This window comes from Odocoileus virginianus, chromosome 34 (assembly GCF_023699985.2).
Source record: "Odocoileus virginianus isolate 20LAN1187 ecotype Illinois chromosome 34, Ovbor_1.2, whole genome shotgun sequence".
Classification (NCBI taxonomy): domain Eukaryota; kingdom Metazoa; phylum Chordata; class Mammalia; order Artiodactyla; family Cervidae; genus Odocoileus; species Odocoileus virginianus.
The window spans coordinates 1,054,481-1,125,945 of NC_069707.1; the positions used below are offsets into that span (position 1 = coordinate 1,054,481).

The 71,465-nt window shown below is 50.9% G+C and overlaps 1 long non-coding RNA gene across 2 annotated transcripts; it reads left to right on the forward strand.

Moving 5' to 3' along the window:
• Positions 1-985: 985 nt before the first annotated feature.
• On the forward strand, positions 986-7,595 carry LOC110137797 (uncharacterized). Of its 2 annotated transcripts, none has more exons than XR_011485590.1 (4): positions 986-1,284; positions 4,206-4,311; positions 4,645-4,735; positions 5,118-7,595. It is a non-coding gene; the product is annotated as an uncharacterized lncRNA (long non-coding RNA). The 2 variants fall into 2 exon arrangements; XR_011485591.1 differs by having other exon boundaries at positions 4,206-4,301.
• The last annotated feature ends 63,870 nt before the right edge of the window (positions 7,596-71,465 follow it).

A 71,465-nucleotide genomic window follows, 5' to 3' on the forward strand; every position in this document is an offset into this window, starting at 1 on the left:
CAGAAAGAAAATAACCTTTCAACAGATGGTGCTGAAACATTTGGATATCTTATACAAAAACTAATTTCCATCCATATCTCATACTGTGTTTAAAAAAACTCAATATAGAGCACAGACTTAATGTAAAATATAAAGAATACAAAGTCTAGTAAAAATCACTGAAGGAAATCTTTGTGACTTTGGGTTGGGCAAAGAGATTTAAAATTGGACAGCAGAAGCATGACGATAGAAGAAGAGAAAGCTAAGCCGAGCACCATCAAAATGAAGAGCAAATGCTTGTAAAAAGGCCCCACCACTGAGAGGGTGAAAACACGAACCGCGGACTGGGAGGAAACACCCACGGGGAGGAAGTCACATCTCTGAGAAGAGGCTCGCGCTTCCAGTGTCTGAGGACTCCCCAGACCCAGTAATGAGACAACAAACCACCCATTAAACAACGGGCAAGAGGCTGGAGCAGACCTGTCGCCAGCGGAGATACTTGGATGGAAAGTACGCGAATGAGGGAAGCCCAATGTCACTAGCCATTGTTGTTGCTTTTGCTCACTGGCCAAGTCATGTCTGACGCTTTGCGACCCCATGGACTGCAGCACGCCAGGCCTCCCTGTCCCTCACCATCTCCTGGAGCTTGCCCAAACTCACGTCCATTGAGTCGGTGATGCCATCCAACCATCTCATCCTCTGTCGCCCTCTCCTCCTGCTGCCTGCAGTCTTTCCCAGATCGGGGTCTTTTCTAATTCGTCGGCTATTAGGCATTAAGGAAGCGTAAACCCCAGCCCCAGGGAGGGCTGCCCCGTCCCGTCAGCAGACACAAAGCCGCCTGATCAGGACTGACCATCCGCAGGGCCACCGGGCAGAGGTGAAGCCTGAGAAGGGGGCGTTTCCTGGTAAATCCCAACACACCTGGCCCCAGGCATCTCCAGAAAGCCTCAGCCTTGTGAGGAGAGGGACCTCCTGTCTCTGTGCCCCTGCTTCCCAGGGAAAGACTTCTTTTTAAGGGAAAAGCATCCATTCTTCATTTTCAAAATAGCTTCTCGGCTACATGCCCCAAAGCATCACATAGAAACAACTGTGAGTGAGGAAGCTGCCTACACTGAGGAAATTAAAAGCTTTGAAACAGTTGGCATCTCGGAGCTCCCGAGAACGGCAGCCGCTCCAGTGACGGTCACAGGGGACACTGTGGTCTTTGCATCAGCAGCTCACGCTGCCGAGGACAGCGACTGTGGGCCACAGCTCAACAGAGAGACAGAGACCTCGTGTGCTCACCACTTCTCCCAGAGGTTGCAGGTAAGTTATTTCAAACCTCCTTTCTTAAGCTGTCTTGCTCTCAAAGAACCCCTGGAATCTACTTCAAGTGAAATTTATGGAGGATCTGCAGCAAGCCAGGCCTGGGACTGGGACTTCGGCATGTTAATTAGCCATTATAAAAAGCCAGAATTTCGTAATTGAGGAATCTGAGGGTCAGAGAGCTACAGCCATCTATCTGAGATTCCAGAGAGCACCCAAGACAGAGCCAGCACTTTCTGCCGCCCATCAGGACTCTCTCCATGCGCCTGGGTTGCTATATTTAGACTGGGTGGAAAGAAGTCTGGGGAATGCATTAGCCCATTTGGAGGTGAACTCCATGCGTTCTCCTCTGTCTCCAGACCGAGGTGGATGGGAGGAGACAGCAGGCTGCAGGGCAGGGAGGCACCAGAAGACCCTTGGCCTCAGCTTAACCCCTTCCCGCTCTTGCCTTTTTCACCCCGTCCCTTTCTGGAGAGCTGGTTTTCCTCCCCATAAAACTGGAATTTGTCACCATGCATGCATTGAAATATTTAAGATTATCTCCTGAACTAAAACCGACTTCCCACGTGTGCACTTAATGGGCACGCCCACGTGTCCTCTTCAGAGTTCTCTGCGGCCAGAGTTCACGCCCTGTTGCGCATGGTCAGGAGTCGATTTTCCAGTAAATGCCTCAGATCTTTTTCCCACCATGAGCTGTAGTCTAAATTTGTGTCTCCTCATCCTAATTTTATTTCCCCTGGGCAAGGAATTTTCACTAACAATTGAGCTCTTCAAAGAAATTTGTTTATGGACACATTGTTTTCAAATGTTGTGTATTACTCTTTCTGATAATAGTAACTTGAAATGTTTCATTAAAAGTATTTCAAAAGTTTCATGAACTCAGTAGAACAGGGAAAAGGCAGAGCTTTGAAAGATTAAAAAAATCAATTTGATTAAGAGAAATGAAGTTGACACAGGAGACAACTTGGGCGAACCTTGAGAATGCTATAAGTGAGAGAAGTCAAATATGGAAGTTCATAAATTATAAAACTGCATTTATATCTAATGCCCAGAGTAGACTAATCTACAGAGACATAAAGTTGGCTAGAAGCTGCCTAGAGCTGGGGAGGGATGTGGAGGGAACAGAGAGTGACTGTGGGTGGCTGTCAGCCTCTCTTAGACTAAAAATGGCTATGATTGCACATAACTGAGGACAGACCCAACCCCTGATTTGAATAGCGTGTACTTTGTACTTCAGTGTTAGTACTACGAGAACATTCAGCTACAGAAAAGGTCAGTCCCTGTAACTTCAGGAGCTCTGGATCGACTGGAATTTCACGAATGGAATCTAATAAGTGAGCTCTGCCTGAAAACACAGCCTTCTAGGTGGCACCTGTCAGGGTGGACTCAGGGGAGGAGACACAAGAGGCGCAGGTTCCATCCCTTGGTCAGGAGGGCATGGCAACTCTCTCCAGTATTCTTACCTGGAAAATTCCACAGAGAGAGGAGCCTGGTGGGCTACAGTCCCCGGGGTCGCAGAGCCAGACATGACGGAGCACACGGCACACGTAAACACGTCTATCAATACATTTGCATGAAGATTTAAGCTTTATATGTATGAGTTCATTTTATGATTTTTCCCCTATTTCTATCACATCTTCAAAACATATGAATTCTAGTTCTTAAATGTACTGTGTGGCCTTAAGCAAATTATGTTACCTTTCAAAGCTTTGGGACGTTTAACCCACCGCCATCACACACGTGTGTCCATGTACACGCACGCAGTACCAGTGCACGTATCTTTCTGGGAAAGACTTTCCAGAAAGATGGAAAAGACAGAAGGACTCTTTTTACATACCCCACTGAAGTGAACGCACAAGGCCAGACACACGTGTGTGCCATGAGGCACATGCATGGTGACTGTATGTTGCATGCGTGCACACATGCCGCGAGAAGAGTCGGTACGAGGAAGCGGTGAATCTGCACGCCGTGGCTTAAGAACTGTCAGGCCTTAGTGCTTCCCCAGGGCTGCTCAGGGTGCCCAGACCCCACACTAATTCTCCTCCGTAGAGTCAGGATCTTGCAAAAGCCAGAACACTAGTGGAAGAAAGAGAAATAAGGTGAAAGCCAATTCGTGGCACAACAACCACCCAAATTAATGTTTTTGTGAGAATTAAGGGTCGATTATCAACTCCACATCAGTCCACAGGCTTGTTGAATAAGCAAACCTGGTTTATTAGATTTCCTGCAATAAGGAGAAATATCACGTGGCCAAGTCCTAGCTCCCTGTATTGGAAGTGGGAGTAGAAGGCAAGTGTGAGTGAGGTGAACGCCTGCTTAGCGGTGAGGTCACTTAGGGTGGTGACACTGGGAAGCAGGTTTGAAGTTAGTCTTCACACCTCCTGCTTCACAGATGAAATTTTTACTTAGGTTAGCAATATACTGTCCTCACTGACTTTTGTTCGGATTATCAGACTGTTTCTCTTGATAAAATGGTTTTCAGAAATGCCTTGAGACAATCTTTAAATTTGCATTGAAAATGTCGCTTCATGATTGAGCACAGTTACCTGGGAAACCAACCAGTTTGTTACAAGACTTTGACACCAAGAGTCTGGATGTGTCCAAAGGAAGTGAGAAAACAACTGAGAGCTGTTTTGATCACTTGAACCAGTTAAATCCTGAGAATATTAAGCTGAGGAATTGGAGTCACAGCAAGGCTAAGTGGGGCTGGAAGAGTCACGGGCGGGAAGGGGTATTGCAGGCATGGTATCGAGAAGCTCGTGTCTATTAAGCTTGCACACGCAAAACGCTATGCAAGCAGTCAGACGACTGGGGAATAAAAGCATGCAGATGTGAAGCATGGCAATCTCTATCTAGTCGTCTAAAAAATATTTAGTGGCTCTTGGTTGAAACAACTCACTTTTTTCAATTCTGTTCTTCAGCTGAAGATCTTGGGGTGAGCATCCTCCCCTCAGATGTGTTGTGGTACATCGCTGACAGCCTTTGCTGCGAAGTGTCCTGGTGGGACTGTGGTCCAGGTGACCCAGGGTGAGGTGTCCTGGTGGGACTGTGGTCCAGGTGACCCAGGGTGAGGTGTCCTGGTGGGACTGTGGTCCAGGTGACCCAGGGTGAGACGTCCTGGTGGGACTGTGGTCCAGGTGACCCAGGGTGAGACGTCCTGGTGGGACTGTGGTCCAGGTGACCCAGGGTGAGACGTCCTGGTGGGACTGTGGTCCAGGTGACCCAGGGTGAGACCTCACAGCTTTGCCCGGGGGACACCTAAGTCCAGAGCCTCTGTGTTGGAGCTTCATCGTCATCATAAGTGACCTACAAGGGCTCTCCCAACCTGAGTTCAAGGCCTGGTCTTCTCTTCACTCTCAGAAAAGACAGGTCTCCAGGTTCCGGGTCCAGTAGGAGCATCTTTGGAGCATGTGGAGAAAAGGCAGCTTCTACCCACAGGCTACGTGACCGAGTATGTTGCATGAAGTCACTGACTTTATCTGCCTGCAGTAAGGCAAAGCTGGAAACTGGGCGGAAAAAATCTGACGTTAGTGAGACATACACCCGTGTCATGCAGTGAAGGTTCATGACTGCTAGAGGGTGTGGATCGTGGTCACAAGCGTGAACTGTCTTCACGGAGGGAACCTGGGAGCACCAGGCCTCCTGGGTGGTGTGAGCTCTGAGCCTCCTTGGGGGACCTCTGTGCAAGGAGGACGGTAAGGTGTTTGCATGAGTGGCAGGTTCACTCCAGGCTCTGTGACAATCCAGGCAACGGTGGGGACATCTGCATGTTTTCTTCACTGAGAACGGACATACGTGCATTTATTCGTGTATTTTCTTGCTCTGCTGTCCAGGTCAAGATCTCTGACGTGTAAAAGTCCCAGTTGGTTCTGAGAAAGGCCAAGCAATGACCCGGGCGCAGTCAAAACTCATCACACAGGGTCATTACATGGGATCCAGGAAGGAGACCTTGAGGCCCAGCTCCTGTGTGGTCTTCAGTTTTACTGGTGATAAACTCTCGACCAACAGAGATGTTTCAGCCTTGCGTTCAGCAAATATCCCAGTCTTATGACTGAGTCCAGTGGCCAATCTGTCTTTGCTATAAAAGGCTATTTCATCGTGGAAAGAAAAAAAAAATGAGGTGCCAAGGTTTTATTTGAGGAACTCTGGCACCACCAAGTGGCTAACCCAGTGACCCCTCAAATTGTCCTGCAAATTCTCAGCAGACTCTTCCCCAAATCTCCTTTAATCTGGATCCAAATTTGTGAGATGTGTTGCCATGTGGGATACAGTCAGATCCATCTGTCATGGTCTGCATTCTGTCTTGAGATCCTTTTACATCCTGGTTGGTTGTTTTTTCTGTGTTGCATGCAGTACATTTTATTTTGGCTTTTCTATGCCTTTTGACATTTCTCTGGAATCTGACAAATGCAGCTAGAATTCCGTCTGGTGCCATACAGAATTCCATCGCTCTGATGGTTGACTGTGGTCTGTTTGTACCAAACCCCTTCCCAAACCCCGAGAAGCCACCACTCTCCCTTCCAACCCTGTATTTTCACCTTTTCCGGGATGTCATGTAGATGGAAAATCACAGCACAGAGCTCTGGGGCTTTGGTGTCTTCGCCTCCGGGATGGAGGTGGGGTGCATCCGTGACCTTCGGGAGTCACGAGCGCGGCCCCCACTGCTGAGTCGCGTCCACGGTGAGAACAGACCACGGAGCTTTCATCCGCTCTCCTTCAAAGGGCAGCTCGGCTGTCTCCAGTCTGAGGTGTTATGAAGTTGATATGAACTTTCGCAAACAGATTTTTGTGGAAACATGAATTTTACATTCACTTGGGTACAGTTCGAGAGATGGATTTCTGCCGCTCAAGGTAAATGCGCGTTTCTCACCTGAGCAAGCAGCCAACTGTCCCCCAAAGTGGCTCTCTGTCCTTGCAGGGCTGCCCGCTGGGAAGGAGCATTCTCGGGGCTCCACACCCGTGTGGTGCTGCCACGTTAAGGAAGTGACTTTAGCGACACACTGCTGGGTGGGAGGAACGTTCTGGAATGCTAGTCCTTTATTAGATCTGTAATTTGTAAATAGTTTCTCCAAGTCTGTGGCTTGTCTTTTTTTATTATACTTACAGTGCGTTTTGCAAAGCAAAAGTTTTTAATTTTGATTGAGTCAAATTTAGCAAATGTTTCTTTTATGAGTCAAGCTTTTGGTACTGTATCTATAAACTCACCACCAAAACCAAAGTCATGCAGATTTTCTTTGGTATTTCTCTCTAGAAGTTTACTCATTGCAAATGGCTCTTTGTATATGGGGCGTGGTATGGATCAATGTTCTTTTTTGCGTGTGAACATTCAAGTGTTCCCACACCACTTATTGAAAAGGCTGTCTATCTCAGCTGAAATGACAAAAGTCATGCACCAATATTCTGGACTCTCCAGCTCCACAGGGTTATTGTCCATCTCAATACCTACACTACACTGTATTGATTATGATAGCTAAAGAGTGAGTCTTGAAATTGGGTCATGAGAGTTTACAAAATTCCATACTTTACGTGTTTGCTTTTTCCCCCATAATTACTGTCGTTATTTGTAGTTCCTTTGCTTTCTGTGTGAGTGTTAGATTCAGTTTGTTATCTATAAAACAGACTTCCTGGAATTTGACAGATTGCATTGATCAAATTGGGGAGAATTGGAAGAATCAACAATTTTAAAATACAGAATTTTCCTACCCACAAACCATATATTTTTGTATTTATTGAGAACTTTTTAATTTTTTCATCAGTGTTTTATAGTTTTCAGCATTCAGATGCTTCACTTATTTTGTTTTATTTTTACCTAAGTATTCTACTTATTTCAGTGCTATATTATAAATAAAATTTTTAAAATTTAAATTCTAAATGTTCATTATGTACACAGAAATAGATTTAACATTTCTATAGGTTAACTTATGGGCATAGTTATGTTTGGAATAGTACTGACTTTAAATGTTTCTTATTTTCTAACATAAGCATTTAATATCCCAAACACTCTAAATTTCCCTCTAACCACTGTTTTATCCATATTTTGCAAATTTTGATATGTCTGCATTTTCATTTATCCTAACATATTTTAAATTTAGTGGGAGACTTCTCTTTAACTCATGAGTTATACAGAAGTGTACTCTTTAGTTTCCCTATATTCAGATATTTTCTGAATACACTGCTTTTTATTTCCCAGGCAGTTATATTGTGCTATGAGAATATACTTTGCGTGTCTTCTTTTATCATTTTTATGTCCCAGAATATAATCTATCTTTATGAATATTTCAACCTGAGAAAAATACATGCTGCTGCTGTTACATGGAATTATCTGTTAATGTCAAGTTGTTTACTAGTATTTATAGAAAGGCCACAGGAGGAAAGATTAATGAAGTCCTCTCTGGTGAAAGGTTCCTAAAGAGGATATAAAAAAAGCATAAATTATGTATATAGAGAAAACATGAAAATTATGAACTTTTATCCTTCAAAAGACAATATTAATGATTATATCAGACTGACAGAAAATATTTACAAAACAAATATCTGACAGGGGGCTTTTGTTTGGAATATGCAAAGCTTACAGTACAATGATAACAGTAAATAATCTGACTTGAAAGTGGGCAAAGATTTCCATGAGAAATTCAGTAACAGCAAAAACTGCAAATGGCAAAGAAGCAAACAAAAAGATCCCAACAGCATCTGTCATTAGAAACAGCAGATTAAACCCACAAAGAAAAACCTTACTCGTCAGCCAGAATGGATGCCTGACGTTTACAGGTGTGCACACATCCAGTGTGGCCTCGGGTGGGTGGGAAATTAAACCCGGTACTCCTGGAGGCACAGCAAAATCATTGTGGAAAACCCTTAGGCAAATTCATTAAGTGTTGAAACTATACCTATCATAGGACCCAAGCATTTTACTCCTAGAATTAATACACAATCAAACACAAATTAAAACACAGATTCTTGGAAACAGATGCTCGAAGTAGCTGTCATTCGTAACAGCCAAAACTTGGAAATAATCTGAATGACCATCAACAAGTGAAAGTCAAAGCCGCTCAGTCGTGTCCGACTCTTTGTGGCCTCAAGGACTATACAGTCCATGGAATTCTCCAGGCCAGGATACTGGAGTGGGTAGCCTTTCCCTTCTCCAAGGGATCTTCCCAACCCAGGGATCAAACCCAGGTCTCCCGCATTGCAGGCGTATTCTTTACCAGCTGGGCCGACAGGCAAACGGTGATGGGCTATGAAACAAACCCCCTCCAGGTAGGGGACGGACATGCGGCTGGTCGCACCCTGGAAGGGGGAATCCAGCCCGTCTCGGGACAGGAAGCAGCGTGAGAAAGAGGAGACGCCGCGTGACTCCACGTGCTGAGACGCTGGTTTCAGACGCTTCCCTGGTGGCTCAGAGGTAAAGAGCCCGCTACCAATTCAGGAGATGCCGGTTCGATCCCTGGGTCCGGAAGATCCCCTGGCGAGGAAATGGCAACCCATTCCAGTATTCTTGCCTGCAAAATCCCAGGACAGAGGGGCCTGGTGGGCTACGGGTATGGGGTTGCAGAGTCCGCCAGGACTGAGCATGCAGCACGCACGCGGAAAAGCACAAGAGAAAGACAGCTTCAGGGATAAAACTGTTTTCAGAAGGTGAACGAGAAACCGCGGAGCCAGGCTGCGTGTCCTCTGGAATCTGGGAGAGGAGCCCTGTGACAAGGGGCGGGGCCGGGCCCGGGGGCCAGGGGTGGGTGGGGGGCTGGGGGGGGGGGCCCGAGGGCTGGGGGGCTGGGATGGGCGGGGGGCCGGGGGCGGGGCTGGGGGCGGGGCCGAGTAGGGCTGGGTGGGGCCGGGGGTGGGGCTGGCGGGGGCGGGGTCACCGACTAGGCCAGGGCCGGGGCGGGGCCGGGGTAGGGCTGGGGGCGGGGCCAGGGCGGGGCCGGGGTAGGGCTGGGGGCGGGGCCGGGGCGGGGGCGGGGGCGGGGCGGGGGCGGGGTAGGGCTGGGTGGGGGCCGGGGGCGGGGCTCGCAGGGGGCGGGGGGCGCCGGGAGCATGGCCCACACTCTGGGTGCTGACTGCAGGCGCCCTGGGGCTCCCGGGTGTGCCCCTCACTCCACTCCACCTCCCGGCTCCTTGTCCCCTCCCTCTGACCATCCTGCCACCTCTCCCCCCATGCACCCCGGGGAGGATGGGCCTCGTGGCCGCCACTTCACAGAGGAAGCATCACGGATTCGGCCAGGTGGGGTCAGAGGTCAGGGCTCAGGGCTGAGGACCCATCTTCCCCTTCTCCCCCGCCCCCTCCGTCCTTGTCACCGTGTCCACCCAGCAGTGAGTGCTTGGGGCTCCAAGGACATCCGGAGGCCGTGGAGCAGGAAGCATCTGCGGGCGACCGAGGAGGAGGTGGGCCAGGCAGCTGCACGGGGTCTCAGGGAGGCGGGGCGGGGCGCAGCGCTCAGCACGGCTGGCCAGGCAGAGGCGGCCCCCGAGACACGCGCAGTAACTGTTCTTTGGTCCTCTTTATACACCTCTTCGGTAAACTCTCGGGTTTAGTCTTCACACACTTAGCAGGACCGGGCTCGGCCTTCAGTCCAGCCCTACCCAGCATGTTCTGTTGTCCGACACGGACCTGGAGATGGGAGCCGTCAGACTGGAGGCTGCCGCCGGAGGTGGGGGGCGGAGGGGGAGGAGGGGGAACAGTGTCTTCTCACCCCCAGCAAGGCCCACCCGGCTCCGCAGGGGCATCCGCCTCACTTTGGTGCCACAGTGGGTCCTCACTTACTCCAGAGGAAGCCTCCCAGGGCAGCGGGCCAGGCAACCATAGCAATAAATAACCGAACTCCAGCCCTGTTGTGAAATGCAAATCCTAGATTTTAAAGTGTTTTTCAACATAAAGTCACGGGAGTGGAAGTTCCAGCAGCAAAACAAAGTTATATAAGAGGAATAATAAATTAAAGATGTCGAGAGGCAGCAGAGACAAGCGCAGACACAGCCCGCGCGGCCCTCCCGCCAGCCCGGCCACGTCAGCGAGGCCACCGCCGCGGCTTACTCAGACCCCGAACCGTGCAGGGCTCCAGCACCTCAGAAGTCTCTGCTGAGGCATTCTGACATGGGTTTAGAGACTAACCGTTGCAGTTTATTTTTCATAACTGGCTCAGCAAACAGAGGAAACACACTGAGGGTGTTTTTCTGCTGAGGTTACAGTGATTAGGGAAATCATGGCACATGCACAGTCACAGCAGGTTTCCTGACTCAGGGAGGAAACACCATGAAAGCAATTCTGGAGGTGCTGCTGAAAACATGTGTGAGCTTCTCCCTTCCGTTGTGCTTCAACTTGTAAAGCTTATGGATTCTTTGCAGAGATGGCATAGCTTGGTTTTATGCTTTACAAGATTCTAAAGCAGCAGTGAATTGAGTTGTCTGATCCCTGCCGCTTGACCTTGGACGAGTCCCTTCCCCTCTCAAAGCCTCTGTTACCTCATTTCCAAAAAGAAATAGCAACACTGCCTGCCTCCTAGGAATATCACAAGTTTTATGGAAATAATGCATTGAAAACCACCTTAGAACAGAGCTTTCAAGTTAGATCTGTATTGATTCATCTTTGTTACAGGTTACAATTCTATCTGTGATCCATTTTCTTTTTCAGTCATTGTTGTTGATTCTCCATTGAAAAATAAGCTGGGATCTAGGGAATCCAGAGTGCTGGGGTAGGAAATGAATATTAGGATGGTAAATGAAATGAATATTGATGGTAAATAAAATGATCAAGAGTAGAAGTGAAGGAGTTCTCTGGTCATCTTATTTAGAAAATCTGGGGAGTGGTCCCTGCGGATACTGGTCAATCTGGGCAGCAGGAATAGCAAATTCAAAGCTCTGGGGCAAGAGCATGGTTGATGTTGAAGTATCAGAAGAGAGGACCACGTGTGTAGAGAAAAAAAAACAAGGGAAAAGCTGTCCGCTAACCAACAGAAAGATGCTGTTTTCACAAAGTGGTTATGAAGCAGTGGTCAGTTTAAGGGAAGGTGTTCTATCTGGAGCGTGAGGCGGAACGGAAGGCAAGTCAGGAGCCCCTGAGATCACGGTTTCCGGGGATTTGTAGGCCCGGACCTGCAGTCAGCGCCTGGAGGAGCAGCCCCCAGCCTGAGGCTGAAGGGTGGGAGGACAGGCAGGATGGCACCTCTGTCCCCACCCCGGCCTCCTCCGCTGTCCACTCCCTCTCTAACCACCACAGGAACCCGAGGGCAAGGGGCCCCGTGCATGACGGCCGTGAAGGTCAGCTCCGGGGCGCACGGGTCAGGTGACACGTAGTGGGTAGTTGGTCCAGTGGAACAAACAGAAAACGTCCAGCATTGGAAGCAGAAGCGTGTGGAGGTCGGACATACAGGGCCTGGGGCCCGCGGGCTGCCTGCTCCCGTTGAGCAGAAGGCGGGGGGGCGCTCAGCCTGGGGACAGAGTGTGTCTGACTGCACTTCAACAGGGTCGTTCCGGTGGCTCGACTGGAACAAGCGTGGAGCAAGGGGGTCATCGGGAGGCTCTCACAGCCGAGGGCAGAGGAGGGCACGGTGCTCAGAGATCTCCAAGATGACGGGAGATAGTCCAGAGAGGGAAGGATGCAAAAGAGTCACTGACAACAAATTCTACATCTGAAAAGATTGAGAAGTTATTGGAAATGAAACCATATTCTGATGGAGGAAAAGCGAAAAGAGGGCATGGCTAGAGGATGCTTAAAGACTGGCTAAGGCAAAATTTTCAACCAAGAAGAAAGTGATGAAGAATCTTAGAGCAACAGAATGAAAGAAGGAACAATAGAAAGAGTAGAAATATGGGTATTCATATTGTTTTTCCTGAATTCTGTAAATTATATTTGATGATCACAACAAATTATAACTCCATTGATAATCAAGACAGCCATACTTAACGCAGGGGAGGCGGAGGTGGAAATAGAAGTGGGGCTTCCACGTCCCCTCTAAGTGGCAAAGACACTGGTGCTGGTGGCCTGTCAGCCAATTCAGAACCCGGAGCGGCCAGCAAGCACCCCAAGGGGGGTGTCTGCAAAAGTAGGGTAAATAGGTTGAGGTGGAATGCTAACGAATACTCAAGTAACAAAAAGGAGGAAGCAAAGATCAGCAGAGGAATAAGAAAACACACAGAAACCAAAGAAGCCTTCATGCAGCAATAATTATATTAAGTCTAATTGGTCTAAGTACACCAATCAAAAGACAGAGATTGGTGGAATAGATAAATCACCACCCAACTATATGCACTTTATAAGAAATTCAGCTTAATTTCAACAGCAGAGGTAGCTTTAAAGTAGAAATGTGGGGAAAAAAAAGGAATGAATGCTGGAACAATTAATTTTAAAAAGCAGAGGTGGCTATATTAATATCTGAAAAAGTAGGCTTCAGAGCAAAGAATATTACTAAAGATAAAGGAGGACACTACATAAATGCTAAAAATATTAACCCACCAGGAAACCACAGGGACCTGATGTGTGTTCACCGAACAGCCGAAATCTGTGACTTGACAATGACCTGAATCAGGACAGATGGAGACTTCATGTACAGCGTGGTGAATATAGTTAGTAATATTGTATCGTGTACCTGAAATTTGCTGAAAGTAGGTTTTGTGCATTCTCAGCACTAAAAGTAAAAGGGAGCTATGTGAGCTGGAGATTGTGTTATTTCACCTGATTTGGTGATTGTCTCATACAGTATACATATCTCAAATCATGACACTGTCCACTTTAAACATATACAGCTTTATTTGTCAACTATACTTTAGTAAATCTGGAAAAAAATAGATTTTTAAAAACCCAACAGAGATGCATAGAGAAATGGACAAGTCCATAATACTTTGGCCACCTGATGCAAAGAGCTGACTCCTTAGAAAAGACTCCGATGCTGGAAAAGATTAAAGACAACAGGAGAAGAGGGTGGCAGAGGATGAGATGGTTAGATGGCATCACTGACTCAATTGACATGAATCTGAGCAAACTCCCAGAACAGGAGAGCCTGGCGTGCTACAGTCCATGGGTCACAAAGAGTCAGATATGACTGAGCGAATGAGTACACAGGCAACTTAACACAGAGGCCCCCTAAATATTTGCATTTGCTCCTGTTAGGAGCCACGGAGCGCCCTTGGTTTAGGACAGGATCTCATAGTCATCCTTTAGAGTCATCTGATGATGCCATTTGGACCACGGGCACCCCCAGCTTCATTTGTGTGGGTGTCTGCAGGCCAGTGATACTCCAATAACACCTTTGCATGCAAGCATCTTCTTAGTGCTGACGTTTAGTTCCCATGGACTGAATACTTGACTCTGAGAGGCTGCTTCATAACAACTGGATAGCAACTTTCTTCCTGGAAAAGCCTGGAGGTGGGAAGTCCAGTGGCTTGAGCACTGTCCGCCTCTGCAGTTCTGGGGGCATGTGCTGAGGGTCTCAGAGTCTGAGGGGAGAGCGGAGGTGTGTTCTAGATGGGGTCAGTCACGCATTTGCACATGAGAGACATGCTGTTACATCTTCTGTTAGCGAGAAGGTGTGAACAAGCGGCCTTTGTTAAAACGTAACACAATCACTGGAACTAAAAGACACTTCTCGAGTCCCTGCAAGTTTCTGAGGAGTGTGGCTGAGTGCACATGAGGCTGATAGGTCCAGCCTTCGGCTCAGGCTGTTCACAGGCCTTGGTTCTAAGAAATGACACATGTCTGTGTCCACTCACAGCTTGAGGAAATGTCCTGCAGGCTGAGCAGCCCGTTAAGCGATGCAGAGAGAACCAGATGGCTTTATTTAGATAACTTAACATGAAAACAAACTAAGAATAGAAGTTTTTGTCATTTGGCTGTTTGCTTGTGCCTTTTTCCAACTTTTCCTAATGATAATTTTATGATTCATGAGTCAGTGTTCATGGTGGGTCCTGTATCTGGGTCTTGACAAAACAAGAGAAACTGGCTTCCTAGGCCTTGCACCCAGAAATTCAGTCACTACAGTTGGGGTCACCCCAAAGCAGAGGGAGTTCTCATGTCCCCTGTAGCAGAGAAGACCCCAGACTCCCTCCCCTGGAGCTCAGCATGTGGGGGGAGCAGGGGTTCTTAACAAAACCTAACTACAACCGGAGCTCAGACCTGACCTGCGACGTTTGTCTGCTCACAGGAGGCGTGCCGACAGGAAATGCAGAGACGGGGTGCAGGGCGGGTGCCCAGGGTGGACGGGTGGTAAGGAGTGACTGATCATGGGGGCTGGGTGATGTCGTGTTCTAAAATTTATTTTGTGGACGGTTGCACAACTCTGTGAATATATAAAGGCTTGTTGTTCAGGTGCTAAGTCATGTCGGACTCTTTGCGACCCCATGGACTGCAGCACACCAGGCCTCCCTGTCCTTCACCATCTCCCAGAGCTTGCTCAAACTCATGTCCATTGAGTTGGTGATGCCATCCAACCATCTCATCCTCTGTCATCCCCTTCCCCTCCTGCTCTAATCTTTCCCAGCATCGGGGTCTCTTCCAATGAGTTTGCCCTTCCCATAAGGTAGCCAAAGTATTGGAGCTCCAGCTTTAGCATCAGTCCTTCCAATAAATATTTAGGACTGATTTCCTTTAGGATGGACTGGTTGGATCTCCTTGCAGGATAATTGTATGCTTTACATGCATGCATTTGACAGTATGTGAATGATGGCTCAATAGACTGTTATAAGAAGCTAAAAATAGAATTGTAATATTTTAAATTAATACAGTTACATATTTTTATTATAAAGCAGGAAAAAAGAAGGAAGCATTTGGAAGGTGTCCTGTTCTTAATGAGAATCACAATCTCTGGACCCATAAGTAAAATAGATAACCAAGCAGAGATCCAGAAAGTAGCAGAAATGTGAAACTTCTTTTCCTAAATATACAATCTCACCTTTAAGCAGTGAAAGACTCTCTCCCTGTTATCCAGTATAGGTTGTTTCCTGGAGAAAGATACTATTACTTACTGTGGAAGAAATTCATATATATTTACATATGCATGTAGGTACATTCAAAACTGTTTAAATAAAGTAGGAAATCACATCTTTTGTTTATGTAAACACCGAATGTCTACTAAGCAGCATCTTAAAAATTTTGAAGCACTCTTTTCACGTTCGTTTTTTACAGATTCCTTTGTAATATCTACTTAAATTCCTCTAACCCGCACACGTCTCACGGCTGCTGTGGTGATTGCATGATGCAGACACTGAGTTAGCACTTCACTCCCACGGGAAGGAGAACATGAACGTCACTACAGGGGCCCAGAGCCCTGGAGGGATGCAGCGCCACCAATACCGCTGAAGCAGAGACCCTCGGGCGGGCGAAGATGGACCTCTGCTCGGGCAGCTCTCCCCTTCTCTAGGCTGCGCACTGCCTTTTCCTCAAGGAGCCTTAGACCTTGGCATCCGTGGCATTCCTGACGCTTTGGGAACACACTGGCCGTTCCCACTGCTTTGCTCTGGCACCCGGGCCGAGCGGCCAGCACATCCTCATCACCAGGCGGCTGAGTGCCTCTCTGGAGGAAAGGGGCAGCTCAGGCCTGACCAGGCAGATGCTCCTCTCCTGGGGGACGCCATCCTGCAGAGACAGACGCTTTTCTTCCTCCACCACGTGGCAAAGGTCACACAGTCACCCAGTCCTTACTGATGACCCTTTAATGGGAAAACGTTCATTTTGAATCATATATTTCAGCCAAAATACATGGACGGTGTGCTGCGCTCAGATGTTCCATCCCTTTGTAAGGCAACTCCACTGGAGTCGGCAAGTAAGAGCTTAGTGGTCAGAAGTTTGGTTTGGGAAACTGCTGTTTCCAAACTGGGCAGCATCCGCGAGCCATTTTCAACAGCCCATGGTAAGCAGCTAGGATCTTGGCCAACACAGAGAAGGAAAGAAACATGATAATTTAATGAAAGGATTCCAGGTAAGGTCGTCTTTGGGGGCTGGATGTTGGCGACGTCCACATGCGGGGACTTGGCCTCTCCTCAGAGGCTGCTCTTCTCTCGCCGTTTCTGCACGGAAGAAGGCTGCTCGCCCTGCAAGGATGGCCTTCCCCAAGTGTCAGCCTCCTGAGGACTTAGGTGGTTTTTAGAGGAGATTAAGGGAAAGGGAGAGAGGAGTGGAATGCTAGTAAGTCTCTGAGTGAGAGTGTTGGCAAAGCGGGAGCAAGAAGGACCACTTGCGGGTGGCCTCCTGGCGCGGCGAGGTGAGCAGAGGTAACAAGAACCTGAAATCAGACAGGACCGGTCCTCTGCCTCCCGGGGTCAGCACCGGGCAGGAAGCAGGAACACGAGGCGCATTCAGGGAAAAGGGGATGGGAGGTTCCCACATAGCATGGGCCCCACCCGCTGGTCCCCGGAGCTGCCAGGCCAGGCCCTCGGGGAGCCGGGTGTCTGGGGAGCGGCTGGCCGGCAGGACAGCGCTGGAGCCCATGCTGAGCTCAGAGGCCATCCCCCTGCCTAGGGCCGTGGTCCCGGCAGGTCACAGGCAGCCCTGCCCACTGAGACGGCTGCTCGGCGCTCCTCGGGGGAGCCGCGTTCTCCCCGAGTTTACCATGAGCCTTGGGTGGGTTCACAGCTAGAAAGCACTGGGAAGAGTGCATGACAGACAGCACGGGCTGTGCAAATGCTTGTTAGACACTCTCCTGGCACCATGCGAAACCCGATCCGAGGCTCACCGCCGCCCCGGGGTGTGGATCCCAAGAACGACGGAAGGACTGCCGCAGCCCCCTGGGGACTGGAGCCCAGGGTCAGCAATGGAGCGGACTTTCAGAGGATGAGGGCAGTGGCATTTCCTGCTGCCCACTGGCTGACGTGCCTGTAAGTTCACTGAAGATATGGCTGCAGAAATGTTAGGTTATCTCCAGATTATGTCCCAGCGTTTTAATCACAGGGTGTGTGGGGGGGTGGTGGCATGTGTGTGCATGCCTGTGTTCATCCTATGTGAACCCCTGTGTGTGTGCATAATGTGTCCATGTGTGTTAAGAGAGAGACTGTGTTCTGTTGTAGGTCTTGCTGCCAAGAGACAAGGGTACATATGCCCTCAGATAAACTGAAACTCCACTTAAACTAATTTGGTTAGAAATCAATGAACATGTCATGATTTCTTCAACCAAAAAATGAAGATTTGCCATTTTCTCAGGCCAGGAGGCGATCAACAGCAGGAGCCCGGCTGAGTTGGCTGTGTGCCTGTGTTTTTGGCCACCTTTGCGGGTCAGGACCTAGCATGTCTCAGGTGTTGCCGAGAAGACAACTCGGCCGTGGAAAGCAGAAGGAGCAGAGATGGCAGGTGGCTGCAGCCATGCCGCCCAGCACTCCCAGCCTGAGAGGGGCGCCTCAACTCTCTGTCTCCATGGAAACCACCCCATCACTCCCTGCTGTACCCCGGGGTCTCCTGTCCAGTGAGGACACAGGCCTGAGCAGAAGGCAGGCCTGGGGCCCGAGAAGGTGGTTAGGATAGTGACCAGAGAACCAGAAGGTAAAATAATACCAGCTCCCTTGTCTCCAGAGCAGCCTCCAAGCATGCTTCCAGGAGTCCAGGAGGCAGTTTGGTTTCTTAACAAAAGTAGTTGTGCTATCGTCTTCTATCTTCCGCACCCACATGTGAGTGCATGTATGTGTCTGTTTACTGCATTTAAAATATCCTGTGTCTTTGCAAAAAGGGTGTGAAGTTTGATGGATTTGATCAATAACACTAATAGTAATCCTCCCATTTCAGTTACTGAAAAAATTCAACCTTATCAGTTCTCTTGAACATGTTGACTTGCCTTGCTAACCATCTTTTTCCATCTTACAGTTTTGTCCAGATTGATTCTGAGCTACTTTCATAATCCATTTTAAACTAACCGAACTGGGTAGAATCAAAGGTAACGTGTGTTGTGTGTATTACACCATGTGCTTCATGATGGAATAACTGGAGGAATTTTTATTAAAAGTAAGTTGTTTTGAATCTTTGCAGGAAGGCAAAGAACTGATTAATATCATAGGAAGAAAGATAGTGATCAAGATGAAGAGAGGACCTAGGAAATGACCTGGGTAAATGAAGAAAAAAATTAAAGACTATATTTCTGCTTTGTGCTTTTTGTGTGCATTTCCACAACATTAACAATGTTTTTAGAAAGAAAATGAGCTGTTATTGGAATGATAACTAATTCAAAAGTAAGATGGGCATTCCCATGAACTTGAGATGGAGAGGAGCCAAGTCTGGGAGTCGAAGCTGAATTTGCCGCCCTCCTGACTCTCAACCTGCGTTGGCGAGTAGACGGGCGGCATGGAAGCCCAGGTAGGAAGTGGAGGGGCCGCGGTCACGGCTCTGCAAGCCCGTCTGCCTGTCTTCTGTTCCTGGAGGCCGCGTCCCCTGCAGCTCTCCTCTGCTGCTAGAGGTCAGGCTGAGGACTGGCTCCTGAGGTCTGCTGTGTCTGGAGCTGCTGGCAGGGTGTGGGAACCGGGGGGCATGGGCCACCGAAGGACCTGCGTCATCCACCTTTGGTCTTCTTGAGTAAATAAAAAGTGGGCTTCGGTTCTAAAAAGGTCTCTAAAATGTTACTAAATTTTTTAATCTTTAAAAATTATTTGAGAACATTTTCTTACATAGTGTGAAAGTTGAACACAGACTGAATTTGTGTAACTTTCGTTTTAAGAAAGTCAATGGCCCAGAGGGTTAAAACTTTTTTACAACCATGTTGATTGTATTCAGCCCAGAAGCTCGAAGGCTCTGGTGAAAAAAGCAGCACGCCACCGCAGTACTCAAATTAACACTCACAAAAGGACTGGAATCGATGCAATTCAAACTCAAGTGGAAAGAGGTACAGTGAGAGTCAAGCTCAAGATGCATGCCGAGGGCGAGGTTTCAGCCCCAAGGCCAGGGTCCCGCCTGTAGGGTCACTCGCATCTGTGATGTGCGTTAACCTATTCCTGTGGTTCCTTGCCCTTTGGTTTTTTCTACAGTCCTGTCTGGACGAAATGGATGAACTGATCCGAACTTGCTTTTTAAAAAAAAGCATTTCAAAAGGAGAACTAAAATCTTCCAACTAGATTTGAAAACAGAAAAAAAAAAAAAAGTTATATAATTCCTTTTTAAAATGTCAGCCTTCTGGAGTTCCACTTGTCTTGTTTTAAACTTGGGCCACAGGAAACAGATATTGACCTTGCTAGTGGCCCCACACCTTGGGGTTGTAGGAATGCAGGTGTAGGTCAGCCCAGGCTGCCCTCCGGCCGCAGGTACAGAGACTGTCACGGGACAGGCGACCTGTCCTTTGCAGCATCCGTGCGGGGCCCATCCCGGGGCTTGGGCTCATCCCCTAAGCAGTTCTCTCAGTGAGTTCTGCTTCTGCTGCAGCTCATGGCAGTGAAGCAGCTGTCCTTCCTTCCCCATCTCCATGGGACCCTCAGCATCATCAAAGAGTCACAAGGAAGACACCGGGCTTGACAAGCACCCTCCTCCTGCTGCCTGAAGGAGCCTCCCGAGCTTAGTGGTTCCTGAGAGAATGTGTGCGGCAACTAGACAAAGAGACCAACAAACAAAGCCGGAGAGGCCTGTCTGTCAACTTTAAGTCGTGTGATTAAAGTGCTGTAGTCCCTAAAGGAAGAAAATGCATCTCATAGACCCACAGCACTGTGATCTATGATTTCTTTTCATATAATGTCACGTAAGATATTCCAGTAGATAGATGTAAAACCCTTATCCTTGCATTCTTATACAAATGGAAAATTACATATGAATTGCAGCCCCAATACAAGTCAAACTGACAACTTAACGTGATGGGGGACAAGGCTGAGCCTTGATGATCGTGGTCGACAGCCGGGCAGGCTGGACTCAGCCCACCAGCATAGACTACTGGTCAACCCTCTGCTACATTTGTGGATCTGTTTGAGAAACTTCAACTTCATCCAGGAATCAGATAATAGAAGCTATGGCTCCACCTTCAGCCTTGAGAATGTGCGGAGCTCTGTTTCATAAGCCAGCAGACCTCCCAGGGCCAGGTGGGATGCGCAGAGGTTTGACAGATAAAGGGCAGGACACCCAGCTCAACTTGGAGTGGAGGTCAGCAGTGAATTTATCATTATGTATGAGCTTGTCTCAAAACTGGGCTTCCCAGGTGGCCCCAGTGGTAAAGAGCTTGCCTTTTGATGCAGGAAACGTAAGAGACTTGGGTTCGATCCCTGGGTCAGGAAGATTCCCTGGAGGAGGAGACGGCAACCCGCTCCAGTATTCTCGCCTAGAGAATTCCATGGACAGGAGCCTGGTGGGCTACGGTCCATAGGGTCACACAAGGTCAGACATGTAGCACAGTCAAAAGTTGTCCATTGTTTGGCCGACAGTTCAGTTTAACTGGGTGTCCTGTGTTGTGTGTGTGTGTGTGGTTCATAAGCCTGGCAATTCTGATTCCTAAGCCAGCATCTCTGAGGAAGGCGAGGAGTATCAGATGGATGATCCGACAATAATGTAACGCCAGTGGAAAAATTCCGTAACCCTCGAGAGTCAGTACACACATCTTCCTCTACGTCCTGTCAGAGCTGGTTTCAAGTAGCGTGTCCTTCAGATTGTGGCTAAGGTCTCAGTGACTGTCTGACAAAGCAGGAAGAAGAATAAGGGGCGGTGTCTGTCCTTTCTAAGTTGACCTGTGATTTGCATTTTCCACTCATTTGTGGCTGTAAAACGGAAGTCCCGACAAGCCTAGGAAGTCCTCTGGGAGAGCCGAGAGTCAGACGGTGGTTTCTGCGATGAGCCGGGGTCCGAGCATGTCCGCGCTGTGCGTGGCAGGAAAGCAAAAGCTTGCGGATAAGCAGAATGAACACGTAACACTGCCTACCAAGGTGTGTGCTGTCGTCTCCAGGAGTCCAGGCCTTACTTATCTCCGGATTTGCTTGTGAAGTAACAGGTTTGGAGCAATTAAAAAGCTTGTGTGAAGAAGCTCAGCTCAGGAGCCTTGGAGCCAGTGGAAACCCAGCTGTGACTGATCCAACCACAGGGCGTTTCATGGCATTGCACTGCACCTGCTGAAATGCGAGTTTTAAAAACCACTTTGCTACATTAGTTTGTAGTAATACATATGATCTTCCTATGTCTTTATCACAAACATTGCTCAACACAGCAAGCAACAGAAGCTCCTGAGGTTAAACGGATTCCCCCATCAGAACGGGGGCTGTTTGCAGTGACACGGGATGCCATGGAGGCTCACAGACAAGAGCTCTGGAAGCCGGGTGGAATTCCCGACGAGGCGCACACGCGTGTGTGACGAGAACACCACGGAACTCTGCTCGGAACCAGCTCGCTTCACTTTTAAAGCAGCTTGAGAAGATGGCCCTGGCTCTGTAATCGAGAGCAAGGCCTGACCATCAGTTAGTTGAGACGGACAGAGGGGAAAGAGATGAGAAAAATGCGCGTGACTTGACGCAGAGCAGTCTCACCATCCACGGCGCCAAAGCCGGGGCCTGGAGGAGGGCCGGCTAGAGGACAGCAGCCTCTGGGCTGGGGGAGGTCGGCTCCGGGGACGGGTCTGCCTCTGATACGGCAAAGTCCAAGCTGCAGGATGGGAAGAGCTCCCTCGACTCCGGGGTGGGGGATGTGTTAACGATGGTTTCCATGGTCACAGCGAGACCCTGCCGTGCAGCACAGGGAACCTGCTTGGTGCTCTGTGGTGACCTGTGGGAGGGAAGTGAAAAAAGAGGGGCTGCCCGGCACATGCATAGCTGAATCAGTTTGCTGTGCCGCACAAGCTAAGGCAACATTGTGAAGCAACTAGACTCCAATAAAGACAAGTACTCAAGCAGTTACTTGGGAAACAACGGAAACCTGTGTCTCCAGGTTCCCTGTTATACACACACAATCCAGTCTGTTTCACCAAGGCCTGTAGGAGCTTCTCCTGGCCCTGGGGACACAGCTGAGGTTTCTCATGAATATGCTGTTTCCACTTCGATGTTGGGGGCAGAGGAAGACAAATGAGTGACAATGAACCTCCTTGGAACTGTCAGCTCCCCAGGAGGATTAAGACTGGACAGTGAGACCTGAAGTGACCTGGTCGCTGCCTCCCCTGGGGAGACCAGAGGGGCCCTTCCTGGGGTGACATGTACCCCGACAGCTGCACGGCTGGAAGTAGCCGGTCCATTTCAGGTGATGGGGAGGGAAGACAGGCAGGGGGAGTGCTTGAGAAGAGGCGAGGTGCCAGTGAGGACTGGAGGTGAGTGACGGAAACACGAGGAAGACGGGACACATCACAGACTCCGAAAGATTGCCCCAAGCAGACGGCCTGCAGCTGCTTATGGTGCAGAGAGGGGGCCCGGTGAACGGAGGGGTCCCCCAAAGACGGCTCCACCTGGAGGGGAAGCCAAAGGGATAAAAACCCCTGGGTGTGGCTGGCCAGGGGAAGGTGGCCCTGGCGCTGGCCCCCTGGTGAATGCACTGATGTCAGAATTCACAGAATAACTTCTTAGGCTGACTGCGAACAGGCACTGAGGTCCACGCAGTTTTCGTTTTCAGGTTGGGCTTGCTGGTTCCACCATGTACGCCTCCTGCCCTGATGGAGCCTGAGAAAGAGCTGCCTGAGGACCCTGGCTCATGACGGGGGGCCCGGGGCACAGCTGGGGTTGGAGATGCCTCAGGGAGCCCCGCAGTCCCGGCAGGGTGCTGCCCCCTGGCCCCTGGATGGCCTGCTGGGGTGCTCGCCACAGAGGCCAGCCTCCGGCGAAGGCACGGTTCCACTTTGCTAAACCTGAAAAGGCACACGTGTTCATTTTTATAGATGGTTTTGGTACATTCCTGCTAAACCAGATTCCAAAAGGGAAAAAGAACTGCTTTTTCCCCCTAAAAATTGAAGCAAGCTAAATGAAATAATACATGTGTGGCTTCTATAGTGACTCAATCGCTCTGTTTTGTGAAGTCTAAATACTGTACACACACAACGTGCTGTGTAATACTGTGTGACATTGTGTGGATAAGACAGTGCTGACGTCCAGGGAGTGAGCGTGGTGAGGCTGAGGTCACGACCCAGGTCTGAAGCAGGTGCCCCGTCCCCATGCCCGCGTCTCTGCTACTGGGACCCAAGCGGCTGCACCCAGCCGTCGGCCTTGAGACCACCCTTCAAATCCTGATTTTGCCACCATCAGTGGACAGACGTTTTGGAGCCTGTCTATGATGGGCTCTCGGACCCCAGGTCCTACAAGTTTTGTCTTAATCAGCGATCACTCTCGGGTAGAAGTACATGGTTCCCAGAGGGAGAGAGGGGAGGGATGAACTGGGAGACGGGATTGACACGGACGCAACACGACATGTGAAATGTGCTCAGTCGCTCAGTCGCGTCTGACTCTCTGTGACCCCGTGGACTGCAGTCCGCCAGGCTCCTCTGTCCATGGGACTCTCCAGGCAAGAATCCTGGAGTGGGTTGCCGTGGCCTCCTTGTGATGCATGAATAACAATAAGGACCTGCCCTGTAGCACAGGGAACTCTGCTTGGTACTCTGTAACAGCCTGCACGGGCATAGAATCTAAAGCAGGGGATATGTGCACACATAAAGCTGATGCCTTTTGCCGTACACCTGAAACCCACACAACTTTGTAAGTCAACTCTGCTCCAGCAAGACTTTAAAAACACACACGGTTTGTTTAAAAGCACTTTCTAGTCTGAGGGAATGAACATGGGGATGAACAAGACAGACGGGCGCTGAGAGAAGCGCTGCCAGGGGCCTCGGGGGGAGAGCGATGAGCGATGACCCCCTCCCCACAGTGCATGCACGCCTGCGCCCGTTGTGTCTGCCTCTTTGTGACCCCGCCAGGCTCCTCCGTCCTCGGGATTCAGTGATGGGAACCAGAACCCAACCAGGCCTGGGTGGAGGTGGCGGGGCAATGGGGGCGGGTGGTCACAGAGCCCCTGGGGTCCCCAAGGCCTCTGGGCAGATGTCTCGGCCCTGACACAGGCGAGTGGCCTCCTGTGAGTTAAAAGCACCTGTTTCTCATTCTCTGGAGCTGCTGGCCTCCCTCCTCTCGGAGGACAGGCCATGGTAGTGCTCAGCCAGGCATCCCAGAGGCCGCCACAGTCTCAGTTCACCTCTGCCGGTGCCCCATCCCTCTGCTCCTGGACAAGAAGCTACAGCCGCTCGCTCACGGGGTGTGGAGCTCTCGGAGGATTACATGCAAGGAAAGTGTGGATTTAGGCGGAGCTGAGCAGGACCTAAGAGGCAGGGTCTGTCCCTTCCAGCTGGAACAGACCCCCCTGCCCCCGGATGCCCGTCCGGCACCATCCACATCGCTGATGGCACGGGGAGGGGGAGGGGGTCTCGGCCAAAGACCACCCTCCCTCCTGCCCTGGGCGATGCTAACCCAGGGCCCATGAGACCCATGCGCCAGCTCAAGCACATAACCAGCTTTACTCTGGTGCAGGGAATCCCATTTTCAAAAGTCACTCAATTTAGTAAGCTGTCCCAAAATGCAGGGACTACCAAAACAAGGAGTGCAGACCCCAGTCTCCTCCTGCTGGCACCCTCCTGTCTTGGTGTGTGGGGTTCTTTCCTCAAACCCTGAATTATAGAATCACAGTCTGTGACACATACAATTCTTGCTGTCTGATATCAAGACCAAGCTAATGCTTTTTGGGTTTTGGAGAAACAGAATGCTTTTTCCTATGTGTGTAACCAGCTTGGTTTCATTCCAAAAAATGACTTTTTAAGCTACTAACCCTAACCTTAATCTCTAGTTCCAGGTTGTAGACTTCAAATAAAACAGCCTGACTTTTCAGCAGCTTTGGGGCTGGTTCTCAGCCCCAGCCGAGTGAGGCTTTACAGCTTGGAGCCTCGGAAGGCGAGTCAGGAGAGGCTGGACCCTGACCTGCCCTGGAGCAGGCCTCAGATGTCTCTGCAGCCGCAGGGCCAGCTGCTCTGATCTCTGATGGGCAAGAAGGAGGCTGGACTTCTGGAGCTTCTAACATGGACTAGTCTTGACGTCTGTCGTTTGATTTCATCCTCATAAGCACTCCTGGAGGTGGGTGCTAGGATCTTTCTACGTTTTTGAGCAGAAGACACTGAAGCTCAGAGAACTTTGAGGACTTGTATAAAATAGATGATTCTGAATTAGCAGAAGATACTCTGCATTGCAAAGAACATTGCAAAGAAAGGCAATGCCAAAGAATGTTCAAACTACTGCACGATTGCACCCATCTTACATGCTAGCAAAGTAATGCTCAAAATTCTCTAAGCCAGGCTTCAACAGTACATGAACCATGAACTTCCAGAGGTTCAAGCTGAATTTAGAAAAGTCAGAGGAACCAGAGATCAAATTGCTGACATCTGTTGGATCATAGAAAAAACAAGAGAGTTCCAGAAAAACATCTACTTCTGTTTTATTGACTATGCCAAAGTCTTTAACTGTGTGGATCACAACAAACTGTAGAAAATTCTTCAAGAGATGGAAATACCAGACCACGTGACCTGCCTCCTGAGAAAGCTGTATGCTGGTCAAGAAACAGCAGTTAGAACCGGACATGAAACAACAAACTGGTTCCAAATTGGGAAAGGAGTATGTCAAGGCTGTATATTGTCACCCTCTTATTTAACTTACGTGCAGAGTACATTATGAGAAACGCTGGGCTGGATGAAGCACAAAGCTGGAATCAAGATTGCTGGGAGAAATATCAGTAACCTTCAATATGCAGATGACACCACCCTTATGGCAGAAAGCAAAGAAGAACTAAAGAGCCTCTTGATTAAAATGAAAGGTGAGAGGGAAAAAAGTTGGCTTAAAACTCATCATTCAGAAAATGAAGATCATGGCATCCAGTCCCATCACTTCATGGCAAATAGATGGGGAAACAATGGAAACAGTGACAGACTTTATTTTCTTGGTCTCCAAAATCACTGCCGTGAAATTAAAAGATGCTTACTCCTTAGAAGAAAAGCTATGACCAACCTAGACAACATACTAAAAAGCAGAAACATTACTTTTCCTACAAAGGTCCATATAGTCAAAGCTACGGTTTCTCCAGTAGTCATGTATGGATGTGAGAGTTGAACCATAAAGAAAGCTGAGCCTAGAAGGACTGATAGTTTTTAACTGTAGTGTTGGAGGAGATTCTTGAGAGTAACTTGAACTGCAAGGGAATCAAACCAGTCCATCCTAAAGGAAATCAGTCCTGAATATTCATTGGAAGGACTGATGCTGAAGCTGAAGCTCCAATACTTTGGCTACGTGATGTGAAGTACTGACTCATTTGAAAAGACCCTGATGCTGGGAAAGGTTGAAGGCAGAAGGAGAAGGGGATGACAGAGGATGAGATGGTTGGATGGCATCACCAACCTGATGGACATGTGTTTGAGTAAACTCCGGCAGTTGGTGATGGACAGAGAAGCCTGGTGTGCTGCAGTCCATGGGGTGGCAAAGAGTCAGACATGAATGAGCGACTGAACTCAACTGACTTTTAGTGAAAATACTGTGAAAATATGCACTTTCTGAGAAGTAAGAAAACTAGCCAAAGGGAAGAAGTGAGGCAGCACGAAGGAGAGAAAGGAAAGGGGAGGAAGAGGATGAGGAAGGTGGTGTGGGTAGTGTGTGTGCATGTGTGTGTATATCTGTGTGTGTACTCGTGTGTATGTCCATGATGAGTGTGCACATGCATGTGTGTGCTTGTGTGTGTGTCCATGATGAGCGTGCACATGCATGTGTGTGTATATCTGTGTGTGTATTTGTGTGTATGTCCATGATGAGTGTGCACATGCATGTGTGTGTATATCTGTGTGTGTACTCGTGTGTATGTCCATGATGAGCATGCACATGCATGTGTGTGTATATCTGTGCGTGTACTCGTGTGTATGTCGATGATGAGCATGCACATGCATGTGTGTGTGTATCTGTGTGTACACTCGTGTGTATGTCCATGATGAGCGTGCACATGCATGTGTGTGTATATCTGTGTGTGTGCTTGTGTGTATGTCCATGATGAGCATGCACATGCATGTGTGTGTATATCTGTGCGTGTACTCGTGTGTATGTCGATGATGAGCATGCACATGCATGTGTGTGTATATCTGTGTGTGCACTCGTGTGTATGTCCATGATGAGCGTGCACATGCATGTGTGTGTATATCTGTGCGTGTACTCGTGTGTATGTCGATGATGAGCATGCACATGCATGTGTGTGTATATCTGTGTGTGCACTCGTGTGTATGTCCATGATGAGCGTGCACATGCATGTGTGTGTATATCTGTGTGTGTGCTTGTGTGTATGTCCATGATGAGCGTGCACATGCATGTGTGTGTATATCTGTGTGTGTGCTTGTGTGTATGTCCATGATGAGCGTGCACATGCATGTGTGTGTATATCTGTGTGTGCACTCGTGTGTATGTCCATGATGAGCGTGCACGTGCATGTGTGTGCACATCTGTGTGCATGTCTGCGGCGTGAGTGTGTGCGTGAGGGAGGAAGCTGGAGGGACAGGCGGAGCAGCAGCGTGGGGGAAGCACAGACACCCCACCTCCTTGCCCTGGAGGGACACCCTGGCCGGGGGCTCCCTGGGTGATCCCAATAGGGGGGCATATAAACATATTCTACAGCAAAACAGTCTGATGGTCCTTTTTATTTATCTTTCATGTGGGAATTTATAATTCCACTTTCAGTACAGGTTTAAAGAAAAACATGGATCAAAAAGATACATGCACTCCACGTTTATAGCATTACTATCCATGATAGCCAAGATGATGGAAGCAAACTAAATGTCTACCAACAGATGAATAAAGAAGATTTGGTGTTTGTCTGTATACTCAGCCACCTGGGTGGACCTAAAGATTATCATATTAAGTAAAGTAAGTCAGACAGAGAAAGACCAATATCATATGATATCATTTACATATGAAATCTAATAAAAGATACAACTGAACTTATGTATGAAACAGAAATGAACCCACAGATGTAGAAATGAAATTTATGGTTACCAAAAGGGAAAGGAGAGGAGAGAGAAATCAGGAGATTGGAATTAAGATACATGCAACGCTGCACATAAAACAGATAAAACATGAGGACCTAACGGGTAGCACAGGGAACCCTACTCAGTATCTTGTGATAATGTGGAAATATTATGGAAAACAATATATACATATACACGTAGTGTGTGTGTGTAACGGGACCACTGTGCCACACGCCAGAAGCTAACACAACACTGCCAATCAGCTGTGCATGCTCAGTCGCTCGTTTGTGTCCGACTCTTGGCAGCCCCATGGGCTGGAGCCCCCCGGCCCATCTGTCCACGGGATTCTCCAGCAAGACTACTGGAGTGGGGTGCCTTGCTCTCCTCCAAGAGATCTTCCCCCTCCAGGGACTGGCCCGGCGTCTCCTGCATCGCAGGCTACTGAGCCACCAGGGAAGCCCCCAAATTAACTATACTTTGATTAAAAACAGTCTGAAAACTAATCTTCATGGAAAATGTGTGGTTATATTGTGACCCCAGTGTTTGCCCGTGACTTCTCCCAAGCTTGCGTTTCTACTCAGTTAGAACTCATGTGGTTTCACAGTGTACCAGTCACACACTCTGGCTAGGGTCTTGTTTGTGGATTACGAGAGGGATTATTTTCTTCCAAGCAGGAGTAGTTGCTGGGAAGCTGGTTTATCTGGCTGATTCCTTGGTGATGGCTCTGGGTGTTTGTCTTATAATTTACTCCTCTCCTTTGCATGAATCCCTATGCACTTTTCTTTAAGTCTTATTCACAGAAAGCCATGTTTATCTTACAGATGCACATCTGAAGTTAGGGGTCGGTATCCAAGGACAAACTTGAAGGATGCTAAGATGGGAAACTCCAATGTAAGGTCCTTTCTTCAATGCTCAACACAGGCCCATGAGACTCACAAGGCGGCCATCTCCCCACGGGTGGGTCCAGGAGATGTCACGGAGCCCTGCGTGTTCTCTCCTTCCTGGATGAGACAGAAACAGCTTCCGGCAGAATCCTCATGTGACGCCGTATGTGATGGGGATGGCAGTACCTTCAGAGGCTTTGTCAGACTTTTCTCTCCTCAGCCTTCTCTCTGTGTTAACCACAGTGACGAAAGTGCCGAATCATCGAAACTTAGACAACGGCTGGCCCAGAGGATTCACGGGGTCACTTCTAGCTGAGATCACTGTTAGAGCACGGACGTCTTGCTTCTGTTGTTGAAAAATTTTTCCGCTCATCCAAAGCAATTTCTGGGTTTATAGAAGAATGGAAATGCTATTGCGTGGATTCCAGTATGAAGCAAATGTCATGGAAAGACCTTTTTCTCATTATGTGCGTAGGGCTCCTGATTACATTAGACTGGCTTCTCCACGCCTCCCTCCTCAGGCTTACATAACCGTTTCAGAGTCAAGCCCAGACTCCACAGGCGGCGTCGGATCTCCGCGTGACTCAGCAGGCCTCTGGTCCCCTGACTCAGTCCTGCTCCGCCTGCTTCCCGGCACTTTCCCACAGAAGGGCTGACTCACTCCGTCTGCACCGCACCAGGCGCTCAGCCTCTTCTCGGAGACGCCAGCCTTCTCACCACCTACGATTTATCACGCCCCATCTCCTCCCACCATGCAGCGTGGCCATTTATGAGCTCTACCGTTTCACTAGAAATGTTTTTAAACATCTATGAGCACTTCAGTCTTTATGCACAGCTGAGTTCCCAGAGCCAAGCAGATGACCCTTCACAGAGTTGGGATGGAGCTCTTATTTTTGAACGAATGAACTGACAGTCCTGACCACCTTCAAACATCAGAGGAGGAACTGGATGTTGGGGGTCCCAACCCCAAGGAACACGTAGATACCAAGAGAAAAAGAAAGAATTACACCACCAGAAACTAAGAACCCAAGAACTGTACTAATAAGCTCCCAGCTTCAACCCACCTGTAAACTAACCCGAGATGCTGGACGCCTCCCCCACTCAGCCCTGAGACGCGGTGGACAGGGAACAAGGCAGAGCAGGTGTGAGAACCAGGAGAAACCTCGGGGGAGACAGCAGGGCTGTGGGCAGCAGGAGGGGTGCAGGGGCCACAGGAGGCGTTGGTGTGAGCAGAGACGGAGGTTTGCATTGTTCTCTTATTATTTCTGTTCCAGATCTACAATGTGAAGCAGAAAGTGCTTTTCCAAAGAAAGCCTCAGGGCCAATGAGAAAAGGTGGACCTTTAGCAGATGGGGAAACTGGTCAGCTTCTTAAGAAAAATAGGTTAGAACCTACCTTGGGCTACATTTGCTGCCAGGTTGATGAAAGCTCTAAATGTGAAAGCTAAAAATTTTAAAGAAAACATAAGAAGAAATATAAGAACATATTTGAGAAATGGGGGTGAAGGTTCTTCTTGAATGAGATCCCAAGAACAAAACAATAGTTTAATTAATTGATACATCAAAATTGAGGATTTATTTTCAATAAAAGATCATATTAAGAAAATTAATAATGGTGATTGACCAACTGATGGTGCCCATTGTGTAGATTCATCTTAAGTGTTGTTGGAAGAGGTGTTTGCTATGACCAGTGTGTTCTCTTGGCAAAACTCTGTGACAGAGGGTGAGATGGTTGGATAGCGTCACCAACTTAATGCACATGAGTTTGAGTGAGCTCTAAGAGGTAGTGGGAGATGGGGAGACTGGTGTGCTGCAGTCCTTGTGGTCTCAAAGAGTCACCATGACTTATGACTGAACAAGAACAGCGGCCATAAAGATGATACACTGGGAGAAGATTTTGCAACGTACAAAATTGGCAATAATGGATCCGTTCAGCTCAGCTCGTTTGCTCAGTCGTGTTCGACTCTTTGAGACCCCATGGACTGCAGCATGCCAGGCTTCCCTGTCCATCACCAACTTCTGGAGCTTGCTCAGACTCATGTCCATAGAATCAGTGATGCCATCCAACCATTTCATCCTCTGTCATCCCCTTCTCCTCCCGCCTTCAATCCTTCCCAGCATCAGGGTCTTTTCCAGTGAGTCAGTGTTTCGCATGAGGTGACCAAAGTATTGGAGTTTCAGCTTCAGCATCAGTCCTTCCAATGAGTATTCAGGACTGATTTCCTCTAGGATGGACTGGTTGGACCTCCTTGCAGTCCAAGGGACTCTCGAGAGTCTTCTCCAACACCACAGTTCAAAAGCATCAGTTCTTTGGTGCTCAGCTTTCTTTACAGTCCAACTCTCACATCCATACATGACCACTGGAAAAACCATAGCTTTGACTAGATGTATATTTGTCGGCAAAGTAATGTCTCTGCTTTTTAAAATGCTGTTTAGGTTGGTCATAGCTTTTCTTCCAAGGAGCAAGTGTCTTTTAAGTTTATGGCTACAGTCACCATCTGCAGTGCTTTTGGAGCCCAAGAAGATAAAGTCTGTCACTGTTTCCATTGTTCCCCTGTCTATCTGCCATGAAGTGATGGGACCAGATGCCATGATCTTAGTTTTTTGAACATTGAGCTTTAAGCTAAGCTTTTCCTTCTCCTCTTTTACCTTCACCAAGAGGTTCTTTAGTTCCTCTTCATTTTCTGCCGTAAGGGTGGCACCATCTGCATATCTGAGGTTACTGATATTTCTCCCGGCAATCTTGATTCCAGCTTGTGCTTCATCCAGCCCAGCATTTCTCATGATCTACTCTGCATATCAGTTAAATAAGAGGGTGACAATATACAGCCTTGACGTACTCCTTTCCCAATTTGAAACCAGTATGTTGTTCCATGTCCGGTTCTAACTGTTGCTTCTTGACCTGCATACAGGTTTCTCAGGAGGCAGGTAAGGTGGTCTGGTATTCCCATTTTTTGAAGAATTTTCCATAGTTTGTGGAAAGGCTTTAGCGTAGTCAAAGAAGCAGAAGTAAATGTTTTTCTGGAACTCTCTTGTTTTTTCTTTGATCAAATGGATGTCGGCAATTTGATCTCTGGTTCCTCTGCCTTTTCTAAATCCAGTTTGAACATCTGGAAGTTCTCAGTTCACATACAATTGAAGCCTCTCTTGGAGAATTTTGAGCGTTACTTTGCTGGCGTGTGAGATGAGTGCAGCTGCGCAGTTGAACATTCTTTGGCATTGGATGAGGATCCATCAGAACCAACAGCTTCCTCTCCAAATCCAAGATTGAAAAATGGGTTTGGATAGGTGATTCACAGAGGCGGAACTCAAGTATGTGACCAGCAGTCATGTGGAAAGTGCCAGATCACACTAGAAAATGAAGGTCGAGAGTGCACTGCTTCTTCTCACCAGATGGCAGAAATTAGAGTCTTGCCTCGTGTTGGTATGTGAAGAAATGAGGGTTTCCCACGAGATGCTCCCAAACTGCTACGGCCATCACAGAAAGCATTTCAACCAAAAGGACTTGGCTCATGCAGCTTATGTGATCTGACGATCCTGATGTGATGGAATTTGTCACATCTCCTGGGCTCTCAAAAAATCCCGGGCAACTGCAATCTCACGAGTAACCACTGAAAGATGGTAGAATTCGAGTGTTGCGGAGTAATTCAAAAGGTGTTCCTTTAACGCATGAGGTATGCTGTAAGGAAGCAGGTGAACACAGAACAATACTGATCTTTTAAGAAGTAATGCTGAAGCACCAAAAAAAAACCACCACGAAGTCTACAGGATGATACAATATACGGACCTTAAAAGCGCATACACACAGACAGTAACTGTATTTAAGGAACACTTACGTATCCAGGGACACATTAACGCATTGCTGTTGAGTTTGTGGGGAGAGCAAGGAAAAGGGAGTGGAGGCTCGGATGTGAGGTAAGTGGACCCACCCCAACCTGGGGCAGCCTTGCCCTGTGAACACACGGCCTGTTGTCATGGGCTCTGATAAACGTGCTGATGAACGTGAGCCTCTACACTTGAGGTTCAAGACTGTTTACGTGTGGTCAGAATAGACTTCAACAAATAATCACAGGAAACTGGAAAAGAATGATTAACAGCTACAAGAGCCAATCAGCTGGGGAAGTCCGTGTAGGAACAGACTGTGAGGATTTTGAATATGGCGAGTATGTAGGAGACCCATCGCCCTTGCTGGATTCCCTGCCTTCTATGTGATGAAAGTCTGGCAGAAGGACATTGAACAGATGAGCAAAGATAAACGGAAATATCGTGTGACCTATGTGGATGATGTGTACAAATTAATGAAGGAACATGCAGCCTGATCAGAGGTGTAAATGGCCCCAGTACCGGCCACTGGACACCAGGGCAGACGAGGAGGGAATCCCTGTCCCTGGGGCTGCTTCCCCTCTCCTTCCAAAAACAGAAGACGATGAGAGGCCCGGGCACTCAGCGCTGTCTGCTGAGGGAGGGCCGGAGGCTTGGTTGGCGGGCTTCATTGATTTTTTATGAATAATTGGTCTTTAGATATTTGAAGGAAATAGGATATTTGAAGGACATCTCACAGAAATTTGCAAGTAGGCAACTGCGATCATCTGCTGTCGCTCTCTGAAATGCACGCAGACCCTCCAGCCCCACAGCTACGAACTCCCTTGTTCCCTGGCTTCTGTGCGCCCACACACCACACCTACGTGTCCACCTACCCATCGACGGACACCTGTGTGTCTCCACAACCTGCCGACCATGAGCAGTGCGGCTGTGAGCGTGAGGGTGCAGACAGACCTGCCAGACCCTGGTTTCAATTCTTTGGCATCAATACCCAGGAGTGGGTTCCTAGAGCACATGGAACTTACATTTGCAATTTTCCAGGAAGCTCCATAGTGTTTTCCATTGTCACTGCACCAGTGGACATTCCCACTGAGTGACATAAGCCAGCCACAGAAGGACAAATACCGACGAACTTCCATGAGGAATCTGGAAAGCCAAACTCACAGGAACACAGAGCAGATGGGGTTGCCAGGAGCTTGGGGGGAGGCAAACAGAGGTGTTGCTATTCTGGGTATAAATTCTCTGTTTCACAGGATAAGTGAGCTCGAGAGACCCGTGATACCAGCAGTGCCTGGGGTCAGTGACCCTGTTCTGTGTGTTTCAAAGTGCATGCCTCTTGTCAAGTGCTCTTACCACACACACATACACACACGTACACATACATGTGTACACACACACACTCATCATGAAAGAACACAAGAAGGTTTGGAGGTGATGGATATAGTTAGTATCTTGGTAGTATTGAGGGTGTAGACAGATGTCTAAACTCAAGGAACTGCGTAGAGTACACACTGATCTATTAAAAACGGAGAACCGACAAGGAGCTACTGTCCAGTGCAGGGAGCTCTGCTCAGTGTCACGTGGCAGGCTGGACGGGAGGGGGTTTGGGGGAGGATGGATACGTGTGTATGTGTGCTTGAGTCCTTTCACTGTTCACCTAAACGATCACAACATTGTTAATCAACTATACCCCAATACAAAATAAAAAGTTTAAAGTCTGAAAAAAAAATGCAATTCTTGTACATCACTTATGCCTCAATTTCAAGAAAACTTTAAAAAAGATCTAGCTTTAGATATACGGAACAATTTCAATAAAGATTGGTCCTCTCTCTTCTCAGGGCCATTCCCTAAGAAGCATCGTTATTAAAACTGCTGATCTTAAGATATGAGATTTTTTTCCCAGTGGAAACTAGAACATTCCATTTTTCCAAACCAGCGATGTCATATTTCAGGACTCGGTAAAAAGGCAAATTCAGGGCCCAGTTTAGGTCAAGGGAAAATTCTAGAACGGAACGCTATTGTTTCACTGTTGTTGCTATAGACAGAGCCTGCTCCAGGAACCCGGAGCAGGAGTGGCATGTGGATCTGAAACAGAGCAAGGCCCTAAGGCCCCGCCCGCATGCCCTCTGCCTGCCTTTTGCCTGTGGATAAACGTTTGCCAAAGAACAAGTTCAGAGAAGTCAGAAAATGCAGAGCAAAGAAACGCAGTCCAACAGACTAAATAATAATAGTTTAGTCACTAAGTCAAGTCGAGGGCCTTTCGTTCTTTCTCCGTGGCTGTAGATAGTATTCTGAGCCACATCCTGTGAGCTGTTTTATAGATACTGAATCCCCCACCAGATGGAGAGGTTAACCACACGATGACCAGAATATCGCCAAGACATAAACTCCACAATTCTGAGAACTGGCCTCAGGGAAATGGAAACAAAGCCTGGAACTGAAGATTAACTGTACCTAAAACAACCAAGATAATGCTGGTCAGATCACTGACGACCCATTTCAAGATGTCAGAGCTGACTGTGCTGTTTCTGCAGGTAGCCCCTTCCCTCTGTCTATAAAAGCTCTTGTCCCTTGATTGTCAGTGAAGGGGAGTCAGCCTTTGGACAGGAGTCCACCCTCCCCGCCTTGGTTGCCAGCATCTGAAATAAAGAAAACTTTACTTTCCACCATTTCCACCTCTTTATTGGATTTGCGCGGTGGGCAAGGCTGCGGACGGATTTGGAAGCTAAATCTCGTGTTTCCCCTGCAGCCCCTGGGCCTCCCCGAGGTCTGAGCCTGCACTTCCCCTCCTCCCAACACTAACCCTGACGGCCTTCGAGATGGGTGACCGGGGAGCCTCCCAGGTCAGCGCTTCCTGAAATGCCACCCACTAGCCGGGACCCTGGGCGCTTCTGGCTTAAAATGAAGGGGTCTGACTCTTGCTCCACACCCGGGGTTCCTTAACGTTCTGCTGGGGGATGTTTCCTTCTAAATTCTGCCACCCTTTCATGAATGGTTTCTTCTCATCCTTCAGATATCAGCTATGCCTTCATATCAGGAGGGGTGGGGTGGTGAGAGGCTTCCTGGGTGCGGGGAGCAGAGAGGCGACTCTTCAGACCGTGACGCAGGCCGGGCTCCTGCCGAGGGACGAGAGGAGGGACTGGGCTGGAAGAGACCCAGACGCAGCAGGGTTAGGGCCGCACCGCCCTGGGGCCGGGGGAGATCGCCCGAGCCTTCTCCTCCACGGAGGGCTTCCCAGACAGAGCTGCCAAGGCCTCCCCGGCTCAGGGCCGACCAAGAGCAGCTTCTCCCAAATGCAGGGTGGGTCAGAGGGGCGGCTGACGCGACTTCAGCCCACGGCACAGCCCCCGGGTGCAGACGCGCAGCCAGGGCACTTCTTCAGACGGCCTCTCGCTCGTCTGTTCTTCAGCGTCTTTCGTTTATTTATCCTTCTGGCCCTGTTGTGTGGCCTACCCGGTCTCAGTTCCCCAGTCAGAGGCGGACCCACGTCCCCTGCAGTGGACACGCGGAGGCCTAACCGCCGAACCTGCAGGGGATTGTCCCTGCCCTTCAGGTTCTTACACATTCACCACATATAAAATTTCAATTTATTTATTGAAAATCTTTCTATATTTTTCATATCTGCCTATTCCTCTTAGTTTATTTTATCATAGTTTCCACATTGCCCTTTATTTAATTATTTTGCATAAATTTATTATGCAATAACAATAAATATTTGTATTTATTAATAAAATACCCTATTCAATATTTTGAATATTTAGAATTAAATATTCAATTAATATTTATTTAATATTTAAGTAATGTAAATAATGTAAATAATTTATTTTTAATTCAGTGCTTAAATTTAAATATTTTATTTAAATTATTGAATATTAAATAAATTGATTTAATTAATATTAAATATTGAATTGACTATTCAATCTTTAGAACTAAATACCTTATTTAATTATTTTACATAAATGTATTATGTAATAATAAATATTTTCTATTTATTAATAAAATACCCTATTTCAATATTTTCTTTCATGTTCCCTGACATATAATTCTTACTGAGTCTGGTAGCATTGTACTACAATGCACTGTTTCCTTGTGTATTTATCAATTTTTATAGTTAGCTATTTTGTTTATCAGGGTTTCTTTTTTTCTCAAAGTATTGTATGCCACTTGGATTAACAAAGAGTCTGCTCAGAATGTCATTTTATTTGCTTTTCTTGTGTACTCCAGGCATATTACTGACTTGGATAAATTTTTGTGTTAGTTCCTTAAACACTGATGCCCATGTTCAGATGGTATAAAATCAGATTCCAGACCTGTCTAGGCACAAGCTTAACTTCCGTTTCAAAGCCTTCCACCCACAGGCATCGTGGGGCTTTCTGGTGGCTGCTGAATGCCGGTCCATGCTCACTCGGAGACCCCGGCCCTGAGCCAGCCAGCTGGCTGCCCGACTCTCTGCGGCCCCATAAACTAAAGCCCACCAGGCTCCGCTGTCCATGAGATTTCTCAGACGAGGATATTGGAATGGTTGCCATGCTCTCCTCCAGGGAATCTTCCCAACCCAGGGATCAAACCCATGTCTCTTGTGTCTCCTGAATTGGCAGGCAGAGTCTTTACCAACTGCACCACCTGGGAAGCCCTCCCAGCCAAACTGAACAGCAGACACAGGTTGGTACTGGTGCAATAAAGCAGATGTGACTCAGGTGCCAAGTGAAACCACGAAGCTGAAACCGGAGAGGTGCAGGCATTTCACTCTGTTGGGTGCTCGTTGGGGGAGGTGTGCAGAGCTGTCCACCTGCGGCAGGGCGGGGATCACAGATCTGCCTTCGAGAAAGACGGCGCTCACAGGGGCGAGAGCACCAGTGTGGACGGGGCAGCCAGAACTTGTCACCGGTGGCTCAGTCCTTACCTGGGAAGAGGGGATGAGCAGGAGCCAGGGCGGGGGCAGGCCTGGACTTCCAGGTTTGCAGAGAAAGAACCTCGTTCATCTTGTTTATCGGAGAAGGAAATCCAGGCCTTTGTGGGCGACTTCAGGTCACACGGCCCACCTTACACAGCTAATGTGGGTGGACCAGGCTATGCATTGTCAGCAGCTGGGGTTGTTACAGTTTTGATCTGAAGACACAAGGGTTTGAGTCTTTGAGTCCCTGTTATGGAAAAGGCAGAATTCTGAGCGGAAGGGCCGTGGGCTCCGGAGGCCAGCAGATGGGCCTGGATCAAGCTCTGAGTCAGGGCCGGCTTGCTTCCGTTCCAGGCTTGTTTACAGGGGACACAGGCACACACATATCAGCACACGCACGAACACATAGGCATGTAGCGCGTACACCTGTGCACACACACATATGTCCAACCAGACTGTGAGCGTCATCAGATCCTTGTGGATTCTAGATACACGTTTGAATGCGTGTAGCGGGAGCTTCCTCGCTCTCTGGTCGGCCTTTCAGCGTTGGTCTCGGGGATGGACCGGGGGCCTCACCCTGCAGAAGCGCGCAGGACGCGGGGAGCCTCCGCGGCCGCGTCGGGATCGCCCGCAGGGCCGGCCTCGTGGGCCGGGCCTGCAGCGCCACCTGGTGGGCAGCCCTGGCACTGCGCCTTCCCCAGCTGGCCTGGATCTGGGGGGCCCCAGATCCCAGCCACCCGCCCCTAGTCTTTGTGACGACTGGGGCTTTCTGAACAAGCGCCAGCGCGACCCTCACGGCATCCCAGAAGCTAACGGAGGAGGAGGGTGTGTGTGGCCCCCACCACCTGCCGAGGCGGCCGGCGCCGGGCTCCGTGGAAGGACGTTGACCCTGGCTGCAGTGGGGGCATCCTCGGAGCGATGACCGCCCCCAGCGCGGGGAGGACGAGGGCAGCCCTCGCCCGTCTTAGCGAGGCCCTGGGTTCAACTCCAGCTGCGCAGCTGGGAGTCAGTCCTTGCTGTGTTCTTTCTCCGTATTTATTTGCCTCTTCGGATCAAATTAAGAGACCAGGACACAGGAAGGATGAGGAGGGAAGGCAGCCTGAGTTCTTGGAGGAAAAAGAACTTCTTTGGGATATTAAGCAGATATCCAAATATCCTCGGATATTAAGCAAATCTAATGACCAAGTTCTTCTACCTGCTCAGAGTTTTCTCCCGGAGAAAGAGGTGCATCAGGGCCTGAGCTTGCAGGAGAGCCAAGGGGCAGACTGCCCTCTGCCAGAGCAGGGGTCCCCACAAAGAGTGGGGCTCGAAGTCCGAGCAGTTCAGCTCCCAGGTGTTAATGCATTAAAAGGAAATAAAAAGGTGCAATTATGAAACAGAAAGAGAGAAAAATAGAATTACAATAGGAATGCATAACATTAGAAAAAAGAAGGAGAACAAGCCCAGGTCCAGGTGGAAACGGATGGAGCCCTCGGCGCCGGGCAGTCGTGCTCCACCCACGCGGGCCGTGGCCCAGCGTCAGCCTGGGGCCTGCCTGAGGGGGCGTGCCCTGCGCTGCCCCCGACGTGGTCCTGGGCAGCCCCAGGCTCCGAGTCCGCGTGTGCACTGGTGTGTGCTGAGGCCGTGAAGGGCTCCGAGTCCCCGTGTGCACTGGTGTGTGCTGAGGCTGTGAAGGGCTCCGAGTCCCTGTGTGCACTGGTGTGTGCTGAGGCCGTGAAGGGCTCCGAGTCCACGTGTGCCCTGGTGTGTGCTGAGGCTGTGAAGGGCTCCGAGTCCCCATGTGCACTGGTGTGCGCTGAGGCCGTGAAGGGCTCCGAGTCCCCGTGTGCACTGGTGTGCGCTGAGGCTGTGAAGGGCTCCGAGTCCCCATGTGCACTGGTGTGCGCTGAGGCCGTGAAGGGCTCCGAGTCCCCATGTGCCCTGGTGTGTGCTGAGGCTGTGAAGGGCTCCGAGTCCCCGTGTGCCCTGGTGTGTGCTGAGACCGTGAAGGGCTCCAAGCCCGCGTGTGCACTGGTGTGTGCTGAGGCCGTGATGGGCTCCGAGTCCCCGTGTGCACTGGTGTGTGCTGAGGCCGTGAAGGGCTCCGAGTCCGCGTGTGCACTGGTGTGTGCTGAGGCCGTGAAGGGCTCCGAGTCCCCGTGTGCCCTGGTGTGTGCTGAGGCTGTGAAGGGCTCCGAGTCCCCGTGTGCCCTGGTGTGTGCTGAGGCCGTGAAGGGCTCCGAGTCCCCGTGTGCCCTGGTGTGTGCTGAGGCCGTGAAGGGCTCCGAGTCCCCATGTGCACTGGTGTGTGCTGAGGCTGTGAAGGGCTCCGAGTCCGCGTGTGCACTGGTGTGTGCTGAGGCCGTGAAGGGCTCCGAGTCCCCGTGTGCCCTGGTGTGTGCTGAGGCCGTGAAGGGCTCCGAGTCCCCGTGTGCCCTGGTGTGTGCTGAGGCCGTGAAGGGCTCCGAGTCCCCGTGTGCCCTGGTGTGTGCTGAGGCTGTGATGGGCTCCGAGTCCGCGTGTGCCCTGGTGTGTGCTGAGGCCGTGAAGGGCTCCGAGTCCCCATGTGCACTGGTGTGTGCTGAGGCCATGAAGGGCTCCGAGTCCCCATGTGCCCTGGTGTGTGCTGAGGCTGTGAAGGGCTCCGAGTCCGCGTGTGCCCTGGTGTGTGCTGAGGCTGTGAAGGGCTCCGAGTCCCCATGTGCCCTGGTGTGTGCTGAGGCTGTGAAGGGCTCCAAGCCCGCGTGTGCACTGGTGTGTGCTGAGGCCGTGATGGGCTCCGAGTCCCCGTGTGCACTGGTGTGTGCTGAGGCCGTGAAGGGCTCCGAGTCCGCGTGTGCACTGGTGTGTGCTGAGGCCATGAAGGGCTCCGAGTCCCCATGTGCCCTGGTGTGTGCTGAGGCTGTGATGGGCTCCGAGTCCGCGTGTGCCCTGGTGTGTGCTGAGGCCGTGAAGGGCTCCGAGTCCCCATGTGCCCTGGTGTGTGCTGAGGCTGTGAAGGGCTCCGAGTCCGCGTGTGCCCTGGTGTGTGCTGAGGCCGTGAAGGGCTCCGAGTCTGCGTGTGCCCTGGTGTGTGCTGAGGCCGTGATGGGCTCCGAGTCCCCGTGTGCCCTGGTGTGTGCTGAGGCCGTGAAGGGCTCCGAGTTTCCGTGTGCACTGGTGTGTGCTGAGGCCATGAAGGGCTCCGAGTCCGCGTGTGCCCTGGTGTGTGCTGAGGCTGTGAAGGGCTCCGAGTCCGCGTGTGCCCTGGTGTGTGCTGAGGCCGTGATGGGCTCCGAGTCCCCATGTGCCCTGGTGTGTGCTGAGGCCGTGAAGGGCTCCGAGTCCCCATGTGCCCTGGTGTGTGCTGAGGCTGTGAAGGGCTCCGAGTCCCCGTGTGCCCTGGTGTGTGCTGAGGCCATGAAGGGCTCCGAGTCCCCATGTGCCGTGGTGTGTGCTGAGGCTGTGATGGGCTCCGAGTCCGCGTGTGCCCTGGTGTGTGCTGAGGCCGTGAAGGGCTCCGAGTCCCCATGTGCCCTGGTGTGTGCTGAGGCCGTGAAGGGCTCCGAGTCCCCATGTGCCCTGGTGTGTGCTGAGGCCGTGAAGGGCTCCGAGTCCACGTGTGCCCTGGTGTGTGCTGAGGGCGTGACAGGCTCCAAGTCCCCGTGTGCCCTGGTGTGTGCTGAGGCCGTGATGGGCTCCGAGTCCCCGTGTGCCCTGGTGTGTGCTGAGGCTGTGATGGGCTCCGAGTTCCCGTGTGCCCTGGTGTGTGCTGAGGCCGTGAAGGGCTCTGAGTCCGCGTGTGCCCTGGTGTGTGCTGAGGCTGTGAAGGGCTCCGAGTCCGCGTGTGCCCTGGTGTGTGCTGAGGCTGTGAAGGGCTCCGAGTCCGCGTGTGCCCTGGTGTGTGCTGAGGCTGTGAAGGGCTCCTAGGACTCTCCTCCCAGCTCTGCTTAGACGTGGCTGCCATCGCCACAAGGCAATGGTCTGGGTCCCTCAGGCTGAGAGATGATCTGCTGGCCCGCATTCCCCGTCCCAGAGATGCAGTGAGCACGCTAGAAGTCAAAGAGGAATAAAAAGAATGAAACCCACTCCTTTATATTTGTGCACTGTTTTATGCTGAAGTCATGTTTTACATATACTAAGTATTTTATCAAAATGAAGTTTCCTGTTCTGCTTTACCCTTTAAACCACGGCCATTGTAAGCTTCACAGCTCCATCCTCGGTGACCTGATCTCTCAGGGGAAGATCCTTCTGGCAGTCGGACTGGAGCAAAGACCTGGAGGCAGAGCTCAGCTCCCCCAGCAGGTGCCAGGTGGGACACGCACGGGGGTGGGTCCTTGTTGCTTTCCATTTGTCCCTGGGCAGGGGCCCCCAGAGACCCCCGGAGCCCCTACCTTGTCTGTCAGGGCAGCAAGAACTTAGAAATCTGCTTGCTAATGTGTGTCTTCAATGCTGCCAATTAGCTTACGGTGAACCCCAGTGTCTGTGCCGGAAGACGCCAGTCCTGGGATGGAGCCCATCTTCTTTTCTCTTAAGGACGTTTCCACTCAACACCAGGTCTGTGCCCTGCATGCTCCATGCTCCCTGGTCACAGGACACGAAGCTCAGAGTCTGTTTAAGGTCGGGGGGCGGGCGGTGTGTGTGTACAACTTGGGGGCGTGATCACAGTTGTTACATATCTGCACACATTACATATCTGATCTGATAGTCTCTAAGAGAGGTCCTTTTTCTAGAAAGTGGGCCGCACAGTTGGGTGAGGATGGTACTTACTTCCAGAGGCTCCTCTCCATGGACAGGACTGCGGGGCCGGGGCAGTGGGGAGGCGTCCGTGGAGGAGCACCGTCCACGTCCCGAGCCGACCCCACCGACCGAGACGCCCTGGCTGCTGGCTCGGATCTGCGCTCACCGGTGAACTCGACTTCGCCCTGGACCCCGAGCCTGAGTTGTTTTGGTTTCTCAGGGGAAGTCTCTTAGGGCAACAGTTCTCCTAAGAAGCCAGACCAAGTTCCTGGCTCCCTCGAGGTGGGATGTCTGGACGCTCCTTCTGCCTCTGGATGCACACGTCCAGCAGCTGCTGGAGCAGCGAGAGCTGGGGAAGTGGACCCAGAACTGCACCCCAGAGGGAGAGCGGGTGAAGAGGGCTTGCATGGGCCCGGGCGCTGCTCCTGAGTGCCCCGAGTCCTAAACCTCGCCCTCCCCTGAGCAGGGGGCCTGGGGGCTGGCGGGGGGGGGCGTCCAGGGACACTGGACATTCAGCCCATCTCTCCCCATCAGGAGCACGATTAGATCAAAACCGGAAGGAATCCAAGGAAACCCACTTCCTCTGCCGCAGAAAGCTCGCATCCTGGGAGCGCTGTCGGCTGTGACGCTGCTCTGGGGCCCGGGCGGGGGCCGAACCCGCGGCACAAGGATGCTGCGGGCCTGGTTCTGAGGCTCAGTGTTCCTCAGGGACCTCAGGGTCTGTGGGCGCCAGGGCTCGGCCGGCAGGGGCGGCACCACTTGCCCAGCGGCCGCTTCTGGGTCTTAGAACCGTCGCCTCCCGGTGCAGCTCTGTCCACAGTCAGGGCGTCAGGGCCCTGCTTCTTCTGAAGGGGCCACTGAAACGGCCCCGGGCCCTTTAAGCAAGACAACAGCGTGGACACCTTGGACTTGAAGCTGCCTGCTGCGTGTTTTGCTGGCCTCCTTCTCAATCTTTCTTCAGCTTTCACAGTGAACTCGTGCTGAGCGAGCTCCGTCTTGCCGCCTGCCCCCCGCTTAGCAGCACGTCCCGACGCCACCTGCGCGGCGGGTCCCGCACTGGCCGTGGCAGCGCCTCTCGCCCTCTGAGCACCCAGGGCGCGCGACCCCGCGGACTTGGGCCCTGGAATAACCTCCCTCGTGTCTTCCCTCCTTGGCTTGTGTGTGAACCTTGTCCACCCTCTGAGGACCTCCTGTGACTCGGGCTGTTTTTATAAACCCAAAGGTTACCTTAGTACAACAGTGCAGTTGTGAGTATATAGGGGATGCATCTTAAAGCTTTGCAGAGCAGTGTCTAATGAAGTGTCCCCTTGTGGGTGAGATGGTTTTCAGGGGCAGTGAGGGAGCAAAACAGTCCGCTGATTACAAATGCCCACGGCGCGCACATCACAGGACCGCACTGCTATGAGCAAAAGGCCCTCAGATTCCATTTATTACAACATCCTCAACATATCTGATAGCTTTATAAACACATAGAATTCACTTCTGGGGTCCTGAGATACGCAGACTTGTTTAAAAATGGGGGCTCAAAATATAAAACTACCTTTAAACACTCTATTTGGAGCATTTGTCCTTCTGGGGGTATAAAACAAAGAAAATCATTAATTTTAAAGTATGAGCATAGAACATGTATTTGCAGAGTTGATGGCTATAGTCAAATAAAATTTTTAAAAAAACATCAATCAGGCTAAATATAAATTATTTGAAAGTCACACGGTTAATTATTCAGTTCAGTCACTCAGTTGTGTCTGATTCTTTGTGACCCCATGGGCTGCAGCACGCCAGTTCCTTGTCCATCACCAGCTCCTGGAGTTTGCTCAGACTCAAGTCCATTGAGTCAGTGATGCCATCCAACCATCTCATCTTCTGTCATCCCCTTCTCCTCCCACCTTCAATCCTTCCCAGCATCAGGGTCTTTTCAAATTAGTCAGTTCTTTGCATCAGGTGGCCAAAGTATTGGAGTTTCAACTCAGCATCAGTCCTTCCAATGAATATTCAGGACTGATTTCCTTTAGGATGAATTGGTTGGATCTCCTTGTGGTCCAAGGGACTCTCAAGAGTCTTCTCCAACACCACAGTTTAAAAGCATCAATTTTTCTGCGCTGAGCTTTCTTTATATGCCCTGACCAGTAATGCTGAAGAAGTTGAAGTTGAACGGTTCTATGAAGACCTACAAGATCTTCTAGGACTAACACCCCAAAAATATGTCCTTTTCATTACAGGGGACTAGAATGCAAAAGTAAAAAGAAATACCTGGAGTAACAGGCAAATTTGACCTTGGAGTACAGAATGAAGCAGGGCAAAGGTTAATAGAGTTTTGCCAAGAGAACGCACTTCTCATAGCAAACACCCTCTTCCAACAACACAAGAGAAGACTCTACACATGGACATCACCACATAATTGATTATTATCAGTATTATTTTTTTCACAGCCAAAACACGTTTACCTCAGTTCCCCTTTTTAAGATAATCTTGCTGTATTTATATACAACTCAAGGTTGACTGTTTTCCTGATATTATGTCCATTAGAATCTTCGCTCTCGGACAGATTCCGACCTTACATCTCACCCCAGAAGACAGATGTCTGCACTTGCTGCCCAGCACCCGGCCCTGACGTACCCCGTGTCCCCATCCAGAGATCTCTTCCCTGCCCTGGAGTCGGGGAGATGAAACGAGAGTGGGGAGTGCAGAGGGACCCTCAGGGCTGGGTTGGGACCTAGAGAGACGGGCCAAAGACCCCTGAAGGAGGCCACTGTGGCCGGAGAGTTGAGGCCAGCGTCTGAGATGCAGACGGTCAGAATGAGGAACCCCAGGGCGCATGAGTGCCCTGCTGGAGGCGCACCTGCCTCCCGTCAGGGCCGGGTCAGAGCTCTACACTCAGAGGTCCTTCCCCTGAATGCGGGCTCGGTCTTCTCCCCATTCACTGCCATCCTTCCCTCGACAAACTGTCTGCACACAATGAGAGGAACGTGGCGCCTTTAGAGCCGGCTTCTCCAGGATGGCTAAAGATGTGCACGTAGGTGAGATCCAGATTCAAGGGTGGACATCTTCCCCTCAAAAGCCAAAGCCAGAAGAAGCCTCTCCCCGCCGGGAGAGCTAGGACATCATTGCTCTCCCTGATGCCCAAGAAAGGGGGGCTCTGGGGAACTGGGGTCCCCTGGGCCCTGGATGCAGAAGCCCCCTGGGCAGGACCTGCCCCAGATGGGGTGTTTCTGGGGCACCGGTGTGACTCCTAATCTGTGTCATGTGTCCTAGTCTGGAACACCCCTTGGGTGACAAGTCAAGACTTGAGACATTAACATTGAATGTTAACCTATGAATCTTCTTTCAGAAGAAATTCAACAAAAGCCACAGACAGGTAACCAGGAAAAAAAACAAAAAGCAAAACAGACACTCAGACCTGGGCACTTGGATTCTAAACTTTATTTTTGAGCATTTTGCACCAGACTTGCGAGCAGAGCCCCCTCCCCGGGCTGGCTCCCCAAGGCCAACCTTGCCCACAATGACTCTGACCTCAGTTCAATTATGTAAAAGTCGAATTTAGACACGAATCACCTTTTAAATATTAACTAACTCTGCAAACCTTCCCGCCTCTAAATCTGTCTATTTTTCAGCAGTTAAACCTGCTAGCGTGCCAGTAAAGAGGTTTCCATTAAAGAAAAAAAGTCCCTAATGGGAATGCAGAATGCCAGCGGACGCCTATTTTTATTGCCTCCTGACATTTTACTTTCTTGTAAACAACCAGTGGTGTGTCAGGCATTTAAAATGTCCTTTTTGAAAACAGGAACAGAAAGGAAGAAAGAAAAGGGAAAATAGAAATAAACCACGCAAGCGGACAGAACGCCGTCGGCCAACAGGTTATTTCCCAGCTTTGTCTGATGTGGAGCCAGGCAGGTGGGCCTGTAGTTCCGTTACAACCTGTGTTCACATTTCTCTGTGGACCGATCACCCAAGATAACCTTGCATCAGTTACAGGAAAACAAAAACAGCTCTCACTAGTGAACCCTGGAGGCTGCTCAGGAATCCGGGCCTCGCCATGTGCCGGCCCTGAGGGGGCGGGAAGCGGACGGAGTCTGCCCCGCGGGCACCGCTGAGCGTAAATCCTGTCATCACGGGCGGGACGGGCGGGCTGGGCCCCAGACGTGCGGGCCACCCCCGGCTGCGGCTCGGACAGCCACCCCCTGGGCAGGTCCCCTTGGCGGCGTGTCCCCCGACTGGAAACAGCACAGCTATGTCTCGGGGTCGGTTCCTGAGCAGCCCATAAATAACAGCTTCCAGAAGTGCGTTTTTCTATTTGCAGTCACCCCTCCTTGGCCTCCCCAACCCCTCAAGTGATAAATCTGGCCCTGGAGATCAACAGCATCCTTGTTGGGATGCTGCAGTCTGGAGGGAAGGAGCCGCGTGTCACAGGAGACAGGCTGTAAATACTGCATCGTTCATCTCAGTTTAGTGACGCCAGGCGGGGCTGCGTGGCCCACGGCCACGGACGTTCCGTGCCACCTACATCAGTGGGCTCTTTGTCACCGGCCAGGGGCGGGGTGGGGAGGGAGCTGCCTTGTCACCTGAAACAAGAGCCGTGGACCACGACTACTGTCCCCAAAAGGCCTCAACCCCACCAGGATGAGCCATGAGTCCAGGCCGGGAGCTGACTCCAGAAATAATGCCAGCCCCCAGGGCGCAAATATTCACCCCAGAGGCATGTGTCAGTGAGGCTGGCCTCGGAGGGGCCGCCATGGGCTCCTCCACATCGCAGGGCACTGGGGTCCCTCACCGTGAGGGAGGGTGAGGGGGCAGAACGGCCACTCTCCTGTCTGGACGCCCCAACTGTCCCAGGAGGAAGACTTTCACCCCCTTTGAAAGAGTAAGACACGCACAGGCTCAGAAAAAGTGAACTGCTTTCCAGGTCCCTGCAAGAAAGAGAAGAACGTGTGGCCAGCTCTCAGGAATCTAAGCCGCTGGTCCCTGGGCGGTGCTTTCCTGCTGACCCGGATCAAAGGGCTCCAGGTGGGGAAGACCAGGGCGGGGCCAGCGGGCGGCCTCAGGAGGCTCCAAGGCCAAGTCGCTCCCCAGAGCAGAGCCAGAAACTGGGGGGCCCTCCACCCTCGGCCGGAACCCTGGTCCTGAGAACGTCGGCCCTGCCGCTCCGGCCCCGGGGCCATCCTCACCGCGAAGGAAGCCGAAACAGGCAGAGGCGAGCGAAGGGCCTCTGGGTTCCAATCCAGGAAAAGCAGATGAGCAACCACCTGCCCCCGCGAACAAGGGAGGAAACGTGCCGGCTCCTCGGAGTAGCGCAGAGTCCGGAGGGGCGCCCGCCGGACCACCAGGGGGCGCGGTCCCGCCTCGGAAGCGAGGCCGCTCGTCTAACTCCGTCCTGCTCCCCGCGGGCGCGCTGGGGCCGCCCGGGGCACACCTCGGAAGCGAGGCCGCTCGTCTAACTCCGTCCTGCTCCCCGCGGCGCGCTGGGGCCTTCACGGCCGGGCGCAGCTCCCAGGGGCCGGCGACCTCAGGCCCCTCCCGCTCTCCCCCGGCGCCTGCGGAAGCATCTCATCAGCGCGCAGTTACGTGAATGCCCCCGGCGGGGGTTCAGGTTTTCACACATTGATTTATGCAGCCCTCTTCAAGAAAAGCAGCCCCAAAGGACAAATGGAAAATTAGTTACAAAGGTGAACATTAACAGACAGTGTGAAAAGCACAAATCACGCGTTTAAAAAGTCTGACAAATACTTCCAGCGTAGCAAAACCCATGTAGAATTGTTGCTGCTAAGATGCTAAGTCACTTCAGTCGTGTCCGACTCTGTGCGACCCCACAGACGGCAGCCCACCAGACTCCCCCGTCCCTGGGATTCTCCAGGCAAGAACACTGGAGTGGGTTTCCATTTCCTTCTCCAAAATAATACATGTCAATTTGTAACTAACTAATGTACAACAACCATGGGGCTGCAAAGAGTCAGACACGACTGAGCGACTGAACTGAACTGAACCAAATATAGAGCAAATTTCTCCCAATGTTCCACATACTATTTAACCACCTTTCACATGCCAATGAGTATTTTTCTGTTTTAATGTCATTTCCCCTAGAGAGAACAGAGAGAAAACTCAGTTGGCATAGCTGCACGCAATTTATAGTTTTATTGTAATTTAATTGATAATCATGAAACATGAGACTCCATGGAAGAGACCCTTGCTTTGAATGACTCTGCTCCCAGTCTACACCTTGCTGACCCTAGGGTTGTGGTGAATTCTGTTTCGCACATTATAAATATATATATATATTTTTTTTTTCTATGTATATGCTATGTGTTTATCATTGCCTTCTTCACAAAATATTCTCATCTTAAGAGATCTTCTGCTTGGACTGGGGTTGACTGAAGCTGCTAACAACTGAAGAATCAGTCCCTTCAAGCCTCACTCCTTCCCGAGCCCAGACCCAGAGGACAGGTCCACGCTGGCCCTTTGCGTCACGGCCAGTGGACAGGGACAGTGGTTGGCAAAGGCTCTGGAAGTTGTTTCCACACTGGGAAGCCCAGCGGTCACTGAACTGTCTGCAGAAGTGACAGCAAACCACAGACTGTGCCCGCAGGCCCCAGACTAAAGCAGCGCTCTCCCCGCCTGAGACGGAGTCCTCAGACGCCCTGGGCCTCCACGTGCCGCCTGACAGAGGGGCGAAGGCAGAGACCGCAGCCTGGCCCGCTCCCAACTCTCCAGACACTCAGCACAGAACAGGCCTGGAGATGGGCCGCCTGACAGAGGGGCGAAGGCGGAGACCGCAGCCTGGCCTGCTCTGAACGCTCCAAACACTCAGCACAGAACAGGCCTGGAGATGGGCCGCCTGACAGAGGGGCGAAGGCGGAGACCGCAGCCTGGCCTGCTCGCAACTCTCCAGACACTCAGCACAGAACAGGCCTGGAGATGGGCCGCCTGACAGAGGGGCGAAGGCGGAGACCGCAGCCTGGCCTGCTCCGAACGCTCCAAACACACAGGACAGAAGGGGCATAGCCTCCCCCGGCGAGGGCCTGGAGACCCCCAGCTCTGCCGTCACTCGCTGAGCATGTGCCAGAGACTTTCAAGTCAGAGGGTCGCGGACGCTCTCTCGGTTTGAAGGGGCGCATGCACAAGCGATCTGGCCTAACCCTCCCCTCCCTGAACCACCTCAGAGCCACCGCCTCCGTTGGCTCACTTTTACCCCAAGTATAAAGGCATTTTCTTCTCTGGGAGCTAATTGGAAACTTATTTGAAATCAATTTCACATGTACTTCCCGAAGTTTCAAGTCAAGTGTTAACGGGAAGCACTGGGGCTGATCTTTAAACCAGTTCAAGGGTGCCTGTGCCCGTGAAGCCCAGTAAATCTAATGAATCCGGCGTGACCAGGGCTCGCAGCGCCTGCCCGCAGAGCGAGGGTCTGGGGCAGCGAGCCGGGCGGGAGATGTGGGCCCTGCCCCGCTGGGCAGGCTGCAGGCCCCGGTGGTGTCGGCCTCCGCCTGCCTGCACGGCTTCTCACCGCGGCCTCACGGTCTGGGTCTTCAGGGGCCTAAGAACGAAAAGGGTCAGACAAAACAAGCAGGAGCCGCGGGAACTGGGTTAGGAACACGCTGCCCCTTCTCCACTGCGCCCTGCTGAGATCCACATGCAGCGTTCAGAGAGCTTGTGGTTTATGTTTGGGGGAAACTGCGTTTTCCTGGGAGAGTGAGGCGCGCGTGCACGCCCACACACGTGTACACGCACGCACACACACACATGCGTGTACACACACGTGTACACACACACGCACATGCATGCGTGTACACACACGCGCGCGTGCGTACACACGTACGCCTCCCTCTGAACGGCGCCCGGTCTTTCTCCATAAACCTCTTGTCTCCCAGAGAGGTTGTCTCTTCCATATTTATGTGAAGTAAAGTGTTATTACAACACAGTGTATATTTTTTCCAATTAAAAACTGAAGTGTTTGTTTGCTCTCCATGGAACAATAAATTTCTTATTGGATACCTGGCCTTATCCTTCTGGAAGTCTTTACAATTCCCCGCTTATCACTGGAGAGGCCCCTCAGCCTCCTCCTCCACAAAGAGCCCACTTTATGAAAGGGCTGCTCCTTCAGTTGTGAGCGCTCACATTTGCTTGGCTGCCCCCCGGCCTGGGACGAGTGTGTGGGGCCCCGGGGACGAGCCCCACCTCCTCTTCCGTCACAGAGGCTGTCAGGACGCTCCATGTACAGCTGCCTTCCACTGTTGCGGGTCTTCCAAAGCTGACCCCCCGCGTCGCACTCTCGGGATGCTGGGGTCTCACACCCAACCTCAGCCCCCTGCGCTCCCCAAGTTGCACACGCCTGGTCTCCGGGGCTCCCTCTGGAAACACACATCTCTCGGGCTGACTTCACCTTCTCTGGCTCCCTTTCTTTGTGGAATAGACTCTGAACCGCCCACAGGCCAGAAGACCGTCCAGGAGCTCAGCCCATCTCGCCCCCCTAGGCTCCCATCAGACCCCCGCCCCCGTCCAGCAGACAAACCGCCTCCCCAGGGCTGCAGCTTGGGGGTGACCTCCCCCCCGGCGAGCTCTCGGCCAGGGGCAGCCACAGAGGCCTCCAAGCCCAGGTGAGCGGCTCCTCGGGCAAGTGTCTCATCAGGCCGTGGACCAATCTCGCTTCAGCGATGCTTGCATGTCTAAGTGCTCTTCCGCTCTGGCATGACCTCAAGCTCTAGCTTATTTACCCTTTTTCTGAGCACAGTGCCGGCTCAGAGTAGGACCTCATGAAGAAGTTTTCAGAGAAATGAAAGAAGAAATGAACAAATATAAACCGGTGGGTGTTGAGTGATGAAAGTTCACAGACAACCCAGGACAGAACGCTGCTCCAAAGCTGGAGGTCGCTGAAGTCGGAGCCCAGACACCACACATCCTGAGGCAGTTGCTCAGTCACTCAGTCGCATCTGACTCTGAGACCCCATGGCCTGCAGCATGCCAGGCCTCCCTGTCCTTCACCATCTCCCCAAGTTTGCTCAAACTCATGTCCATTGACATGAAAACAGTGAGAGACTTTATTATGGGGGGCTCCCAAATCACTGCAGATGGTGACTACAGCCATGAAATTAAAAGACACTTGCTCTTTGGAAGATAAGCTATGACCAGCCTAGAGAGCATATTAAAAAGCAGAGACATTTCTTTCCCAACGAAGGTCCATCTAGTCAAGGCTATGGTTTTTCCAGTAGTCATGTATGGATGTGAGAGTTGGACTATAAAGAAAACAGAGCACCGAAGAATTGATACACTGTTGGAGAACACTCTTGAGAGTCCCTTGGACTGCAAGGAGATCCAATCAGTCCATCCTGGAAATCAGTCCTGAATATTCATTGGAGGGATTGATGCTGAAGCTGAAACTCCAATACTTTGGCCACCTGATGCGAAGAACTGACTGGTTTGAAAAGACCCTGATGCTGAGAAAGATTGAAGGCAGGAGGAGAAGGGGATAACAGAGGGTGAGATGGTTGGATCACATCACTGACTCAATGGACATGAGTTTGAGCGAGCTCTGGGAGTTGGTGATGGACAGGGAAGCCTGGCGTGCTGCAGTCCATGGGGTCGCAAAGAGTTGGACATGACTGAGCGACTGAACTGAATGTCCACTGAGTTGGTGATGCCATCCAACCATCTCATCCTCTGTCGTCCCCTTCTCCTCCTGCCCTCAATCTTTCCCAGCATCAGAGTATTTTCCAGTAAGTCAGTTCTTCCCATCGGGGGGCCAAAGCATTGGAGCTTCAGCTTTAGCATCAGTCCTTCCAATGAATATTCAGTGCTGATTCCCTTTAGGATGGACTGATTGGATCTCCTTGTGCCCAAGGGACTCTGAAGGATCTTCTCCAGCACCACAGTTCAAAAGCATCGATTCTTTGATACTCAGCCTTCTTTATGGTCCAACTCTCACATCTGTACATGACCACTGGAAAAGCCATAACTTGACTATACAGATCTCTGTCAACAAAGCAATGTCTCTGCTTTTTAATATGCTGTCTAGGTTTGTCATAGCTGTCCTTCCAAGGAGCAAGCATCTTTTAATTTCATGGCTGCAGTTACCATCTGCAGTGATTTTGGAGCCCAGGAAAATAAAATCTGTCACTGTTTCCATTGTTTCTCCATCTATTTGCATGAGGTGAGGGGATTGGATGCCATGATCTTAGGTTTTTTAAATACTGAGTTTTAAGCCAGCTTTTTCACTCTCCTCTTTCATTTTCATCAAGAGGTTCTTTAGTTTCTCTTCACTTTCTGCCATAAGGGTGGTGTCATCTGCATGTATGAGGTTATTGATATTTCGTCCAGCAGCCCTGATTCCAGCTTGTGCTTCATCCAGCCTGGCATTTTGCATGATGTACTCTGCATGTAAGTTAAATAAGCAGGGTGACAGTATACAGCCTTGGCATTCCTTTCCCTGTTAGTCCCAGGTAGAAACACAGGGTGAGCCTGAATCAGTGTGTCCATGTGATGCACTTGGTGAGGCCCTGCTGTGTGCACACCACCACGACCCTTGTGGAAAGGACACGGGGAAGGCAGAAAACTCGGGTCTTTCCAGGAGGAAGGAGGTTAAGACGAGGCAATTTGTAAACACAAAAGTGAGCCCGAGAAACAGAAAACAGCCAAGACAACTCATCACAAAGTTCAGACAGCTAGTTCATGCAGGGGCAGCGGGAGTCTAGAGACCAAAATGAAAGTGTGTCGAGAAGGAACATCTGTGCACACAACAGGACGCCCGCTGCGAGCTCGACTCTTTCTGTCGGGGCCCTGGGGCCCCACAGCTCGGCTCGATTTCATCCTCTGCATTCATCGTCCCATGCTCCGCCCCATCCCACCCGGGTCTGTTTCATAAAAACAATAAAATTATAATTATGACAGTGCCAACACTTTCACTGCTAGATGTTGTACTGAGTGTTTTATATGTACTTATTCATTCAGTCCTCGCCAAAACGATGCCTCTATAAGGGAGTAATATTACAGAAAAGGAAACCCAGGCACAAAATGATGAGTGACCTTGCCCAAGGTCACAGGGCTCCAGCAAGATAGAAATGAGAGGGTCAACCGGCCGTGGCCCTAGAGTGTCTATACTGAGCTCTCAGAGGCACACCATGGAGGATGGGGTACAGGGGGTTTTCAGAAAACTGCTCATGTAGTGATTTCGACCAAATGGAGATGGTTCAACCGCCCTGGTGAAAGGGCGGGTCCAAGGAGGAGGCTGGGGGATGTCATAGGATGTGAGGAGCATCCTTCGGCCCACGTGAAACTGCAAGTCCTAGTGCAGCTTCCTGATCGCCTTGTCCCCTGGAGGTCAGAGCCCAGGCTGGCGGAGGCCGCTTGGGGGGTCATACAGGACTATCACCCTGCAAGCGATGAGTCCGAGGTCTGGCTCAGTTTTAGAATTTTAGTGCCCAGCGGATAGGAAACAGATGCTAGGATAAGGCATTTGGTTAAATTTAATTTTGTTATTGGCTTGAGTACGACTTTCCTTTGCTCCAGAGTTTACATCATATCTAAATATATCTAACTCCTGCAGATGTAGGTGACCAAAGAAATGTGCTTACAGCTTTCACTTACCCCAGCCATTAATAACGGACAGACACCAACTCGAGGCAGCAATTTGAAACGCTTAAGTTTTCCACTTATTACAGACTGAACTTTGTACTTGCCAAGTTGAAACTGGCATTTGTGAGATACCACAGGACAATTTGCTCTCTTCAGATGCAGTTTAAGCAGTTTTTTAAAAAACTTCTCTGATCAGCTGAGTGATTCGTGAAGCGCCTCTGGCCAGTTGGTTGGGTTTTCCAGCAGTCGCCACCTGGAAGCATCTCTGCCGTGCATTTTTGTTGCTTTATTGCCCTGGGTTAAAATACATGTTTTAAGGAAGGTGAGTCTTTTTCATGTTTACCATTTTAAAAAAATGTTCATGATGCATGTTGAGAAACAGGACCAGCTCTGTGGTTCCTGGATGATCAATTAGTAACGGGTTAACCCTGCAAAATAAGCCTGAGTAGCCGCCATCTCCAGGAGCATGTGGGCCGGTGCCCCTCAGGACTTAGCTCTGCAGGGAGGCGGCCCTAGAAGATTCTGGGTGTCTGCACTGGACAAACACCACAGACCGGGCAGCTTAGACAGCAGACACTTGTTCGCTGGCAGACGAGCCTGGACGTCCGGGATCCAGCCTCCTGCTGTGGGCAGGGCCGGCTCCCCTTGCGCCCTTCTCCTGGGCGTGCAGACTGCCATCTGCTCCCGTGTCCTCATGTGGGCATCCCTGTGTGAGTGCCTGTGGCCCGATCTCCTCTTCCTAGAGGGGCAGCAGCCACGTGGGATCAAGACACCCCTCCAGTGATGTCATTTTATGTCATCTATTTTCAAAGGCCCAGCTCCAAACAGCCCCAGGGGCAGGGGGTCAGGCTCCAACTTAGGAACCTGGGAGTCAGTTCAGCCCCTGAGAGTAAGTCTCTAAACAGCCCTTCTTCTGTCCCCGGCGGGACACACGGGGTTGCTCCCTCGCTGCTCTGCCTCGGGAAGCCGGCGAGGTACCTGAGGGTGAAGCTGGGGGTCTGTGTGGCCCCCTCGGGGGTCCTCGCTCAGCCTCCAGGGACCCGTGGGAATCAGCACTGCTCCCTGCCAGCCTGGGCCCAGGCTCTCCCCGTCCAGGGCGGACCTGGCGGCCCCTCTGTTGCCCGGCTCTGGGGGGTGGCTCCCCGCAGCCTCGCTGCCCTGACACGGTGGGGAAGCCACTGGCTCTGTTTGCTCAGCTTCATCGTGAGGAGGGGGGGCTCCCCAGCTCCTCACCTGCCATCCCTGAGCTGAAGGGACCTCCTTTGTGCAGAGAGAGGCTGGCGGCACTGCCGCAGGTCAGAGGTCAACACACGGAGGACAGGTGTCCCCAGGGTCCCCTACCCCCACTGAGGTGCTAGGACATCCCAAGGTGGGGCTGGGAGCTGCAGTGTGAGCTCTGCTTCCGGAGGGGCCAGAGTGGAGGCAGACTAGTGGTCTGACCACCCCCAGGTCAGTGAGGCCTCGTCCTCCAGGCCCTGAGTTTAGCCCCCAAACCACCCTCTCCTCGTCTGCTCCCTCCCGCCCGCCAGCCCCTGAGACCCTCAACGTCTCTCCTGAGAGCTCTCCTTGGTCAAAAACATGCAGAGAACAGGCCTGTCCCTAACGGACACCATCCAAGCTGGCCCTCAAGTCCTGCCATCTGAGCCTCGGAGACGGGTGACCGCCCCCGCCTGATGTGGAAAGCCGCTTCTCTCTGCATCTGGGAAGCTTTCAGGGGAAGGATAGGAAAGGTGGCGAGATCGGCCTCTCTGTCTCTCTCTCTGTCTCTCTATATCTCTGTCCATCTGTCTCTCTCTGTCCCTCTGTATCCCTCTGTATCTCTCTCTGTCTCTCTCTCTGTCTCTCTGTCTCTCTCTGTCCCTCTGTATCCCTCTGTCTCTCTCTCTGTCTCTCTATATCTCTCTGTCCCTCTGTATCCCTCTGTATCTCTCTCTGTCTCTCTCTCTGTCTCTCTATCTCTCTGTCCATCGGTCTCTCTCTGTCCCTCTGTATCCCTCTGTCTCTCTCTCTGTCTCTCTGTATCTCTCTGTCCCTCTGTATCCCTCTGTGTCTCTCTCTCTGTCTCTCTGTCTCTGTCTCTCTATATCTCTGTCCATCTGTCTCTCTGTCCCTCTGTATCTCTCTCTGTTTCTCTCTCTCTGTCTCTCTATATCTCTGTCCATCTGTCTCTCTCTGTCCCTCTGTATCCCTCTGTATCTCTCTCTGTCCATCTGTCTCTCTCTGTCCCTCTGTATCCCTCTGTATCTCTCTCTGTCTCTCTCTATCTCTGTCCATCTGTCTCTCTCTGTCCCTCTGTATCCCTCTGTCTCTCTCTCTGTCTCTCTATATCTCTCTGTCCCTCTGTATCCCTCTGTATCTCTCTCTGTCTCTCTCTCTCTGTCCATCTGTCTCTCTGTCCCTCTGTATCCCTCTCTGTCTCTCTCTGTCTCTCTGTTCTCTTCCCAAACCTGGCGCACATGATTCTCTCCCTGTTTAACCCCTCGCCGGTCCACGTTGCATCCTGAAACCTCCTTCCTCCAGCTCCGCACACGCTGCCCTGCAGGCTGCACTGGAATCTGAATTCGTTAGCATCTCTGGACGCAGGAGATCAAAGACGGCTGGAGGGGGAGGACTTCATGAACCTTGGAGCTGACTCGGCATCAGCCATGGACTCGTGAGTGAACCTATCCACAAGGTCGCCGAGGACGCTCACTACCTGCCTCCTCAGAGCAGCCCCTCCCATCCCATCCTGCCATCCCGGGCTCCCTGGGGAGCTGCCCGTGTGTCCACGCGTGTGGCCTGTGGCGGGCAGGTGTCCGCCCCCGCTGGGGGCTGGGGAGAGTGGCAAACACTTCTTCCTGGCACCGCCCGCATGACCCCCTCACGGGCACAATCAAGAGCTGGCCCAGAGCCAATCCTGGCATGTCGCATCCCTAGAGCCCTGCCAGGGCTGGGATGGGCTTGCAGCCCCAGGGCAGGGCCCGTCAGCACAGCACGCAGGCTGGGATATGGTGGCAGCAGGCCACGGTCTGGTCAGAACGTCAGAGCCTCTGGGGACTCGGACGCCACCCCAGACCCTCACCCAAGCCCCCGCCTTGGGTGGGCCGCCCTGCCGCCGGGACACAGACTCACTGAAGGCTCCCGGCGCTTCAAGGCCCCTGAGAGACGGAACTTTCCCCTAACAAATCCCTCTAGCCTCTCTGCCTGAATTGTACACGCTTTAGAGCCCAAGAGAGAAACATTTTTAGTGGAGTCCCCTCACTTTCCAAATGGGGAAGCTGAGGCCTGGGGAGGTTAAAAGACCTTCCCAAGGACTGCATTGGGTCTCAGGGAGCTGGAGCCAGCTGCCCTGACTCACTCCACCCCCGGAACCCCCTCTGCCATGCTGGGGACCCCACAGGGTCTGCAATGGAGTCTGCATGGGGAAGGCATCCCTCCCTGGCAGACACCGTGCCAGCCCGAGCCGGGGCCTGGGTGGAGCGGGAGCTTTCTCAGGACCACAGAGCAGGGCCCAGATTTTAAGCTGCATATATTTTATTTTATTTATTTAAGCTGCGTATATTTTAATTCACAATTCATCACAGCCCAACCATGTGCATTATAAGAAAAATGAAAGGTAATAAAATAGGCATATTTGAAAATGTAAGCCCAATTTTTGACCCCATATTCAACAGAGCACCCAGTTTGGGGGACCAACTCCTGAACATTGCCCTGGGCCCCTCACCTCCCTGCTGCTCAGCCCTGGAGCCCCTGCCAGAGAAGCAGGTATGGTTCCCGGTGACAGATCCTCTAAAAGCACATCCCCATTTTTCTCACCTGCCACCTGGGGAAAATCATCCCCAAGTGCTCACAAGCATTTCCTTGCCTGGGTGGGATTGTGTCTAAGAAGGGGCAGAAGCGTTTCAGCTCTCAGCTGCTCTGGGCCCGAGGCTGCGTCTCTGTCCCTCTCTGAATGCAGGGACTTCCTTCCTGATGAAGACATGTGTGCTGGGCATCCTCTGGTAATGCTGGGCTGGCTGCTAACTCTGTAGCCCCAGGCGCGCTCCGCGTGAGGTGTGGCGGGGAGCGGAAACCAGAACACCAGCCACGTGTGGGGAGCACACAGCTATGGGGGGAGGGAGACAGGGCCTGCTCGGCCCCTGTCCTCCCACTCGGGATGGGGGTCCCCGCCTCGGATCAGCGGGTGCGGTGTGAGGGGACAGGACCACACGGCCTTGGGGCAGATGGACAGAACTGGCCGAGATGTCCCAAAACCTGGAATGGTCGGAAAAGGCCCCTCACACGTGCTGGTGAGAAGAACCGGCCTGACACTCGGGACAGAGCAGATGCGCAAGCAGGTATCACAGAGCAGAAAGCATCCTTGGTTCCTCCATCCCTAATTGCCTCTGCCCGTGGCCCCCCGGTTACGTCCTGGCGGCCAAGGATGCCCCTGGGATGCAGACACGTCTCTGGCTCAGTGATCTCACTTACCATCATGACCCAGGTTGCTCATCAACCTCTGGGAAGTAGCGAGAAAAACAGAGTCTTCCTATGAGGCTTGTCAGGAGGATGAAGTAGGAAAAGACACGGGTGGTATGTGGCCTGAGTGCCAGAGGAATCACACACTCAGATGTGAGCTCGACCCACGACCTGTGCTGGCCAGCGGGGCCCACACGCCTAAGCTGACCCCGGGAGTGAGTCAGGCCGGTTCACTCATGAGCCCTCTGGGCAAGGCCACGGTCCAGATACTTGGTCTAGAGGTCTCTGAGACGGCTTGTGTAGATGACCCACATCCTGCAGTAAATAGATGACCCTCCACGGTGTGGGGGGCTGCACCCAATCCGTTGAAGACCTTACAAGAATAGACCGAGGCTCCCGAGGAGGCGGAAGAGCCTCTTCCGCTGGGGCCTTGGGAACCAAGCTGCAGAGCCAGCCCTGGACGCGGCTCCAATCAGCCCCATAGACGTCACCGCACCAACTCCTTACATCAAGTCTCCCTCCCTCCCCGCTGCTGACTGTTTTCTGGAGAGCCTTGACTGTCACGCCACGTCCTTCGTGAAGAGCACCCGTTAGCTGTTTTCAATAGGCAGGACTCTACCGGGTAACTTTATTGAAGTCTTGATTATCCAAAGTGCACTCAGTCAGGACCTCAGTTTCTGCACTTTGTCTGCTTTGGTAGCAAGCTTCCTGAAACACAGACCAGACTTCTGGTCCGCATGCTCCAGGGGTAGCGATGGCACAGGGAACCACCAAGACCTGGCGACGTGCTTGCGATTCTCACAGGCTTTGTTAGTGCTCCCACCCGGGGAGGAGCGCAGGCCTCCTCTCCCATCTCCTGAGCCACCGTGGGGCATCCCCCGACTCATCTGACAGGACAGACCGCTTAGAAATTCATTTCAAGCCTGCCCCGCCCTCCCTCTGACCCGGCGGTGTGTATCAGCGGCTGGAGGGGCCTGCCTGAGAAGAAGGTAGAAATGGAGAGAGACACCTTTGCATCCAGAGGCCGAGGGCCCACACACCATGCCATCTGTGTTTGCAGCGTTTCGTGCTCACTGTTTGGACTGATGACGGGAGAGCGGTGAGCACAGCTCACATCCCTGTGTCCGTTGTGGCCCAGGCTGTCCACCAGCTTTGTCGGCTCAGACCTCCGGCCCCTCGCAGGTGACACCCACTTTGGGGAGAGGGTTCCAGCCAGTCCTTGGGGGTCCTGGCTCTCCAGACACCGAGTCAGACAGCACCCCAGCCGTCACAGGAAGCCTGCACTGGGAAGGGTCTTCAGCCCTCCCAGTGATTTCAAGTTTCCTCTGCATCCTGGTGATGTGTCTGCTGTCACCATCACCACCATGTCCTCCTAGAAAGGGACCTGAGGTGCATGAGAAACCCCTAAACACGCCGGGCCTGCACTGCGTTCCATGGGCAGAAGTCAGAGGGAAGAACAGAGACGTGCGCGTCCCCGGGCTCATGTTCCTTGAGCTGGTGAGTGCATGTGGTGGTAATGCTTCCTGAATCAATGAATGAACCATGTCAGATGTATCAGTTGCCTTTAAATAGCTGGCAATGTCGTGGCTCAGTTGGTAAAGAATCCGCCTGCAATGCAGGAAGACCAGAGTTTCATCCCTGGATCGGGAAGATCCCCTGGAGAACAGAATGGCAGCCCACTCCAGTGTTCTTGCCTGGAGAATCCCATGGACAGAGGAGCCTGGTGGGCTACAGTCCATAGGGTTGCAAGGAGTCAGACACGACTGAGTGACTTTCACCACACTACTATATGTAGTGAAAGTTGGATGGCATCACCGACTCAACGCGCATGAGTTTGACCAAACTCTGGGAGATGGTGAAGGACAGGGAAGCCTGGTGTGCTGCAGTCCATGGGGTCGCAAAGAGCCAGACACGACTGACTGAACAACAACAGCAGCATATATGCACACACACACACACACACACACGCACACACACAGACGCACACACACACACGCACACACACACACACGCGCACGCGCACACACACACACAGACGCACGCACACACGCACACACACGCACGCACGCACACACACATGCACACACACGCACGCACGCACACACACACACACACGCGCGCGCGCACACACACAGACGCACACACACGCACACACATGCGCGCACACATGCACACACTCGCACACACGCACACGCACACACACACGATGCACACACACACACACACACACACACAGACGCGCGCGTGTTTCTGCAGTCTAGCCAGAAGCAAACAGGAAATCAATAGCCCAGCTTTTCTCGCTGGGTGACGGAGGCCCTGCGTCTGTGGCGCACTGCTGAGAGATGTGTTAGTTCTCATGCCTCGAGATGCAGCAGCCTGTTGTCCCTTTAAGACACGGATTCTGGGAGAAGAGAAGAGAAACACGCCCTGCTCCTTGCGTTCTCCACCGAGGACCGAACCGGCTCTCGGGGAGCGCCGTGGGGACCATCCCCGCCAGTCACTCTTCAGAAACCCCTCGCTGCTGATTGCAGCGTCTTGACATAATACACAGAGAAGTGTTTCCACTCCAGAATAATGGGATTTTGAAAGGGAACATCCTCTCCACTTAGCTGAATTTGGATGTAATGTAACGTCTGATCACCAAAGGAGAAAGCAGGACAAGGGTGATTAACTGTATTATGAGAGTGGAGGAGAGGTTTAAGGAGAAGCCTTTGCAATTGTTTTCTTCTGTGCATTGAAATGTCAGGAGGGGAAGAAAGCTATGTGGGCCGACAGCTGGTTCAAGTTAAATCAATGCTGACTTGGAATATTAAATTTTCACTGCTCTGTGAAGAATGCAGGTTGTTCTCCGCGTTAGTCCATAGAGGGTGATGGGCCTTTTGCTGAGCTGAGATCCTGCGAGCCTCTGAACAGCCGGCTCAGCCACCCACAAGGCCCACACAGCCCGCAGTCCCGGGGCTTTGAGAAGAACGTAGTGACTGTTCGCCAGCATCACCGCTGTGCCAGAGACGGCACTGTGCTCTCTGAATGGGACCGGGGGCTGTCCATCACAGACACGGGGTGTGGTGTGAGGTGACAGGGATGAGCCGGTGAGGAGGGGGGATCCCTGGGCACCTACGTAAAGCGCTGACCTTCACCCCGGGATATGTGAAGGCCTGGGAGTAGGCTGAGGGGCTTAACAGAGTGGATGCTTAAGATCCCTTATCAATTACAAGCTAAATGGGATTTAATTTGAGGGGATCCTGGGTTCTGCAAGAGTTCGTTTATCCCTAAAAAGGAACAAGCTGATTCGTTTCCCTTATGCGACGATACCTAAATGAAGTTCACCTGCAAACCTGCTAAGTATTTTACAATTAGGGAAAAGTGAGAACCAGAGCTGAGAGGTTTAGAGGGAAGTTTCATTAGGACTCCCTCAAAGGACCAATGGAAATGAGAAGTTAAGAAAATTGCCCAAAGGGAAAGGCACAAAAATACAATAGCTCCCTCTTCATTTCAGATCACATTTGTTAATCCAAACAAATCGCTCAAACTGAATTTGAATCAGCTTATTGTGGCCGCATGAAATGTCTTACTTCATCATTTGCATCTTTGGAGTTCTCCCCATGCAGGCCAAGTGGGGCGGAGGGGAATTTAGAGCTCCCGCCTCACCCTGCTTTCTCATCCAGAGGCGAGCCCAGCGGGCCAAGGGCTGGGTCAACACCCCCTCTCTGTGCCGTGAGTCTAGGAGTGAGCGTTTGTCCCCCACCCGCCGCGCCCCGCATGGTGGGAGCTCTACGAGCCTTCACGGACATCATGGTGGCTGTAATTCAAGGTCGCAGGGAGCAGGCCTGCAGATCAAAGGCAGTTCCGCAGCAAGACCCTCCCCGATCTGCCTGGGAGGGTGGTCTCCTTAGTGTGGGGCTCGGGTGGAAAGGCTGTCAGCAGGTGACCCCAGACAGATTCCTGTTTCTCTTCACTTCTGGTATTGTACAGAGGAAGCTTAATATTTAAGTGAAAAAACGCACAGCGTATCTTGCAGTGTAATTCAGGAGCAGACAGATCACGGGCGGTGACTGGAAAAAGAGAGAGAAGCGGGAGGGAGCCGGCCTGGCCTGCGGGTGGCGTCCCCTGGGCTTGAGGGTGTTCTCTGGGGGAAGCACTCACGCTGTGCTTGGTGGGGATGTAGGTGATATCATGACATGGAAGGACTTCTTAGATTATAAAGATGTAATATCCAAAATCTAGTCTAGTTTTAGTGGCAACTATATAATGTGAGAGTTTCCACTGTGGCTCAGGGAGTAAAGAATCCGCCTGCAATGCAGGAGACCTGGGTTCAATCCCTGGGTCGGGAAGATCCCCTGGAGAAGGGAAAGGCTGCCCACTTCAGTATTCTGGCCTGGGGAATTTCATGGACTATATAAACCATGGGGTTGCTAAAAGTCGGACACGACTGAGTGACTTTCACTATATGATGTGAATTACATTGTACGAAGTTATATCCATAAATATTCACGTCTTTACAACGTCCTGTGTTTCCCACAGTACCTGCGTCAATATTCTTAGATCCTAAAAGCTTGTTCTGCAGGGGAATTTTGGAGCAAGTAGAGGGTGGAGGGGAAAGGGCACGTGTTCGTTGGCAACCTCACAGCCTCAGCAAAGCCACGAAAGACCCTGAACGCCAGCCACTTCCCCAGAAAGAAAAGAAGTCGCGAGAAGCGAAGAACATCACCGGCTGGTAGACCAGGCCTGGGACTCAGAACCACACACAGACACGTCCGGTCAGTGCCCAGCACAGAGCAAGTGTCTGACTAACGGCCACTCTTGTCATAGACTCTGCTCGGCCCGGTGATGGGAAGGGGACCAGGTGTCTGGGAGAGAATGAACATGTATAAAACAGATCACGCGTGGAAGCAGAGACCAGTCTGGTGGGAACAGTGAATGGGGGCTGGATGCGAAGATGCCCTTTGATCAGCTTAAATCATGGAAAGCTGCCCGCATCTGTGGGTAGTCCTGTCACCTCCTGTTCTGGGTCCTGAGTCCAGAGCGACCCAGAGCCCTGACTTTGTCCTTGACAGAGGCTCTCCACCCGAGGCCCCAGGCCCTGTGGCAGCCTCCTCTGTCTAGGCTGGGATGTGAGTCAGGGCAGAGAGAGCCACACTGCAGGCCGGCAGGTCCTCTGACGCTCGTCAGAAAAGCATTTAATACCGATCAGAAATCTCACACCAGCTCCATGTTCAAGGAAACTTCCAGGGTGCAAAACTGTCTGTAGAAAATGTGAAAGTCACAGCTTCACCTGGAGCATCTTCAGAAGCAAGGTGGAACAGGGGTCTCACGACTCCTTCCTCTGTATCCTGATCGCCATAACCCATTTTAGATGAAACCTAAAATGTCATTTGTTTTCCCTTGATAATTCTATTTACTTACAGCTAAACAAAGCCGAGCAAAATGGCTAGACTGTTTTCCTCATTATGCTTATTATTGCATGAGTGTAAAATCAAGTGAAATCCACTAGGAAACCTGTAAATGTGATACTGCTTAGAAAGTTCTCCCCAAAGTGCCTGACTTCAAAGACACAACTGGATACCTTGAGTTGCCCAACTTGTTTGTAAATAATTAGAATAAAACAATCATTTATCTTCTTAAAGTCTGGGCATTGAACTTTTACACAGAAGTAGGATCTCTCACAGCCAACAGGACATAAAGGTTATAGGTAGGTAGACACTGAGGCTGGATTTTTGAGGCTGGAGGCTGAGAGGTTGGAGGCTGGGTGTTGAGGGCTGGGGGCCGGGGGTTGGAGGCTGGGGTTTGGGGCCGGGTTTGGGGGCTTGGGGCTGGGGGGCTGGGGGCTGAAATCTGGAGGCTGAGATCTGGAGGCTGGAGGCCGCCCTATCGCTCCGGTAGATATGGATACAGCTGAGTCCACACCCGAAGTCCAAGGTCCTAAGCTCTTAACCTCCAGCTTGGAAAGGGGGACATTAGGCAGGAACCCATGGGAGGCCAGCCAGGGGAGCCTCTACATCCTGGGTGGGCAGGGGCATAAGCCAGGGCTTCATAAGTTTGGCAAGTGAAGGAGGGGGCGTCAGGGTGACGCTGAGCGAACGAGCTGACGGGACCCCTGCAGGGAACCTGGTCTGTCCACTGGAGCCCCGCTCTCCCCACCCCGTGAGGAGCCAAGTCGTGTGGAGCTGAGCCCCGGAGCGCCTGGCTGAATGCCGGGACCGTGGGGCTGGGGCTGGGCGAGCCCAGTGCCAGGTGCAGGGCGCTGCAGGCCGTGTCAGCTGGGGGCTCTGAAACAGCGACGGGGGCCGTCTGCTGGGGAAGTCTGCAGAGAGGGTGGCCACGACAGGCTCTTGAGAAGCGCAGAGGTTGGCTGGGCTCAGTCCACTGCCCGGGAGGACAGCACCACGTGGGGGGGCGGGAACCAGGCGGGGCTCGGTGGCCAGGGCTCAGAGTGACCCCGGGGAGCTGCCGGAAGGCCCTCAGTGACCATCCACGGCCGTCGGGGGCTTGGAGGTCGCGGCCCTGACCCACTGGTCCCTGTGGGTGATGCCAAGAGCAGCCATCCGCGGTCTGAGATGTGGCTGCGGGCCTGTCCTCTGGGGGCTCACTCTTCCCCAGGAGCCGAGCCTAAACCACAGCCCAAACTCTCTCTCCAGGACACTTCGTAAATCATCACTGAAAAAAAAATTAGAATGACATGATCCATCAAGCTGCTGATCACAAACTAAGCATCCCAAACTTTCTATCTCCTGAGCATCAGGAGCATCCAGCTAAGATGGTGGAAGAGACCACAGTTGAATTAGCAACACGGATGAAGGCAGGGAGGGGGGTCCCCCACCCAACGCCATCACTGACAGGCCTGTTCATCGGAAAGGAAGATTGCTAACCCACGACCACCACGGTTAATTAGAAGTTGCTTTTTAAAAATTCATCCAAAAATAAATAATGGTGAAATAACAGCACAACAGGAAAATGTGTTAATAAGTGCATGTTTTTGTCAGGGCTTCTCCAGCTCTGGCGTCTGGACCCTGGTGGCTCCTGAAACTTGCCGGGGACTCCAGAGAGCCGCGGCCTCTTCATCAGAACACTGAGGTGTGTGTTGTGTGCCGAACTGTGTCCCAGATTCAGGTCTCGAGGCCCTAAACCCTGGAGCCTTGTCTGCGGCCTGCTCCGCAAACGGGACCACTGCAGCTGTGAAGCCAGGAGGACGCCCCCGCGCAGCGCGAAGCGGGGAGGTGTTGGTCACTTGGGCGTCTGACCCTCTGTGCCCCCGGGGGCTGTAGCCCGCCAGGCTCCCCGTCCACGGGATTCCCCAGGCAGGAGTACTGGAGTGGGGAGCCGTTTCCTTCTCCAGGGGATCTTCCCAACGTAGGGACTGAACCCGGGTCTCTGCATTTCAGGTGGTTCTTTACCATTTGAGCCCCAGGGAAGCTATAATCCAGTTGTCCTTCTAAAGCGGGGCCTGTGGGTGCAGAAACATGCTGGGAGAAGGTGGGGAGCAGAGCCGGGGCGACCACACTGAGGACGTTGGCGATCGCCAGCAGCCCCAGCAGCTGGAGGGGGGTCAGGGCAAGGCCCTACCAGCCCCGTGGGGGCCACCTGCCCACCCCCGCTCAGCTCGCGCCCCCACTCCAGAGCGGAGGGGCTGCTCTTGAAGCCCTCATGCCAGGACCCGCCGTGGGTGTGCACCTCCTCCCCACTTTCTAGAATATTCCAGGGCCAGAATAGGTCTGTGGGCTTTCAGAGATCCACTCGACTTCCTTCTCCTCCTGCTAATGTGTCTGAACCCAGGACACACAGAGCATCAATGGAGACCTCCTGTATCAGCCGTCAGGACAGCAGAGATGGAGCAGGAACATTCCAAGGGTTGCCTAGCTGCCCCGGACCTCGGGATTTCTCCTGGAACAGCTCTGAAAAATCAGTGGTCTCAGAGCTGGGGCCCTGGGTTCTTCTGTCCCGCACTTGCAGTGACTTGAGGCTGTGTGACTTGAGAAAACCCTGGCAAAGCCCTGAAACCATCCCTGGCAAAGCCCTGAAACCATCGACCGCAACCCCGAGGCTGCATCTTTTTAGCATTTTCTTTGTTAGGATGGGATGTGTGTGAGCAACCCATTCACACAACTGAAGCTACTTAGCATTCAGGCACATAACCAAATTTATTATTTTATTGCTGTTTTTAATGAAATATTTAAAATGTTTTAAAATATCATCAATATTAATTTTAATAGGTTAAATATCAATAGATACAATTCACTTATCAGTTCATTTTATTTCCCTGCCACTGAGTAATTCATCCCTGTTTTTGTTCAACTTTTAAAATGCACCAAAAAGGTTGAAAAAAAAAAATGTTAACTCTTACCCTGGGGCTAATATTTTCAATCCCAGGCTAAATACCATTCTGCATTTAAGCTAAGTGTACAAAATTAATATCAGAGGATGCACTCTGAGCCAAGTGTCTGTCCAAGTGCATGCCATCTGGGCGGCAGACCCAGTGATGAGCTACGGTCACCTGAGGACGGTCAGCCCGAGGCGGGTGTCCGTCAGAGCCAGGCAGACCTCACGCCTGCTCACCCGTGCTCCGTGTTGCTGATGGGTGATAGCTTCCCAAAGTGAACTTCTATTTACACTAAGGTTTATTTTTAATTGCTATATTTTACTTGTTTCATATCTGTTTGTTCTTACTGTGAGGAAATTATTCAGATCCTATGCTCCATTTCAATTTTTAATAAGTTAAATAAAGACTGACCACTGAGAAAAATCAAACACTTGATAGATTAACAAGCTCTTCTCCCCTGCCCCTCCCTGGGGACAACGATCAATCCCTGGGAAATAAACAAGCAAACAGATAGGGTATTACGATCATTCTGTTTGTCTCCCCCCACTTCCCTCTTGCTGTCTCTCTCTTTTTCTCCCTCTGTCTCTCTGTCTTCCTCTTTGTGTCTATGTCCCTCCGTCTCCCATTTGTCAGAGAGGACACTCATCTTCAGTCAGAATCCTCAGAGAACTTCCTCAGCTCTTGGAAACCCTGACGTGCACCCCTTCCCCTCCTTACGCTGTGGAAAGGCAGCTCTCGGGAGACCATCAGCTCTTTAGGTCGTGATTCCAACCCCCGAGGCTCGAGTTCATGGCCACCATCGGAAATGTTATTCCACATGGAGGAAGTCGTCAGCCGGTATCTCAGTCAAGCTTTGCTTTTATCCTCATAATCCAGGGGAAAAAAGGAAATCCACACCCCCCTGTCAATGATAAAGCATTGAAGGTAAACTATTTCTTTGGTCCCGGCCCTGTTTAATCATATGAAAAAACCAAGCCCACCCTGTAGGCCATGTTTCACTCTCGGTAATCTCCTGTCTTGAAATTAACACAGGTCTTTCTATCCCCTTGGCCAAAAACAAAACAAAACAGTGCTCTTGAGCGGGGGGAGGGTTACAGTCTGATTCAGAACTGAGATGAGAAGCTGCCTCTGTTAGCTCCTTCCTTTGTTGGTAAGATTCTCAGTAACCTATCTTCCTGCGCCCATTTTCACATGTGACAGAAACGGCATTATCAGCAGTGTTTTCAACAGCCACTTCCGTCAGTGATGCTGATTAAACCACACCGTCCTTCCCTGCAGGTCCTTTGCTTTATTCTCTGGTAGACTGTTGAACAGGTTTTAGTGGATATCAGTCATGACTAATATGTGGGAAATTTTTAAAGAGATGGGGATACCAGACCCCCTTACCTGCCTCCCAAGAAATCTGTATGCAGGTCAAAAAGCAACAGTTAGAACCGGACATGGAACAGTGGATTGGTTCCAAATTGGGAAAGGAGTATATCAAGGCTGTATATTGTCACCCTGCTTATTTAACTTCCGTGCAGAGTACATCATGCGAAATGCCAGTCTAGATGAAGCACAAGCTGGAATCAAGATTGCTGAGAGAAATATCAATAACCTCAGATATGCAGATGACAGCACCCTTAAGGCAGAAAGTGAAGAGGAACTAAAGAGCTTCTTGATGAAAGTGAAAGAGGAGAGTGAAAAAGCTGGCTTAAAACTCAACATTCAGAAAACTAAGATCATGGCATCCGTTCTCATCACCTCATGGCAAATAGATGGACAAACAATGGAAACAGTGATAGACTTTATTTTCTTGGGCTCTAAAATCACTGAAGATGGTGACAACAGCCATGAAATTAAAAGAAGCTTGCTCCTTGGAAGAAAAGTTATGACCAATCTAGACAGCATATTAAAAAGCAGAGACATTACTTTGCCAAAAAAGGTCTGTCTGGTCAAGGCTATGGTTGTTCCAGTGGTCATGTATGGATGTGAGAGTTGGACTATAAAGAAAGCTGAGTGCTGACTGATGTTTCTGAACTGTGGTGTTGGAGAAGACTCTTGAGAGCCCCTTGGACTGCAAGGAGATCCAACCAGTCCATCCTAAAGGAGATCAGTCCTGAATGTTCAATGGAAGGACTGATGCTGAAGCTGAAGCTGAAGCTCCAATACTTCGGCACCTGATGTGAAGAACTGACTCCTTGGAAAAGTCCCTGAAGCTGGGAAAGATTGAAAACAGGAAGAGACTAGAACGACAAAGGATGAGCTGGTGGGATGGCATCATTGAGTCGATAGACATGAGTCTGAACAAACTCCAGGAGTTGGAGATGGACAGGGAGGCCTGGTGTGCTGCAGTCCATGGAGTCACAAAGAGTCAGACACAACTGAGCGAATGAACTGCACTGGACTGAGTAATGACTAGTAAGAATGCAGCCAGATTATTTTGAAAGTTGGCATTTACTCCAAACCCAGGTCCATTTTCTGTGGTTCCTGCAGAGCAGAGAGAACCCAAGGCCATCAGTGTAGACCCTGGCCTTCTGCGGAGACCCCGGGCCCTCCTCCTGGGGAGTGTGGGCTGCCATCACCCACCCGCAGAGCCACCCACCCACAGGCCTGCCTAGAACACTGACAACCGAGCGTTTCCTGACCAGTGCCAAACAGTGCAATAAATTACAGCTCCTGTAATGAACCAGCTCCCCGTAAATGAGTGCCAGATGTTTTACAGGTGACCTGAGAAAACGCCACAATTCCCCGAATCCCATAAATAATAGGAAAGCTGTCAAGAAGAATAAGCAAATATAGATCATTTTAAAGTGTCTCAGCATTCCTGCTTTTTTTTTTAACTCTTTGTCAGCTAAAACGACCTGTTTTCTTTATATTAAAATAAAAACAACATTTCCTGAAATTTCTCTTATTAAGCAGACAACTCTGGTTGAATTTTTTTGTAGTCGAATGAATGTGGCTTTAATCTGGGCATTAAGAATATACTAGGACTGCCCATGGTTAACACTGCTGAGGGGATGGAACGCAGTCCTAGGGGTGATGGGTCCCTGAGCCCATCACCCATCAGGGAAGACCAGCCTCCTTGCTCCCTCCTGTTTCCTGGTCCCCCCCGAGTCTGCATCTCTGGAGAACCCTGACTAATACCTGTCACTGGCCCCAGAAGCCCGTCTGCTCTCTACACAAGTGCTTTCTCTAGAAATTTCACGTAAATTATATCATATGACATATAGTCTTCTATGCCTGACTCCTTATATCCTGCATACTATTGAAGCTTTTGTGATTCCCCCAGATTGTCAGATGCACTGGTGGTTTGTTCTTTCTTCATTAATAAACAGTATCCATACCACCACAATTTGCTTATGCATTTGTCTCTTGGTGGATATTTGGGTTGTTCCTTGTTTTTGGCAGTTATGGACATCCAGGCGCAAGTCTTATGTGGGTATATGTTTTGATTTATCTTGGGATGTATTTATAAGGCCTGATAGCTGGATCATAGGAAGTAGATATGCATCTTTCTAAGAAACTGCCAGCCTCTTTTCCAAAATGTTTGTATTATCTTGCATTCCCACCAAGGTATAAACATCTCGTCTCTTTTCCAACCCTCAGTAATGCCAGACTTCTGGAATGATTGTAGTCATTCTAGTGGCTATGTGATGTTATGTTATATTGTGGGTCTTTGTTTTCAAAGCATATTTTTGATGGGTATAGAATTCCTGACTGACGGAATTTTCCACATTAAGCTCTTGCTGCATTGTCTCCTGGCTTACGTAGTGTCTGTCAAGTCTGCTACCATCCCTACCTTTGTGTCCCGGTGTGTGATAGGCTGCGTTGGAGATGTTTTCTTTATGTTGGATTTCAGCAGTTTGATAGTGATATGCCTTTGTAGACATTTTTTATTTGTCTGTGTATATATGTTTGTGTTGTTTCTTTCTTTTAGGATTTATTGAGCTTCCTGGACCTATATATTTAGAGTTTTTATCAAATTTAGGAAAGTGACTCATGTTTTCAAGCATTCTTGTCTGACTCCTCCTGAGATTCAGCTACATTAAATCTCTTGATATTATTTAACAGATTGTCATGTCCCCCCCACCCCCCATCATTCCTCTCTGTGCATCTTTTGGGATTTTCACTATTGCTATTTCTTTATATTCACCAATCCATTTTAGGAAAACATATGTCTGAACTCAGTTCTCTAGAGTTGGAGGAGAGAGAGAATTTCAGTGCTAAAGCTTGATCACCAAAGTCGTATTTTAACTGCAAGATGTGCAGGCCAGCATGGCTCTTGGGTCAGCTGACCTTTTATGATTTTTTTTTAAGTAAAGTTTTACCTGAGCATGGCCTGGCTCATCTGTGTGCTGTCTGCAGCTTCCTGTCAGCTGCAGTGAGAGAGCTGAGTCCCTGTAGGAGAGACCACACAGCATGCAAAACCTAAACTATTCAGCAGCAGAAAAAGGTGCAGGAGTCATGGTCTGGGGAATTCCCAAGCAGGCATCCTTCACTATATGGAGACACAGACTGCGGGCTTTGTCCACTTTTTATCACAAGTAACACCATTCTTTCTCATTTAAGTGTAAACTTTATCTTTCAAAGAGACTTGACAATACTTAATGCAATACTTAATGGAAAACATAAAAGTGCACGTGATGTGTCTCCTTCGCTGAATTTCAGTTGTGAGCAGCCGTCACCTGGCTTGACTCTGGCCCCTGGGTCCTCTCTTAGAGAGGAGCTTTT